Here is a 72,089-nt window from a genome sequence, read left to right as displayed (position 1 = left end):
AGAAAACGGTGTATGTGGCGAGAGGCAAGCCTGGGAAGTGGATTAAGGTGTGGGGTCCCTGGAACTCCTATCGTGGAGGTATTTGCGCCCCGCCCCAGACGCGAGAGATGGATGCTGCTCTGTCTCCCTAGCCCGCGCATTCCTCTATGCTCCTGCGACATGTGCATTTGGTTTCTTCTGCCTGCCCCCCCCTCTTTCTCCCTGGGTTTGTTTACCCCTTCGATACGGGGAGCACATGTTACTACTATTGACCTCCTCTGCCTTGTGTGTGTGATGTTTTTCGTTTTCTTTAAAAATATGAAACCTTTCTTTGCTTGTCTATGGACTGTGGCTGGCTGAGTTGATTAGCACTCCAGTAGCTCTCTTATTGCTTCACCGATGTGGTTGTTAAGATGTGTCTATGCTTATAGTGTGCATTAGCGGCCGGCCTGGTGTTTGTAGGCCCATACTTGTATGTCTCTGAAACTGTAATAAAGGTTTTTAAAAAAAAAAAAAAAAAGAAAAACAATGTCCACATTAAGTAAAAGATATGTACCATTGTGGAGAGGCCATTGTAATGCAATTATTAGCCATAATTACAATCATTTCCAGAACACCCACACTATGTCATTAATGGGCTACCTCATACCTGGGATAGAGAGCTCAGAAAGTGATACAGAGTACATCTGTACACCAGGGAGAGCGACAATGAAGCAGGAAATGCACATATTATGTCAAAAATATATATCTCCCTCCCCACCACTTCAACCTCCCCACACACAGCCGTTTGCTGCCAATTTACTGACAGACACAGATATCTTCATCTGTCTTCTGAGAGAGCACTTCACTGTAGTAGGAGCTGTCAAAGGGATTTATTACGCGCAAATATCACCCGGGGGTCTCAGAGCGCTAGCGAACTCCAGTAATGGCAAGAGGCTGACTGACAAAAAGGGGAAAGGCGGTCAGAAGAGCCACGTTTTTAGTCTCCCACGGAACTACTTATGGTCCGTGATCATGCGGAGCTGTAATGGGAGTTAATTCCAAAAGGCAGGGGCCAAATGAGAAAAGGATCTACCGCCATTCCTGGTGGTACGAATCCTGAGGGTAGTGAGAAGAAATTCAGTTCCTGACTTAAGCGTCCTGTTGGGTAAGTACGAATTAAGTTTTTTGGCAAGGTAACTTGGCCTGTTTCCATACATGATCTTATGTCCCAGACTGATAACCTTAAAATGGATTTGTTTCCTGATGGAAAGCCAGTGAAGAGCTTTCAGACTAGGTGCAGACGAGGACCTCGATGGAAGGTTTAGCACCAGTCTGGCTGCAGTATTCTGCAGGACTTGAAGTCTGGAATAAATCTCTTTATTCATGGAAGCCAACAGGGCATTTCCGTAGTCGAGCTGACTTATGATTAGACCCTGGACAATTGGTTTCCTCGATTCTATTGGAATACATTGATAGATCTTACGTAAGCTAAACATTAATCTGTAGCATGTACTCATTGGGAAACAACCTTTACAAAGCAGTCATTACATCACACTACATTTACAACGCAGTCATTACATCGCAACATCCTTTACAACGCATTTCACTACAACGCAGCCATTACATTGCATGTCACTACAATGCATGACACTACAACGCATGTCACTACAACGCAGGCATTACATTGCATGTCATTACAACGCATACCATTACAACGCAAAGTACCCTTACACTATCCAACACTTACCCTACTGTTGCACCCCCTGGAGTTAGGATAGTAATTTTTACCCCTACACTATCCAACACTTACCCTACTAATGCACCCCCTGGAGTTAGAGTAGTAATTTTTACCCCTACACTATCCAACACTTACATTACTGTTGCACCCCCTGGAGTTAGAATAGTAATTTTTACCCCTACACTATCAAACACTTACCTTAAATGCAATGTAATGGTATGCGTTGTAATGGTATGCGTTGTAAAGGTATAATGCGATGTAATGGAATGCGCTGTACATGTAGTTTTAAAACATTTGTTGTAGTGGCCTGCAATGTATATGTATGCGTTGTAAAGGATGTTGCGATGTAAAAACTGCGTTGTAAAGGCATGCATTGTAAATGTATGTGTTGTAACGTCATACATTCGTACTCATTGTATGGTTTATATTATTTTTCATGGATAGCTGATTATCGATCTTTACTCCAAGATTCTGTACCATAGATTTAGGAGATAGACAGGGGCCAAGGTTCTGGGGCCTCCAGTCATTCGACCAAAATTCATGTGCCTTTCCAAAGAAGATGACCTCGGTCTTACTGCCATTAAGTTGGAGATGGTTGGTTTGCATCCAGTTATTAATATGGGTCATACAATTTTTAAATCGGAGTCTAGTTTCGGTTGGATTAGGACCAAGGGTGACCAGTAGCTGGGTGTCATCAGCGTTCAACACCACATCGAACCCATAGGACCTGATCACTTTGGCCAATGGTGCCACATAGAGATTGAAGAGCATGGAACTTAAGATGGATCCCTGAGGGACTCCCATGTCTACCAACCAACTACGGCAAACCAGGGTGCCCAATTGTATGGTGGAGGTTCGATCTGTTAGATAGTTTCTAAGCCAATCTATTGCTGTTCCCCTGACTTCCATCTCCCACAGCGCCGTTGTTCTAAAATACTGTGAGAGATGGTGTCGAAGGCAGACGACAGGTCCACCAAAACAAGCATGACTGCCTGTTGTCCTGGGCAAGTCTCATGTTGTCGACAACCTCCACCAGCGAGGTTTCAGTACTATGGGCAGCCCTAAACCCAGCTTGAGAAGGGTCCAATAGTTCATGGCTTTCTAAATGAGTTGTGAGCTATTTGTTCACCAGGTACTCAAGTACCTTTCCAAAATAGGGAAGAAGAGAAATAGGGCGATAATTACTGGGCTCCTTAGGATATATTGAAGGTTTTTTCAAAATGGGTTTGACCTAGGCTGCTTTTCATTTAATAGGAACTATTGCTTGGTTTAAGGACATGTTACGTAGGTCAGTAAGGTTCTTGAGGAGCAAGGGGGCAATGGTAGACAGAAAGTGGGGTGAGACTGAGTCATCTGGAGAACCCGACTTAATCTTAGAAAGGGCAGTTCTTGGGTGAATTCAGTAAGCTTTTCTAAAAGAGGAGTGGTAAATTCAGGATTGGTATCAGATTTGCGATAAAAAACTGTAATGTTGTGATGAGGAAAGGTGCTATGGATTGTATTGATCTTTTTCTTGAAGAAGGTAGACAACCTTTAGTATTTTATAAAGCTCCTTATTAAAGTTAGCAGCTTTGTCGATTCTGTTAATGAAATACAATTTTTGGCTAAATTAATATTGTCTAAGTAACCTCGATGGATGAGTTTGTACGATTGTCTATCTTCGATGCTTTTGGTTTTCCTCCATTTGCATTTGGCTTTCCTACTGGATAGTTTTTCAGCTTTTAGTGATTCAGTAACCAGGGTGATCCCTTATGCTTAAACTTGACCTTTGACAGAGGTGCAATGATGTTGAGAGCCTGTGTAATTGTCATCTCAAAGGCCGCTACTGCATGATCTATATTCTTGGTACTTATTAGGGGAAAGTGGCTGAAGTGGGCAGAAAAGGTGGCAGGAGTAACATGCCGCCAAGGACTACTCATATCTGCTCACTACTGGATCATTTTTAGTGGTGACTGTTTGTAAGGAAAATTTCAATAAACTGTGATCCGGCCAGAGCAGAGGGATGGGGGATTCCACTTTGACACTAGCTGTGTTGGTGAACAGGAGGTCAAGGGCGTGATCTGCCAAGTGGGTAGGTCCCATCACCATTTGTACTGTCCCAGTGTGTTTAGGTTAGTAATCAGTTGACTCGTGTCCGTATCTGAAAGGAGTTAAGAGCAGGGGCAGAAGAACAGTGTGTGTGGTATGTGTCTCTAATATAGGTTTAGTATAGCTATTGCTCTTTATTGCGCAAGCGAGCTCCTTTTAGTCACAATTTACTGCTGTGAAAGGAAAGATACATTTGAAAATGCCTTTGTCTTTGAGATGATAAGGACATATCACCCCTGCCCCCAGAATTTCTGACACAACATTATGAAAAAAGTATTTATTTTGCTATAATAAACAATATGTGTTTTTGTGCTCTGTACTTTGGTGTAGGAGTTATATACACTTTGCAAATGCTACCTGAATGCTAATACATGCATTAGTAAAAAAGCCCAATGAATCTATAAGGTAAGCATATTACCTAAAGCAAGTCCCCTTGAAAATAATGCCACCCCTCTGCTTGCTGGTTTGCCAAATTGTCCTAACCTTTGCTTTAACGTGGAGCAATCAGTTGGCGTGCGTGCAAAGGCAGGAATAGAGGTCTGCACGCATGTTTTGTGCCTCGGTGCCAGGGTGTCTTATTAATGCCTTTGACGCCTGCCGCTCAAGTATAATATTCACAGAGAATGGCACATCCAAACATACTCTTAATAGCTCTTGAAACCATTGCCTCTTTAGGAGGAGTGGTCGAGCAATACTCTGCCAGCTCACAGAAGTCCGTGACATTCAGAAGAGTTTTTCAGGAACTCCACAAAATTCCGTGAAGTGAAACACCACGAGCTCTGCCCATGCCTACTCAAAGCCAGGACGCAATTAGACTGCAGACTAAGAAGTGTAAGAAGCAAGTAGACCCTTTAAATCTGTGCACATCAGTCCAGAGACCAGCTACCTCAACTATCACTCTTTGACTTTGTGCTTGTCTTTGAGCCCGTACAGCACTGCGCTGCCTTTCGGCTAGGGTCACGCTATAGAAATCCCATATACATAGTATGATGATTTTCAGCCATTCATGACATGCACAGGAAAGATCAAACTGTCGCTTGGTGCTCCATCCATCAATTTATTTTACCAGATGCAAACATCAACTTCTGAGGTAAAAGAAAAATATTAATGACTTTGTTTCGTTATCTGGTTCCAATACATTTCAACCCATGCAGTCCACATGCCTTCCTGCTCAGTTTAGTGTTTTAAAGTGTGTGGTGACTGGATATTTCACCAGAGATAGCCCTTTTAGAAGCATGTGTGACCACTTATGTGAATATCAGGTGGGAGACAAGGGTGAGAGCAACATTATTTATTTATAATGTTCATTTGTAAAAGCACACTTTGGTTGGTATCATCTGCAAGGGTGTCCTTGCATCATTTTGTGTTTTTCTAGCGAGTACTTGGCCCAAAGGTATTGAAGCATTTAACAAGAGAGTAGAAATGGTTAACCAACATCATAGAACAACCTATTAACACCAAGAAAACAAGGAACAAACAATTCATACCAGCAAGGACATTACCTGATTAGAATTAGCTAGCTAACCATCAGAGGATATCAGCATCAAGTAACCAAGAGAGCAGCGAGAACAAACATTCTGCAAGAGGAAAGACAGATCAAGTCTACATAGGAGATGCGAGAAAGGATCCCCCCTTTAACCAAACTGTCTCGTGAGTAGACAACAGGTTGTGCTAAGGCAGGTGGGAGGAAGTTTCAAAGTCTTGTTGTACTACCAGAGAATGCCTGTCACATGCAGCATTCTTGTCTAAAAGTCAGAAGTTCAAGCAGAATTTCTTTATCCTCGTCGAGCTCCAGAGACTTTCAGTTTTCCAACCAGGAAGGGAGTGGAGGTTTGGAAGGTGTTATGAGTAATGCATGTAGTCAAAAATTGGACTTCTGCATCAATGGGGAGCTATTGCCGAAGAATTGGAGCGATGCTGGTGATTTCCTGTTGCCTCTCCCAAGCGAGCAGCTGCATGAGCGTAGCTCAGAGGAGCTAGCTGCACTAGGAGACCATGGAGAATGTAGTAAGTTACTCATATCTAGCCTGGGAAGAACCAATTCCTGGACCACAGGTTTCTGTCTTGCTCAGTGGTGAACTGTCTGAGGGCCCAGAGCAGTCTTTGATGGTGAAATGTGCTTTTGGCCATGGCTGACATTTGCATGTGGAGGAGTGGTTAAGGAAGAAGCCCACAAATTTCAGGTTGTCCGACCAAGTCAACAGAATGGGGTCTTAAGCGGTCAGAAGTGTGTCCTTGGAGATAATGAGATCACAAATAGATCCTTTGTGGTGTTATGGTTTTTGATAGTGTTGGATGAGGCCATTGTCCAGTAGAAAAGGAGAGAATAGGTTCACAGGTTTGTTGTTATCCTTACACCAATGAAGACTGAAGTCTCCAAGGAAGATGAGGGCCTCCAAGCACATTATATAAATTCAATGCATTCCTCCAATAATGTGTTGTTTTTGCCAGGAGGGTGGTGTATGATATTCATTTTGAGATTGGAGATCTTGTGGGCACTTATTTCAAGAGATAGACATGGAAGGGCGGAAAAGAAAGTGTTGGAAGTAATTTGAAGCTAGGCATGCTCTTATGAATTATGGCTACACCACCACCTTGTCTAATTTCATTGTCACAGCAGAAAATGTAATTATTAGGAGGGCGAAGGTTGACTTGGACATTGTATGAATCATCATTCAGCCAAGGTTCTGTGAGGACCAGGCTATCAAGGCTGAGGTTCACAATTGTGCCTGAAAGCTTCAGGCAGTGTATTACTGAGGGTCGGCAATTATATAGCATGCATAGTAGAGTTGAATGAGTGGTCTTGGAGACAGGACAGTTTGGGTGTTCTGTGGAAACCTGAATGAGGTTGGGAAGTCCCTTGATCCTGATTGGAGGGAATGATCGGCGAGGTATGTGTTTCTGGATTGTTGAGTTGGAGGCAGTGTCTTGAGCCTGGGTAGCCGTGGGTTTGTTAGTTACATTAAAGTTCCCATAGCATGTGATACGTTGACTAAGATCATCATCTTCCAGTGCGGGAATTGTTCTGTTGGGCCTAGGTTCGCTGTTGTTTCTAAGAAGATTGACAACACAGGTGGTTGTTCTTCAAGGAGTGCGCACTAGGCTGAGTATTTTGGATAGAGCAGTAGTTGAGGGTGAATAATGAGGATGAGAGATGAGAAACTACTTGTGACAGGAAGTCCGTCCTCTTAGATAGAAGAACCAGAGAGACTAGAAGCTAGAGCTAGGAGGTCAGGGGAGTTATAGACATAGGTGTTTTTGAGATTCATCAGCATGGGGATGAGTTCAGGAAAATTGTGTAACTGAGTTGTATGTGTGGAGGCTGAAATCTGAGAACAAAGGTTGGTATTTGTGGAAAAAATAGTTAGAGATGTCACAATGGCAGAAGGAGGATAGAATTAGGATATGAGCTAGAAGGAGAGGGAGATGGGTGCCTGTGGTGTGCTAGTTACTGTGGTTACTGCATTGAGGGAGAGAAGGACATGATGGTGCGAGCTGAGTTTAAATGAAGAGCAGGTGTGCGTGGGGCTCCAAAACCTGTTGCCACTAGCATTGCATAGAGATTACCATCTAGACTCAAAGTTTCAAATGCAAAGTTAACATCAAATTAAACTTTTTTCCAAGTCAGTATATTTATTTATTATATTATTTATTATTATTATTGAAGCTTTATATAGCTCAAACATGATCCAAATGGTTACCAGAGTACTTAACATTAGTACCAATAATACTACACACAAGCAGTTTACATATGGCCACTAATTTGTTTCAAAGCATGCAACCATTTACAAAGGAACTGTTTCCAGAAGGATAACAAAGAAAATATGTGTAGTAGTTACAGATTCGAAATATGTTTTGAAAAGCTAACAGGACAAATCATTAGGTATAGCATTACATGTCTAGTTGTTTGCTACTTATATGAAGGGAACATTCCTCATCAAATATGGCTGGCAGAGTGCTCACCAGCAAACGGCGTGGGGTAGCGGTGGAGTGAAACTTACTCAAATGCCTGTTTTGTCTAAATTGCATCCACCAAGGGCCATATGTATGAGCACATTTTCCCATAGACACAGAATGGGTAAAACCCTTTGATACATATGGCCCCAAGTCACTAGGCAATAAGGCCACAGCCATGAGGTTGCAGGATTGATTTATGATTAGGGATGCTACCATCTCTGTGCCTGTATGTCTCCCTCAAAGCACCCATGATGTTGAGAGACCTGTCTCGAATGCCTCCTGTAAACTGCAGTCTACTCTGCAATGGCTCTGGGAGACATTCCACGAGACCGTGGGTAAGGGCATTCATTTTACACCTATTGTCTGTAGGTACAATGAAAGGCTGGTGAGGATCCTGTGGGCACACTTGCCTAATAGGCCTTATTGTTACAGTGTAATCGTCATCGCTTTTCTTTTAAATAACTATATCAACTGAATATTCATTTCAGTGCAAAAATTTCCCCCTCACCCTAACATGAGTCAAAACCATTTTGCGAAGGAAGTGTAGCGAGTGTTAGCTTATTGATGGACCTTTATCCTGGTATTATCAGTACACAGAATGCTGTAACCCATAGTACTTGGGACATCCCAGGAAACCGTGTCTGCCACCACTGTTGTGATCTCCTCCCAGTAATGTACCAAAGAAGGACATTCCCAGGTCATGTGTTTAAACTCCGCACCTATGGCCACACCTCTCAGGCAGGCCGCTCACACCGTGTGGAAATACTTGGGGATTTGGTCTGGGGTCAGGTATGCCCTATGAAAAGAAATGTAATTAGCTTGAATCGTGCGTTTCTGCAAACTTTAGGTACTCTCGCCAAGGTATTGCCCCAGCCCCTCTCTGGTATGGGGATTCCCAGATCTGCCTCCAATCAGGCTTCAGAGTCTCCAGAGGTTGAATTGTGTTGCTGCGCCTTAACTGTGCCCGCTGCCCTTAAACTATAGTGACAAGGGTTTGTGTAGATGTGGTTCTGACAGAGCGGTTTTCCAGTGTGCGTGGAACGCCCCTGTCACTCCTCTATGTAGGAGAAAATCCGCCCTCCCCTAAGCCCCCCCACCCCGTCCTCAGAGATAAAATTCTCCTCCGAATTCTTCAAACGGCAGGAGCACACCCTCAGAGAACATGTCCCATACTGTTTCCGTGCCTGCCTCCACCCATCCAGCCAGTCCTTCCCAATTACCACCATGCGGTAAGCAGATCAACATCTTCAGAGGTGTGGCTGGGGAGTAGGGGGTGCGTGTGTGGTTTTTGCAAGCTTCGGGTCCAGCAGCACTGTATCCCCCTGAATTCTGGTGTGTCCCCTTCCGAGGGCCACAGAGTTCTCAGCAATGTTCCCTTGTTTGTAGGCTTGATCCTGCCTCTTAGCCTAGGTAGTTCAAAATTACTGTGTGCGCTCATTTTGGTTTTTAATCAATGGGTGGTAGGAGTGATTCATGGGCCTAAGCAGCGAATAGAGTGTAGATTCAGGAGTTCCTTTTTCTAATGTACTGGCCGAAACGTGTCCTCTAATATTATCAGTGTGTAGCAACTGTTGGCTCCCACTAAGCAAAGGACTCAACTAAGGGAGCTCCATCCTGTTCATTGTAAGCCATTTTTGCAAGTTGGCATTCCCCTGTCCCTCGAAGTATTCATTTTTGCAAGTTGGCATTCCCCTGTCCCTCGAAGTATTCATTTTTGCAAGTTGGCATTCCCCCATCCCTCGAAGTATTCATTTTTGCAAGTTGGCATTCCCCCATCCCTCGAAGTATTCATTTTTGCAAGTTGGCATTCCCCTGTCCTTCGAAGTATTCATTTTTGCAAGTTGGCATTCCCCCGTCCCTCGAAGTATTCATTTTTGCAAGTTGGCATTCCCCCATCCCTCGAAGTATTCATTTTTGCAAGTTGGCATTCCCCCATCCCTCGAAGTATTCATTTTTTGCAAGTTGGCATACACTCGTCCCTCAAACTATTGCCATCAGAATAACTGGCTGAAGACAAAACCAGAGCCCCATACAAGCTGTTGTTCGTAGTGTTCAATGCAATCAATGTCTTGTACCCTACTTCCCTCTTTCAGATCCTAATTCATTAGATTTCCTCTTGAAACTTTCATTTGGACATTTAGATCTTTAGCCACTCCAAACCTTCCATACCCGTCAGTAAGAATTTGTCCTTCCATCTACTGTGTCCTCTCGACTCAAACTCCCTTTCAACTGCCCTGCGTTCACTCTCATCACTTCACACCACTCTCAAGTAACTTCCTCCTACAAGAATTGCAATAATACCAAACCACTTCTGCCACTTTTTTTGTTCTTATATCTTCCACCTCTCGCCCTAAAATAGTGACCATTTAGTATATAAATGGCAAATCGATGTACTGTCTATTTATTGGGATCACTTACAATCTCTCTTACCTGCCGCCATCAATGAGTTTCCATCAAAACTGATTCTACCTTATATGCTATCATCTTGTTGCTAGTACAGCTGCTCATGTTGAAATGCTCCTATTTCGTAGCAAATTTACAAATGTAATCAAATGTAATCCGCATGCCTATTGGTGACGTTTGGGTGTGTATGCCGAAAACGGTGTTCTACCTCTATCTCAGAATCTACCACATTCTCAGTATTTGATACTATTTGATTTGAAAATGTATAGAGGCCTCTTTAGGCTAATCAGACATCCTGGCTCTAAAAACAGAGGGAGGTGAAGCAGGCTGTATAGACAGAGAAAATAATTATGCTTTCCCCTGTTTAATTAGAGAGATTGGTAGTCCATCCAGAGGCTTGGAGATCAAACAAGAAAGCATACTACGACCAATTCAAGCACTGTAAAGTTTTGGGATAGTGTGCAATGGCTGAGAAACTGAACTTCAACATACCTGTCAGAGTAAAGTAAGAGTGGCCAGAATTTGAAAATCCAAAATTGTGACAATCTACACATATAGAAATAGGAATACAATTTTGCATCGACCTGGGATACAAGATCACTTGAAATACATCAGTCACCAGCATGGAAGACACAGCAAATGAGGCACCATGGGGAATTATATGCAACTTTGACATACAGTATTGTCTGTGTTAATCAAATTGCTTTCTGTTATGTTCTGGTATGGACGTCCAGCTAATCCTGCACTAGAATGCATAAAACCTGGACCAGAACTGAAATGTGCTGGGACAGGTGTTAAAACAACAGGACTGTCCCAGCAAATCCAGAATGCACCATAAGGATGAAAGCAAGAGGACACAAAGGTGAATGTCTATTTTAAAGGGCTCTGTGGTGAAAACATTGAGACATAAAAATGATCCGATCGCGCACCATAAGCCAGTGCCGCATCTAAAGGTGGAGGGAAAAAAAGGCTCTCCTACTCAGACCTGGGATTTTAGTTTATTATTTATTTGTACAATACAATATACAATACACCAACACCTATAAAGTGCATCATCTACCTCAAGCAGAGGTATCCCGGCGCTAGCGTGATCCAGCAAGACAGTTTAATATAGTGCAAACAAACCCCACCGGGACAGCTGAACACTGTACAGAGGAAACCAGAAGAAAAGATTAGTTACAATATGACATCCGCCAGGCAGAATAGAATTGTTAAAGCATGACATCAGTTAGGCAGTATAGCATAGGTTGATTTGTGGTATGTTGAATGTGATAGAAGAGTTTGCCCTAGCAGTAGGGGGCAGTGTTGTTCCAGATTTTCAGGACATTTCTGGAGAAACCTTGCTTCCAGGTTCTATTTCTTTTGAATGAAGAGGTTTCTAATGTCAGAACGTCAGTGCATGGGAGAGAGAGGGAGCCTCCTTAAATTACTAGATTGCGTGCCAGGTAGAAAGTAGGCTCTTCATTTACCGCCTTGTGAACTATGCAAACTAATTTCAAGATGCACCTTGCCTTGATGAGAAGGCACTGTAGTGACACCAAGACTGATCTTCAGGAGCTGTTGAGTAGCAGGGCAACAGCACTTCTGAGAAGACAGGTGAACTTTGGGAATACTAGCAAGCAGGGAATATAAAAATACTTAACCACAGTTTTGAAGTCATTAAGCGGAGTAAGTGGTTTGATCCCCAGAGTAGAGTGATTTGCTAGTGTGCTTCGTTCGCTAAAACGCTGATGTGAGTGGACATTGAGGTTTTTGTTTAGAATAAATCTGAGAGACATGGCGCTTTCTATGATGGATGGTTTGCAGTTAGGTAGGTTGAAGTTATCGAATCAAGCCAGCACTGTTTCGGAGCAATATGAGGGAGAACGCTGAAGGAACTCAACTTTCTGAGATGAATCTATCTCGCAGCCACATTTTGAACGATGTGTAGAGAGATACTAGTCAAGGAGGGAAACTAAAGCAGCCTGATCTACTTCTGTTTGATGGAGTTTGGCGGAAGGGGACTAATTGTGGCCCATAAGCTCCTCTATTCACCAGGAAGGCTAACGAGATCTTATTATCATTAATACAACTGAGATAATGAAGGTTTGGCAACTAACAAGGAGAGTGAGCCCAAACTTAAAGGACACCATGACTCCAAGAAGGTGGGTGGATGTCCCCACAACCCTCAAATTTTGAGGTTGTCAGAATTCAGTCTTAAAGTATTTATTTTTCTGTTTTATGCATCTCAGACCTGCATTCACCATACATCAATTTGATGAATCAGCTTAAATATGAGAATACTCTTCACTATGGGGTCAAATTTAGCCTCTCACATGTAAAAAATCTCCTTTTTAGCAGCTGTTTTACCAGCTGCCTTTAAAACCATGTGAATTGCATTGGCAAGAGTGCTTACTCTACCCATATTTTGTTGCGAAGCAACACTACACCAATCAGCATACAGCACCGTCCTAACAATAGGTTGGCTCACATTACTTCCTAATACACCACAAGTATTTCTTGGTACTGTATTCTTAAACAACACTCCACTAATCCACAAGCAGCGCCGCCCTAACAATAGCATTGACGTTGTTTCGACTCTCCAGATTTTGTCTATATGGCACACCATCTTCCATGGTGATGTCTTGTTGCACCGAGTTTAATTCTCTGTTCACTCTTGTGATTCTCCGAATGCTCCTGAACTCATATAATTTTCGGCTCACTTCAGAGACCATTTTTTCAGGACATTTTCTGACTTCTGCAGAGATGTCTGGTGTATTTAACACTATCAGCATCCTTGACACATTGGTCAATCAATACCGAAACCACTTTTTATTGGATGATATAAACAATGCCTAAAATTATTGTACATAAGTACATCAAACAGGCTTTTGCTTTTTAGTTGTCCTATCCTGACGCAGACCCTTTAATTCATTTTGGGTCGAAACACCGTTGATGCTTGTGGCAATTGGACTTGTTCTTGAATAACCATGTTTGCTACATTGACATTAAGCACTTTGGCAGGGCAAACAACAACAAACCTTTATTATCCTTCGCCTTTTCTGTATTATACACACTTGTTTATTTCTTTTAATTGTCACACCTGTGTGAACACTCGAGCACTGAGCACGGTCAAGACATATTAAATATCACAAATGCATATAAATAGGTTATGGCTGATGTCACTGTTTTCATTAATGATTTGGTATTCTTTGATGAACAACTACTAGTGCTTATATATAACTAATTATCCCACATGGTATTGCTGTTTTATATGCGTTGATTGCCACGGTTTCCAGGTGGTTTATGGGTAGTCCCTGTTGTGTATTAATGTCAAACTTAACTAGAACTCAATTTGCGCAAGCATCCTCAACTTTAAGTGCACATTGCCTTTATCTACAGGAAGTTCCTTAAATGCAAACTGATCAACATTTTCTCATGCCTTATTGTGGAAATTACAAACACAACAAGGAAACCTTAAAAGGCTAAACAGCTTCTACTACCCACCTGCCAGCAAAAAAGAGCTTAACTTAGGACTTCCTTGATTACAATGCTGACCAACTCATCTCTTGTGATCAGATTTTCTTGGGAGATTTCCACCTCCACTGGAGAAAAGAGGGTAACATTCACACAATCCTCCTCAAATCTTTCTTAACTGAGAATTTACTGCAACTCTGCATCTCCCCAAATCACAATAGATGTTCTTCCTGGAAATAATTTTCACAAAGAAAGACCATATACAAATCTACACTACTCTTAAGCTTGATTGGTAATTTCTTCCAAATTGTTTGCCTTTCCAGGCACAACAGTCACCCCACTTATCAAGGTTGTCACGTAATCATGTAAGGAAACTATATATATCACAAAATCCTCCATGCTGGAATTGACGTACAAAAGTGCTCCTGAGAACTTTTCCACACCAGAAACAATGTGTAGAGTCCTTCTTGACTCCACTCTTATCTAAATTTAATGATCTAGCCTCCTACTTCCTGAATACGATTGTGACAATCATGGCAAATGTAGGTACACACATACCACTGTTCAATACACAGAGTCTAAGTTTCACTCAAACAACACTCCCTGGTAACTTGTACTGTAATTGTATTAATGTAATGCTTACTAAAGCTGACGAAGCACTGAAGCACATTTCGGCGAGTAGCACGCTACTTTGGAACCCAAAAAGAATTAGTGGTGGATTAGTATAATGAAATTTGAATTAATTTGAGCGGTGGACATGTGAGTCTGTTAGTTGGATTGAAAATGATAACGGGGGATAGAAGATGGAAGAGTCTGGAAAGAGTTTATTGGGAGATCATAGTAGTAAGATGAGGTTTGGGATGAGTGTAAGGAGAGAGGGAGAAGGGAAGAAGCTCTAGAAATGAATTAGGGGGATCATAATAGTAAAATGAGTTTTGGGATGAGTGAAAGGAGGGATAGGTGAGGGAAGAATTTAGAAGGGTTGATTGGGAGATTTTAGTATTAAAATGAGGTTTGGGGTTACTCAGGGAGGAATAGAGGAGGGAAGAGTCTAGAAATGGTTATTTTGGAGATCATAGTAGTAGAATGAGGTTTACGATGAGTTAGAGAGTGGAGGCTGAGGATATATTGAGAGGGGTATAGGGTGAAATAAAGGGTAGTGCCTTGGAGAGAGTCAAAGATTTTTTTGTTACAGTAGGGGTAAAGTAATAAATGCATAGATACATAAGTGCACATTATTATACATATCTATATCAAGAAGTACACATATCTAGATACATACGTATAGTCAAGTTAGATGTTTTTATATACAGGGGTATGCCGTACATTTGTGTTTGAGTATGGTGGTTATCTAGGAAATAGACAACTCTTTAGTAGTCTTCTGAAGATAAGATGACTATATGTGGATATTATGTTTGTGGGTAATGAATTCCATAGTTTGGCTGCTTGAACAGAGAAAGATGTGTCACCCATGATTTTTCTCTTGTATGGTGGAATTTTGAGGGGTGGCGCCAATCTGAAGTGGATGTTCCTTTGCTGAATGTATTTGGTGATTTTATTCCTGATGAAAAGTGGCCCTGTTCCATGTTTTGATTTGAGGGTGATACAAAGCAGCTTGAATGTGGATCTTCTGGCAACCTGTAACCAAATAGAGCCCTCAAGGCAGGGGAGATGTGGGCTTGTGGCTTTACATGTAGTAGTATGCCAGAATAGTTCTGAATCCAGTCTTTTCATAGTTGATAAAGATGACCCGTGGTAGAAGCCATTGGTGTAATCAAGTGCAGACAGTACAAGAGAGATAGTGGCTTGGACCTTGTGTGGAAATCCCAGTTGAGAGAGGAATCAGATGCGTTGTAGTGTTTTCACAGTAATGAAGCTTGGTTTTGCTAATTTGCCCACTTGGGCATTCACTAACACCTTGAAGTTCAAGGTTTCATACTTACTTAGATATCTTAGGAGGTCAATCAATCAGGGAATTGTGAAGCTTGCTACTCATCCGTGAGGGCCTCAAGGCGCTGGGTGGGGAGGGTGCAGCTCCGAGTCAGCCAAAGAGCCAGATCTTGAGGCTCTACCTGAAGGTGTGCAGAGTGGGGGAGCGTCTGATGTCGATCTGGAGCTCGTTCCAGGTCTTTGCCACAATGTAGGAGAAGGCTCTTCCACCCGCTCTGGCTCTGAAGATGTGCAGGGTTTCGGCGAGGGCGTGGTCGGTGGAGCGGAGGTTTCTCTTGGGTACATGGAATGAGGCTCTTTTGTTCAGGTATTGGGGTCTGGTGTTGTGGAGGAATTTGCAAGGCATGGGTGAGTAGCTTGAAAGTTACTTTCTTCTCAACCGGCAGCCAGTGGAGGTCTTGCAGGTGTAGGGTGGCGTGTTTATGTCGTGGGATGCCGAGGACGAGTCTGACCGCGGTGTTCTGGGTGGTCTGGAGTTTGTGGAGTAGGGATTTGTTGATTTCGGCGTAGAGGGCATTTCCATAGTAGGTGGTCCCAGATCGTCAGGCCAGGCACAGAGTGGGTCATACTTTTTCCAGTCACCATATGTGAGTATTTTCGTTTTGGAAGCAGCCAATTTGAGATGGCTCTATGTCATCCACTGATCAACAGCTCTGAGGTAATCAGAAGATTTGTGAGTTCCCAATGTATTTGGGGCGTTACAGTTTAAGGGTTATTTGTGTATCATCTGCATAGTTCTAGCATGTGAGCTGAAATCCATTGATGATTGCCTGTTATGGCTTAATGTAGATGTTGAAAAGCATGTGTGAGATGATAGAGCCTTGAGGGACGCCTGCTTTTTAGAAGTATGGGTTGGATGAGAAAGTTGGGGAATGGATAACATTTGTTCAGTTTTGAAGGTAGGGTGTGGTCCAGGCGAAGGGCAGTCCCCTCTATGCCGGCTTCATAGAGTCTTTGGATTAGAGTGTCATTATCAGCTGTGTTGAAGGCAGCTGAGCGGTCTGAGAAAAGTAGTGCAGCAACCCTATTGCGGTCTTCTGTGTCTTTGAGGCCATCCCACATGTGATGAGGACAGATTCTGTGCCTCTTCCTGTGCGGAATCCTGTTTGGAAGTCAAAAGGTATGGAGGTATTTTCAATGAATTGTGACATCTGGGGTATTGCTGCTTTTTCTATCAGTTTGCCCAGGAATGGTCCATTTGTAATCTGTCTGTGGTCATCGGGGTCAATCAGGTCCAGGTTACTTTTCTTTATTAATGGACATATGTATGCCTTTTTTAAGTCTTCTGGAAAGACTCCCATGAAATCAGGGTCCCCCTGTGATGTACTTCCTTTTCATGTGATCAAACAACTGGATGAGTCCAAAATTTCTACTTTCATGGACCTCCTGAACGCCTCCTTATTGGAGGGCATTGTTCCTCAGGAATGGAAACATGCTATGGTTCTTTTTTTAAGAAAGCCAATGCCGACCCTACTAAGCCATCCAATTTCGGACCCATCTCGCTGCTTTTCAGAAACTGAGGAATACCTTCAGGTAGGAGAGGTCAATTTCACTTGCGCTGCTCAGTATTTCAAGATTCCTGAGCGCTCGAGTGTATTCTTCGTTATCGAGCGCTTCCTTTGTTTCATTTATTAGGAAACCTTTGCCTGCACATTCCTCAATCGACACTTGAGAATTATATAAACCTTTTGCTTCTGACCTTGTGATATATCTTGTGGCATAAGTTCAGGCTCATTTGCATTCGCCTTTGTGGGATCGTTTCTTCAGACTTTGAAAACTTGCTAACGGTCATTTTGAGGTGAAGTAATCTCTGTGAGTACATTTAATCAAGGGGCAGCATACAACACTATGTCACAATAGTGGAACTCTTCCCTTACGTATGAACAATTAAGCATATGGTATTCATATATCTGTATGACCTTTGAACCTTGCTATCTAAATGATTATATGAACATTCCAAGTTGAATATATTTGTCACAAGAGTGGTTTTCAATATATGTTGGAGCTTAGGCAATACAATTAATCCTCTACAGCTGTGATTCCGGACACTTGTTAAAAGGCATACGCCCTGTCTTCTGCATCACAGCAATGTAAGAGAGACACTTACTTGAGACTTTCCAAGCTGTTTAAGTCTGCTGATTGTTTCTTCAGAACATTTGCTATGTTTTCTTTACAGGTAATTGTGAGTTATATTTAAACTGAATATTTATGTGTGTTGCATTTATTGTTCAAGATTGATTGATTCTCAACTCAACTGTTCATCACATCTGTTCCAGATCCCCCTCCCCGCAGTATCCTCCCTAAATCCCTTCCCCCCATCTGGCCATCTTGATACTCTGGTGTTATATAAGCGCACAGTCAAAGCTGCCTGAAGGTGGGCTCTTGAGGGTACTGCTTCTGAGGAACCTGACCTTGACATTGTTGAAAGCCTTGCAAGGGGCGGGGGTAACTGGTGTAGCCTTACAGTGGATGGGCTTAATGATGCCGGATTCTTATCTACTTTACCATCACCAAGAATCCTCTCAGGTCGCCAGGATCTTTTTATCCGCTAAATAGTGTAGAGGGGAAATCAAATTTTAACACATAATCAATAAGTTAAGGTTAATCTCTAAAGAACCACTGACTCCAAATCTGCAAATTTTAGGAATTTATTACAACCAAGAATAATTGAACATACTAACACCTTAGTACAAGGTGAAGCAAATAAATGGGCACTAATACAAAAGAAATCCTACGCAGGAGTCTCATCCGACTCAGAATAAGAAGAATAATCATCATCATCATCATCATAACTTTATTCGACGGTTGAGTCATCAAAGTACAACATATAAAAATACATCAGTTATTCAAAATTCAAAATACGACAAATTTCCAAAAAAATATAAAATAGTTAAAATTAACATTAAATTCCATGACACAACTCTCAAAGATAATATAAAACTACAATATCTTTAAAATATTCCCAATTTACTAAAGTCTATAACATATTCAACATTTTTAACACATTTAAATCAATAGTAAATATCCATATCCTCAAATTAAGAAGACATTTAAAAACAGCTTTTAGAGCGAATTGACCATGTCCATTTGAGGAATTTCGCAACTGCTATCGCAATTGTAGTGTTAGAATCTGTACTTAAAATTCTCAGGGCGTCCACATACCTCCGAGTACCCATAAGCCGACAAATGGGTTTTATCCACATTCGGCGAGGTGCAAGATATTGAGGACAGCCAAACAAAATGTGACTGACAGATTCTTGTTGGTCCGTACACCAGGGGCATCTGTCACTTGAAGACCCCACCCATTTCATCATAAACTGCCTAGTTGGTAGGGTACCAGCCCTAAATTGAAAATACAGTTTACGATCATATGGCCTTTCAATAACATCCCAATATTCTTCAAGCATAGGCCTGGTCTTAAATTCGAGAAAACGACCCGTGAGATTTGTTGGTAACTCCTCCAACATTATTGAATGGTGGACCATTTCCCAATATCTTGCTTTTAAAAGTTTTTTACATGGGAAGGTTGCATTTTGAGGATTATCCCACAGATCTACCATTCCCATCTTCCCTAATAGGAATCTAATCTCAATCAGCCATTTTATTTTATGAAAAGGATCATTATTAATAATATCCATAAGGCCTCGAGCGTAATGCGTTAACTCCTCTGTACTCCATATTCTACACCAATATAACAATGGGCGCAAAATTACTAAATCTTTAACCCTTTTCTCCCTAGATCCCATTGTAGAGGGATTAAAGGGGTACTTTGTGTTACACCAGTCAATTTGCGAAAAAACTAATTTTCCACCTTAATCAAGCGGGATACGTTTTCAAAGCCCCATAGTTCAGCTCCATATAGGGCTGAACTTAACACCTTCATCCCATAGATCTCAAGAGCTGGGCGGATAGGTTTAGTCTGTGATGTTTTGAATTTTTGTAGGAGACAACCTGCTTGTTGCTGATGTTTAAGGACAGCCAAATTAATATGGTTATTCCAACGCATGTCTCTCTGCAAAGTCACCCCTAGGTAAGTGAAAGCGTCCACCTGTTCTAGTGGACATTTGTCCATGACTATATTGCCTCTAAAAGATCTGTGTTCATTAAACGCCATGAACTTGGTTTTGACAGTGTTTATTTCCAGCCCATGCAGGCGACAAAAATCTACAAAGCGCGACAAGGCTTTCTGAAGGCCGCAGGGAGTTTTAGAGATGACCAAGGTGTCGTCCGCAAACAAGAGGACAGGGATGCAAATACCATCCAGCACCGGGGCATCAGTGGGGGTCAGAGAAAGGTAATCCACCACCCCATTGACAAAGAGCGAGAACAGGGTAGGCGCCATAACGCACCCCTGCCGCACTCCCCGCTCAACGGGGAAGGCTTCAGTAGCTTCCCCCTGTATTCCCCACCGTACCCGTGCAAAAGTGTCCTCATGCATGCAGACGATCAGTGTTAATAATTCCAGGGCCATCCCCAAATCCTTCAAAACCTGCGATAATTTGTCATGTGGGACTAGGTCAAAAGCTGCCCTCAGATCCACGAACACTGCATACAGGGACCCTTTCCCTAGGACCACAGTGCGCCAGTACAAAGTTAAAACTTGATCAATTGTACTTGTTTTCCTACGAAATCCCGCCTGTAATGAACTCAAGATATTGTTATCATCCATCCAATCCTGCATTTTAAATAGCACTAGCCTTCCCATAATTTTTTGAATGGAATCAATCAGGCTGATAGGCCTGTAATTACCTGGAACAGCCTTGTCCCCCTTTTTATAAACCGGCACTATTTCTGCCCCCTTCCAAGAGGAGGGAACAGCCCCGCCCAGGGCTATAGCATTTGCCAGTTGAGCTATATACACCCACCATGTTTGCTTATCATTTAAAAAAACATCTGCGGGAATGCAGTCCATGCCTGGGGCCCTACCATCTGATACAGTCTCCAAAGCCCTGTCCACATCTTTCAAACTAAAGGTAACATCTTTATAAAATGTATATTGATTAGCGTGACCACACTCATAACTTCCACTACGTGCATATTGTGGTTTAAAAAACTCTACCCACATGTGCTGCGCAACATTATTCTGTGGGCGTTCAGGACACCCCCCCCCTATCCCATTTAAATATATCCCAAAACAATTTTGGATTCTTAGCTTTACATGCGTCTTTCAGCTCCTGCCACTTACATCTATCCCATAACTTCTTCGCCTCATTCTGAGCCTTCTTATACAACCCCCTCACCTCTCTAACCAAAATGGGATCCCGCTTCTTTATAGACACACCCAGATTCAATCTGGCTTGTTTACAAGCCGCATTATACCAGCTTTCCACATTCCTTCTGTTTTTCCTATTTCCAAGGCCCGATTTACAAAAATAAAACTTCAGGTGATCAAAGAGTTTTCCATGCTCTTGAACAATACAGGACTGGGGGTCAGCAATCTTCACAAGGGATCCCAAATCTACCAACACTTCTTCCCTAATTAGCGTCAACTCTCGGGGTACTTAGCGACCTGGCTCCACTTAAGATGTCTCTTGTCATTTGCTAGGCTTACTTCAGAGACTATACTGTCATAGTTAACTACTCCCAATCTACCTGTTTCCAATTTAAAGGAAGAGGTAAGTGGGTTATGATCACTCTCTAGGCGTGTAATGACAGCCATGTCCATAAGACAATGCCATAATTTTAAATGGACAAGCAAGTAATCTATTCGGCTAGACCTATAGCCGTTGTCATACGTAAAACTTCCCTGCCTATCAGAGTGCGTGCACCCATTGGCGGCCCTTAGATAATTTACCATGCATAATCCCTTAAGTTGTATAGCCGCTTCAGTCCACTTTTTTATGGGTACCAACTCAAGTTGGGGAATACCCCATCTGGAGTCTTCCTCCTCCGTTATCTTTTGGTCCTCATAGCCTAACAGTTCGAATGTAACATTAAAATCCCTTGCAATAAGCGGGAATGAGTTAATTGGCAGGATCTCAATTAAGTTATCCAAGGCTGAAACTACCATCGATTTTTAACCTCCTGGGAGCCCTCTTGCATATACATTAAAAATATCTAAACTACCACCAGTCGACAAACTAAGTCTCACCGCCAATATATCTTTATTTAGAACCGGGAGTTGCCTCATGTTACAACTTAGTCCCTGTTTGACCCAAATCACTAATCCTCCCATAGGCCGTCCCCTTTCCTTTCTGTCAGCAGGGACAAAGAAATTCACATACCCCTCACGGAAGGCAGGTTCCACCAACCAGGTCTCTTGGAAGAGGCAGATGTCATATGTGTCAACAAAGGTGTACCAATCAGCCAGATTCAATTTGGAACCGAGACCCGCCACATTCCAAGATACCAGTGACAAGGATGAGGATCTATTGGATTTGCTATAAACATTTTCAACCCCCCCTGTACCTACATCCAATTCAATTAGAGATGATGGAGTCACCATTACATTACCTTCCTGTTCTAATTGAACTATAGTCTCTAAGCTTGAGTGGTTCACACCTAAATTCCGGGGTATACTTTCAATTAGATTCTCATCATTCACCTGCATGACCCGTAAACATCTTTTGCATGACCCGTAAACATCTTTAGAATAATCAATTCCAGTATCATTAGAAATGCGATAATTACTCGTCTCTATATTTGAAGTCATTAGCCTAAAAGAAAATCAGTTAATCTATCCCTACTCTATCTCTAAGGTGACATCCCTACTTAGCATTTTCCCTTCCAGGCAAGAGAGATAAAAGGTGTCAGCAGTGAAGACTTCCTTAGAAGTACACTCACTTAGTCAGAGCTCGCTCTAAGATGCTCCTTCTAGCTTCCCATCTAAGCCTCAACTGCTCAACCCTCGGGGCACTGTCCCTAATACAAAATCCCAAATACATAGAACATGCCCTCCGGCACACCTCTTCAGCCAGGTCTTCTTCCAGTACTTTTCCAGTGAAACTTGTATCCCATCCAGCGACGGTTATCTTGACCTTGGGTCCCAGGCACCAGCTCTGCCGGAAGTATCATCCTTAAATTCCGGTGTACTCCCATATTGGCTTCTCGTACCATCCTAACTCCTTAAACAAAGGCCTAGTCTCTCTAACGAGCTAAGTGTCCTTGCACCTGCAACAGAAACATGAGAACGAGAAACTTTCCACTTCTCTAAGATTTTCTAACATCCTGAAACCCAAAGCCTTACCAAGGGAAATTTAGATTTTTCACAGCCTGATGGGCAGAAAATCTGGATTTTATTAAGGACACGGAGGCTAATATTATGCAAATCCTCCTTTATTGCCACAGCTCAGCAGTAACAATGAAGAGAACATAGAACTTGTGAACATTCTGCAAAACAGCATAAAGACCGTGAGCACACAGCCATCATCCTTCTTTGTTCGAAGCTGCGAATCCAGGAATAAGAACAGTGAATCCCAATCTTCTAAATATCGATGAAGGAGTCATTGAAATAATCCAAAACGAGAGGATTCTATTCTGAAAGAGAGAAGTGAATAGATTAAAGTAACATAAATCTCCTTAGGGAGGGTAGACATAGCGGAGGGATAATATTAGCCTCCGTGTCTTTAATAAAATCCAGATTTTCTGCCCATCAGGCTGTGAAAAATCTAAATTTTATGGCATGACACGGAGGCCAACATTATGCAAGTTTAAAGTGAATTGAGCACACTATCAATCACATTATTAATAGGTCTAAAGTAGCATTTTTTAAACATATTTTCATTCGACCAGGATCTTTTCTTTGGGACCTTCCCTGTCCCTTCTTTGGGGTTTAGGATATGTGCCCCGCTAGTAGAGGGCCACCCCTTGGTAAGAATATCGAATTTTTTATTTATGGTCTCGTTAAATTTTTTATTAATACTGTCGCTGAACGAGTCCATGGCCTTGTCCATGGCTTTGGAAACCATCAGGTCCAATCTGGTTTCTAGCGATGCGTCAGCGGAAGACATAGTGAAGGGGTGAGAATTAATAAGACAGTTAGTTTAAAATATTGTCTTTCCCCCTTGTATCAGATTAAAAATGACTAGATATGTCTTTCTACCGTAATTCTGCTTTTTTTTTTTTTTTGGTGAAAGAATTAAACACTTGCTAAAGAAAATAATGGTCTAAGTGGTTTTTCCGTGAAAGATTCAAGGAAAAAAGTCTAGATTCAAAGGAAAAAACTCTTGCTGAGGAGAAAAAACGAAGCCAAGCGTTTGGAAACAACCGTCGAGTATTGCTTCTCATGAAGCTATGGCAACCACGCACGTTTTCTAAACGTGCGTGGTTATTTCTAAGGACCGTTCCTCTAATTATTTCCTCCTCGCGATGCGTGAGTTAATGGCGGCATCGCGAGGGGAAGAGGCACGGGGTCGTCAAAGAGCCAGGAAGGGAGCACTACAATGGTACCGGGGGAGAAGGAGGTAAGAGCGGAAATCTCTCGCAGTCTGAGGCTGGCTTGTGAAGAGGAGAGGCGGGTGTACGCATGTAAGCGGACCCGATCAATGCGTTGCTAGGCAACGTAAGCGCTTGTGTGGGCATTTGAAACGCGCAAAGAGGAAGCGAGTGAAAGGAGCTTACAATATTAAATTTTAACGGCAAGAAGTAAAGGGGAATGATAAGGACCACTTACAACGTTAGATAAGGTCTTCTTGGACACAGAAGGACAGAAGAAAAAGAGGGGGATCGGGTGAAGGAAAATAAAAGGCATGATAGGGTCAATAGGACCCAGTCATGTAGAGCAAGACAAAAGGTACAAGCATTAAGTACAATATAACCGTACTATAAATTCGTAAAATTATGAAAGTAAGAGCGAATGAAATGAGGTACTTATCTCTGTGAGCAGCAGCAACAAAGAAGGATGATGGCTGTGTGCTCACGGTCTTTATGCTGTTTTGCAGACTGTTCACAAGTTCTATGTTCTCTTCATTGTTACTGCTGAGCTGTGGCAATAAAGGAGAATTTGCATAATGTTGGTCTCCGTGTCATGCCATAAAATCATTTTTGGCCTACAGCATTTAGCTAACATAAGAAATGAACAGGCCTTTCTCTTTAAACGTAAATGCGATCAGGTCTTTACATTTTTTAAACCTACTCTTCTAAAATCACATTATAAAAGTTAACTTCGTTACACTTTATATATGAAAAAGGAAACTACATGTGCAGATTTTAATATGGTGCAGGTTTAATCCTAATGCACTGCATTACATGGAATCCAATCAGTATGCGTTAACTAAAATACATTTGCAATGAACTATGACATTGCTCTTCATGAAAAGCATGGTTACATGTCTGATCATACTATTATAGGCAGATTTGAGTAATACATTTCTAAGTCACACCTTAATACAATTTTGATTAATATGTTGGTGCGGACTAACAGTGAAGATGATGCACCCCTACAATTTTCTGAATAACGTGGCGCTCTATCAGGCTCCTTTTTAGCCGACCGTACCTTTCAGGTTTTCTCAGCAGCAGCAAATTCTACGACCTATCCGTCCCCTTATAGAGCCCATCAAGGTTCCGTGCTGAGTCCTCTACTATTTAATGTGCATGGCTGACATGGTAGAAGAGGTGGGTTTCTCCCTTTTCTCGTACGCGGACGACACTCAGATCATTTTCTCCCTTTCCTCGGTCAAGGGATCGGAACCCTCAGTTCTTCGCTTGGGTTTATACAAAGTTACATCTTGGATGCACAAACATTTGCTCAAACTGAGCAACTGACAAGACTGAGGTTATGATCTTAGGGAAGAATAAGGATCTCTGGGGCCCTCAACACTGGCTCCTTGAACTGGGAACACTGCCTTTGCCCGCTCCCCTTGTCCATCACCTGGGTTTCATGATTGACGAGCATTTGTCTCTGAACCAGCAAGTTACGTGGACTTCTGCTATTTGCTTCACTACACTAAAATGCTTGAAAGAATCATATTCCAGAAAACAGTAGTTCATGCCCTTGTTACTTCTAGGCTGGATTATGGCAATGTTCTGTATCTTGGGCGTGAATAAAGTTTTGCTTCAGAGACTCCCAGTTTTCTGTGTCGGGTGCTGAAGTTTTCATCAACTACCAGTTTCCTATGCGGCCTTCATTGGCTGACAGTGGGGAACCAGATCAAATTTAAAGCCCTCTGCTACATGTTCAAGATCAAAATGGGAGTGGCCCCCTTATACCTACAAAAGTTAGAGCAGCATTACCAACCTCAACGACTCCTTTGTTCTGCTCATCAGATGAGGTTCTCGGTCCCAAAATTTAAATTCTCGGTCTTTCTCCTATGTGGGTCCTACTTTCTGGAACTCGCTTCCCCCTTCCCTTAGCAAGGTGACCAACTATGGTCTCTTCCGCAAAAGTCTGAAAACTTGGTTATTTAATTCTTAACCTCCTTTTAAATTTCTGATCTTTGATCTGGCTGGTGCCGGGAAACCCTTTGGGGTAGTGGTGCGCCCTACAAATTTAAATAACATAACATAACTCCAATAGTTAAGGAATTATTGATGATTCTTGTGTGGCAGCAGAGGTAGTTAGAGGAATGTTCTTCAATATTTGCCGTGAACATGGGTCAAAAGGGCTGCCGGCAGGCCTGCTTGCTTTGACCAGATCCATAAATTTACTTTGTGATATTTGCTTGAAGGACTGAAGAGACTGGGTTAGCCTACTCTTGGAGGGTGTTTTGGGAAATGGGTTGATGCTGGTGGTTTTCTTTTTTTTTTTAAATAGGAGTCCAACGTGTCTGCTTTGGTTGTGTGATGATGTGTCAGTTTGTCCGTGAATTCTTGACTAATGGGATGAGTTATTTCTATGCATTAAGGTTTACGAAATTCTGTGAAAATTTTGTGAAATTCTTTATTTACACATTTAGCATTTTGAAATCTGTCTACAAGGTTCCTTTTTTTGTTGCTTTTTTGATAGCTGACTTGTATAATCTATTGTTTCTGTAGGAGAAGTTTTTCTTGATAGCTCTTTTTGTAGAACCAGGTACATTGTAGCTTTCTAATTTGCTGTTTTATCTCTTTTAGTTCTGTATTTCTCCAAGGTGCCTATTTTCTTTTCTCCTGTTTTGTTGTTCTGAGTGGTATTAGGATATCAAAAGTTTTGTGTAGCCATTAATACAGTTTATAACTTAATTTATTGTGTCTAGATCTGTGTTGGATGTTAGTTGTGTTTTTAAATATTCAAAATTGGGTTTGTTCCACGGTCGATAGGTAAATGTTTGTATGGTGGTTTTAGGTGTGTTGCTTTGAGGTGTTTTATATTGGAAAGCCAGCAAATGGTGGTCTGACCATGTGACTGGAGTAATCGTTTGAAAGGAAATTAGTTATGGATTTGCAAAAATGATATCTAGGATGTGTTCAGCGATGTGTGTAGGTTTGTCGATGATCTGATGTAGGTTCAGTGTGTCAAGGCCAGTGAAGATGGTTTTTGGATGGTGCATACTGGGTTTGTCACACCAAATACTGAGGTCACCCAGAATGCATAGGTTGGAGTTTAGTGTTATCAGGTGTGAAACTGCATCTAGAAATGTACCTGGGAATGTTTCACTGCTATGGGGAGGTCTGTAAAGCACAGGAGGAAGTTGGTGTTGGGTTGCATCTGGTGAGAAGGACCTCACAATCATGGTATGGAAATGTTGTCAGCTTTAGCTTTAGAGAGATGTATTGTTTGCTTGAATATAACAGCTATTCTTCCTCCTCTTTTGCCTATACCATTTTGTGTGATAGTTTGATAGCCTAGAGGAATAGTTTAATGTTATAATGGAGTCATGTCACCTCCCAACCATGATTCAGTTATGAACAGTAAGTCAGGTTGTGTGTCAGTGAGTAGGTCTTAGATGTGATGCGTGTTTTAAGTGAGTGATCGAGCATTTATTAGAAGGCAGTTTAGAGATTGTGCTTTGGTGATGGTGTGACTTTGTTTTGTAGCAGAATCAATCAATCAATCAATCAGGGAATTGTAAGTGCTCTACTCACCCGTGAGGGTCTCAAGGCGCTGAGGGGGTGGGTCCGCAGATCTGTTTAGCCGAAGAGCAAGGTCTTGAGGGTCTTCCTAATGGTGTTCAGGGAGGGGGGCGCGTCTGATAACTGCAGGTAGCTCGTTCCAGGTCTTGGCTGCAATGTGAGAGTAGGATCTTCCGCCTGCTCTGGCTCTGTGGATGCGGGGGGCTTTGGCCAGTGCGAGGTTGGAAGATCGGAGGTTTCTTTTGGGTACGTGGAAGTTGATTCTGTCGTTGAGTTATTTGGGTCCTTTGTTGTGTAGGCATTTGTAGACATGAGTGAGGATTTTGAAAGTGACTCTTTTCTCCACGGGGAGGCAGTGGAGACTTCGTAGGTTTTGCCTGATGCGTTTGTGTCGGGGATGCCGACGACGAGTCTGGCGGCAGTGTTCTGTATTGTCTGGAGTATGCGGAGAAGGGACTTGTTGATGCCGGCATAGAGTGTGTTTCCATAGACCAGTCTGCTGGTGATGAGTGCGTGGGTGACTTTCTTCCTTTACTCAGGGGGGATCCAATTGAAGGTCTTGGGGAGGATGCGGAGGGTGTTGAAGCAGCTGGAGGTGACAGCGTTGACCTGTCCGTTCATGGTGAGTGATGAGTCGAGTACTATGCCGAGGGTCTTGGCGTGGTCTGAGGGGGTAGTTGGGCTTCCGAGGGCAGTCAGCCACCAGGTGCTGTCCCATGCAGAAGGGGTGGTACCGAGGATGATGACTTCTGTCTTCTCAGCGTTGAGCTTCAGGCAGCTGTTGGTCCTCCAGACTGCGACGTCTTGCATTCCTTTCTGGAAGCTGAGTTTGGCAGTGGTGGGGTCTTTGGTGAGGGAGAGGATGAGCTGGCTGTCATCGGCATAGGATACGATGTTGAGGCCGTGTTGTCGGATGATGGCTGCGAGGGGGGCCATATAGATGTTGAAGAGTGTGGGGCTCAGTGATGAACCCTGTGGGACTTCACAAGTGATTTTCGTGGGGTCGGAGAGGAAGGATGGGAGTCTGATCCTTTGGTTCCTTCCGATGAGGAATGATCGGATCCAGTCCAAGGCTGTTCCTTGTATGCCTGCGTCGTGTAGTCTAGTGACCAGTGTGCGGTGGGAGACGGTGTCGAAGGCTGCTGATAGGTCGAGTAGGATGAGGGCTGCAGAGTGGCCTTGGTCCAGGAGGGTGTGGATGTCATCTGTGGCGGCGAGTAGGGCGGTCTCTGTGCTGTGGTTGCTTCAGAATCCGTATTGGGACAGGTCGAGGACGGCGTTCTCTTCAATGAATCGTGTCAGTTTCCTGTTGACTGTTTTCTCTGAAACTTTGGCTGCGAAGGGGAGGAGCGAGATGGGCTGATAGTTCTTGAGGTCGGTGGGGTCAGCTGTGGGTTTCTTGAGCAGAGGTCTGACTTCTGCGTGCTTCCAGTCGTCTGGGAAGGTGCCTGTTTTGAAGGTGGTATTGATGGTGTGTTGTAGTTCGGGTGCGATGGCGGCCGCGGCTCTGTGGTAGATGTGAGGGGTGGACAGGGGTCAGTGGAGGCCCCTGAGTGGATGCTTTTCATGGTCGAGGCAGTGTCTTCAGCTGTGATCGGTGTTCATTTGGTGATGGTGGGTAGTCTGGTGTTTCTGGGGGGGGCGGGGGCCATCTGTGGCACCTGGTGGATGGTCGATGAAGTTGTCCGAGAGGTTTTTGATCTTGGGGTGGAAATAGGTTCCAAGCTTGTCGCAGAGGTCTTGGGATGGGGTGATGTCTGTGGCTTCGCTGCGTGGGTTGGTGAATTCTTGAATGACACTGAAAATGTCCTTGGAGTTGGTGGAGTTGGCCAGGATTTGTTGTGGATTAAGTTCCTTTTGGTGGCTCTGTTCTTGTTGTGGTTTTCGGTTCTCTTGGTGTTTCTCCAGTTTTTCTCCAGGCATCTGCAGGTGCATCTGGCTTCTTGGAGAGTGGTGCTGAACCAGGCGGCTTTCCTGGGGCATTGTCTGTTGAGGTTGCGTAGCGGGGTGAGGTCGTCTGCACAGTTGGAGATCCAGGTGTGGAGTTCTCTTGCTGCGTCGTTTGTGTCGTGTGCCCAGGTGTGGTTGTCTTAGGTGAGGGTGGAGTTAACTTGCTCGTCAGTAACCTTGCTCCAGTTCCTTCGTGGTGGGTGTGGGGCTGGTTTGGGTGCCTTGAGTTTGTTGATGGCGAAGTGTACGCAGTGGTGGTCGGCCCATGGCTGCTGCATTGTGTGGCTGAATTGGACGCTGTTTCCTGCCACGCAGATGGGGTCGAGGGTGTGTCCTGCTCCTTGGGTTGGTGTGTTGACGAGTTGTTTAAGTCTGATGCTGGTGGGGTTGTCACAAATGATAGTGGAGTTGAGGTCGCTGGGGTTGTCGAGGTGGAAGTTCAGGTCTCCAATGAGTATGTAGTTTGTTGAGAAAATGGCGTGGGGTGCGATGAAGTCGGAGATGGTGGTGGTGAAGGGTGTTCGGAGGCCAGAGTGTCTGTGGACGAGGGTTCCTCAGAGAGTGGCTTTGGCAGTGGTCTGGATCTGCAAGTGCAGGTGTTCGGCGGAGGGGAAGGTTTCGCTGGAGGTGGTGAGGCAGAGGGTGCTCTTGTGGGTGATGGCGAGGCCCCCTCCTGGGTGGTTGGGGTGGACTTTCCTCTGGATCTTGTATCCGTCTGGGATGGCGGTGCTTATGTCGGGGGCAGAGGATGCGTTGGTCCAGGTCTCTGTGAAGAAGGCGATGTCGGGCGAGAGAGAGTCGAGTGGGTTCCAGATTTCCATGGCGTGTTTGTGTATGGAGGGTACGTTGAGGAGGATGCATATTAGGGTGTCACCGGTGCTGGCGTTGGCGGTGCTGGAGGATGGGGTGGTGGTAAGGGTCTGGCAGCAGTGGAGGAAGGAAAACTGCCCGTGGGTCGTGTTCACGAGGCCTGCTGGCATTCTCTAAGTCTTCCAGGGTTGAGTACGAGGAGGCTGGTGGTGTTGTAGCGAAGAGTAGTGGCAGGTCCAGGGTTCCTGGCGCTGGCCTCGGTCGGGTCACGGATGAGTGCAGATGGCTTGCCTTTGGCGCTCCGGCGGTGTGACCGCACAGCGACCGCCATTAAGTAGGGGAGGTGGGAGGGAGGAGAGGCTGGGAGCGGGGGAATTCCGGGGGGAGGGGCGCAAGGGCAGCAGCGGCAAAAGGAACAGGCAGGCACAAGAAAATAAAAAGAGTGGTGGAATTAGAGCAAGACACAGATAGGCACAATAACAGTGGCACAACAGAGTGAGGAGTATTTTTTAAACACGTAGCAGGTGTGTCATTATTGTTGGTATGAGCTGTATGAGGATAGCAATTATGTTGCTTTTTTATATCGTATTCCTCGTCCAGCAGGCTTAGAAGGTATTTACATGGGTGTGCGAGTATAGGTGGTGGAGGTGGTGTTTTAGAGTGAGTTGGTGAGCTGTGTTGTTTTTGTACAGTAGCCTTGTTATGTAATAGACATGGAGATGTGACGAGGTGAAGATTGTTGTTTATTTTGTTTGTTTGCTTCTGTTTAGGGTGGAAGAGGTGTGAGTTATGGGTGGTGGTGCAGCATGTGCGTCATGATGTAAGGCTCTGAATTGTGCATTTGATGAGAGGCATTTGAACGAGAATTGTTGTGTTGGTGTATTTGTGTAAGCGAGAAAGGTTGGCAGTAAATATGGTTTAGGATGTGTATTATTTGTGTAGTCAGGAGAGTGGACGTAGGTGTATGGTTCTAATTTGCAATGGATAGTATTATACAATAGTGTGTGTGTGTTTTGTGTTGTGCTTCCATGTGTTAAGTACTGTTTTTGTGGAGTAGTTAGAGGAGATGATTATGTTGTGGTTTTCTGAGAAGGATTTGTATGTGGAGCCTTGTAGGTGAGAGGAAGTTGAACGGTAAAGGGGATGGTGATGTGTTTTGGAAAATAGTGTATGTTATGAGTGTTTGTGTTAGAATTGATGACTGGAAGAGGTAATATGTGTAGTGGAGTGTGAGGATTATTGTTTTGTGTTTTTGGTTAAAAAAAAGAGGAGTATGGTGTTGGTGGATGAATTGATGTAGGACTGAGTACAGGTTTGGTTGTGACAGAAAGGGGTCTGTTAGGAGCAAGTAGAGCGTAGCGATGGTGCTTTGTATGAACAGGGAATGTGTGTCTGGAAGGATTAAAGTAATGTATAATGTGGCTTTGTGTTGTATTGGTGATGTGTGGATTTGTTAGTGATGTAGGACAGAGTGGTGTTTTGTAGGAGAGTAGAGGTGCCATTGTGTGGTAGGTCCGACCTGTCCCAAACAGGCAACTGCCCCGTCCTCTCTGCCATTAGCCCATACGTGCGGGCTAAGACGCCCTGAGCCCTAAGCTCCAATAGCCCTGGTGATCATGTGACACCTTCGGCCAATGGGAAGATTAGTCCTAGCCCTAACCAATCACAACTCTAGCCATAAGCCCTAGGATTCGTAGGAGACCAGGTCCTTGCAAAGCATCACAGTCCTAGTCCTAGCAAACATTCAGGAACCCTAACCATAAGCCCAATAGAAAACCTAGCCTCAGGAACTAATCAAAACCCCAAACCTATCAGCCAATCAGAACCTTGACCCTAAGCCCTAAGTCCAATAGGAACCCCAGATATAGGAACCAATCAGTGCACATATGCATGTGACCTTAAGCACTGGCTGATGGCCCAGGGGCAGGGAAGCTGCTCCTGAAGACCAGAATCTCCTTGGAGACAGACAGGCTCAATCCACACTTTGCAGGTCCAGTTTTTAACCCTGCAGGTAAGGCCCAAATGTAAGCCACTTAATATACTGCTATTCGCGCACCTAATCACTTTTTTCTAGCCAAAAATGAGTGTAACATACACTTTCCAAACACAGTTGAAACCAAAAAGCAGATGAAGCACCATCTGCTTAGCCTCTGGGGGTGGGCTTTGCCTTTTTAACTGTAAAAATCAAACAAACGGGGGGAAGTATAGCCCCTGGGGGCTTGCCCCTGCAGTCCTAAGCAGAGTATAAGGGAAACTAGGACACAAATTAAAACAGCTGCGGCTGGAAAAATTACAGCAGTTTTCACAACACAGTTTAAACCATAAAGCAGATGTAGTAGTCTTTTAAACACACTCTGCTTAGTCTCTGAGGGTGTACTTTGCCTTTTTAACTTTCAAAATTAAAATCGGGGGGTTGGTGGGAGCTGGGGCTGGGCAAGCATGGGCAATGCAGACCTAAGCACAGTACAGTGGAAACTAGGACACAAATTCATGGGTGAAAAAAAAAAGTGTTCACAGACCAAATTGCATGGAATCCAAGAGTTCTATTTAAACAATTACAACTAGAAAATCAGCAATTTTAAAGTTTCAGAAATTCACAGCACAAGTCTTTGTTCTTACCACCTTTTTTGCTGTGTCTTCACTGGGCTGTTTTGAGCACAGAGAGACTGAGGCTACAAGATGGAGGTACCTGTCTTGTAGTTCCCTGCACAGGCTGTGTAGTGTTTTGACCGCACTACCAGAATTGCTGTAAAGAAAGTCAACGCTCGAACTAAACCGTAAAATACCTCATCAGAGCCTACTGCAAACTCTTTAGTCTAACACACTATCCCCTCCAGGGTTACAAATCATACATTTTCAGAACCAAGATGATTTCCCAATATTTCCTATGTCACTTGACAACTAAAAGCTCACCTTATTCTTATTCTGGAACGATGCATTACCAACCTAAGAGTAGAGTATATTGAGGAACACTCTAATGCCCTCTCCCTTTTTAAATTACCAGTCATAAATTCCTCCTTAAACGAGACTCACTCCCAATGTTTTTCATTATGTCCAATGTTCAGGTTTTTCTCAAGAAACATTATACCTCCCTGGATGTGCAGGACAACTTCAAGTTCATCACTTGCCTCCCTTCCCTTCCAAGATTCTGGAAAGATGGGTTATCAACCTAACAGAAAAGTATACCAGTAACAATCATCTCTTAAGAGATTTCAAGTCTGGTTTCTGTTTTGCTCACCGTGCTCAAAACTCTGTTCTCAAATCAGATGTGGGTGGCACTGTGTGCCTCTGAGAACTCCTGCCTTGTGGTCCTTCTCAACCTATCAGCAGCCTTTTACCATGAACCCTCCAAACAATCCAGCGACAGAACAGGTATTCAAGTGTTTCAGGTCCTATTGATCAAACAGCATCACATTTTCCAACAATTTTTTTAACTCTTTAAAAATCCATGTGGGTCCCTGAAGGCTCTGTCCTCTAACATTAAACAGAGTCGCTAGCTGATGACGTAAGCAAACGGAAATAATGTTTCCCCAATGTGTGGACGAAGCCAAGTTATATTATGAAGGAATGATCAAACAGCCTTAAGGCCTTAGCTTCCTCAAATATGGAAACTGAGAACTGGATGATAAATATGGAACACAAACTGAGTCCTCAGACGCAGATTTTCTCCAACTCTGCCCTTCCAACACTATGAAATTAACCACAGGCTGGACAAATCAACTTTAAAGCATTGGCCTGTCACCATCAACTTAACTGGCTTCAGACCTGATAAGGTATTCCACCTTGATCTTCACTTGAAAGATGGTCAAAAATTCCAGGTTCAAATTAAAAGTTTTCCCTAGTCTCTAGTCTCAAATTCTTCTTTCCAAAACCGAAGAGACGGTTGGCAGCAGGGAAAGTAAAATCCAGGCAGGCGGAGGAGAGCCCGGGGCAGAGCTGCGTGGTATCGGCCTGTCACGCATGGGATGGCCGATGCCTGGTGGCCCCCCTGGTCCCTGTCTCCTCGGAGAGATGTTGCGGGGGTGAAGGAGGCCCCACGAGAAGTTTATTGACCGAGTGGAGAAGGAAACCGGAGGCGTCCCATCTGATCTTAAAATGGTGGCCATCTCTCAACCGTGCAGCTATGACATGGTAGGTTCCCCATGAATCCCTTGGAAAAGGTGGGGTGGTTCCAGAGGGGTTGCATGTCTACCACAAAGGGTTTAGACCACTGCAGTTTGAAGATGAAGAGAAAACCGCTCAATGCCTGACCCTAACATGGCCCCCAGAAGTAGCCTCTACCACTATTGAGCCTCAATTCAGCAAGCCTTAAGGATAGGATGCATTTGGAAAGTTTCAGGGGGCAGCAAAACAACACACAAGGGCGCTCCACGAACTCCACAAAGGAGAGATAAGGTGCGGGGTGAGCTGAAGAGAAGGAGACGAATGTAATTAGTGCCGTGACATAAGAGCGCCCAGTGGAGCTTCCGAGAGAGGTATGTCTTCAGGAGAATGCAGGGAGACTCCTCCGGAGTATGTAGGGGAAGAGCACTCCGAAGCACCCAGGGTCCCCTTACCACTGGGACCCTGCTCACATGCCCCACACTCACCACTGCTGCTGGGAATGGGGAAGATCTGCTGACTTTGGAACTGTCCCTTCCACCTCTCCTCTCTCCGCTCTTGACCTGGGGGCGAGCTGGAGGATGAGGCGGACAGCGTTTCCCAGCAACACCGTGTCTGGTGCTCTTGAAGGAACTTTGACGATGCCCGCTGGGCGGAAACCATAATTATTATTTGCGGATTTATACAGCGCATAGCTGCCCTAGCAACAGGGGGTCCCAGCGCTTCCCAAAGGACGGGTGCAAAGGACTGCTCCAACCAACGCAGACCACTTACCGCAGTGCCCGAGCAACATTGGTTGATGCCCGGTGGAGCTGTCCTATGCAGCTGTAGAGGAGTTTGGCTCTAGTTCACCCCTTGGCCGGCACCTACCCAGCCAGACATCAGTCATTATTTTCCTCGCCTCCCCGTTGTGTTTCCTAGCTGCATTCCTTACCCCTGTTTACCATTCCCCCTCTACCTTTTCAATCCCCATAAGACGTGTTTACACGCTAATAACTCACATTATTGTGTAATTCTCATGTTTTTCTTTATCCTATGTCTATACCTGTCTATCTAATTATGTAACCTGTAACTCTCTGATCCTCGTGTAAAGTGCTCTAATACCTCCGGGACTAGCCAGCGCTTTGAAAACTTTGAAAATAAATAAATAAAAACAAGACCTTAAATCAGCCATCCAAGCCTGATCCAGCACATTTGTAATCTTTGAAAATGACAATTTACTGCCTTCCCAAATCTCCCTTGGTCCCCTCAAAGTGGTTGTTTACATGGCAACCCATGTGGTATCAAATAGGAAATCATTTGAGCGCATCACACATGTCTCCATGTCACTAGGTTGGCTTCCATGGGAAAGTCTCTCTGCTTCCAAGGCTGCAAGCTTTTTTTGCATTGTGATGTACCTGAACACTCAAATCAAATCAAAACAGCTTTATTCGGTGACAACAAGGCAAGCACCATAAAAGCATACAAACACATATACATATAAAAAAAAAAGAAAAATACATTCTGATTAATATTTGTGTACAATAATTAATGTACAGACTTGGACTTCGTGGGGCGAATATACGGTAAAATAACTAGTCAATTTTTCAGAGTTCTATAAAAAGGATCAATCACAGTTTCATACGATAAAGTGTAAATGCAAACAGAGCAAGAATATACAGTTGGGGAGAAATGTCAATCATCTTCTTTTTCATACAGCAAAGCATCCAAAATTGCATAGTCTTTTCTTTTTCTAATTGATTGTTGTATGAAGCGGATTACGGAGCTAATAATTTTCATTGTATCCAAGCTGCATGTAAAATTAAACGCATCCTTATAGTTAAAAAGCATATTTTTTTAAAAGAGTGGTTTCAATACAGTTTTTCGAATATCCATATAAAAAGGGCAAAAGAGAATAAAATGCAAGGTGGACTGTAAAGTTTTACCATCACACTGGCAGGATGGCAAAATTCTCTGCCATTTCTCTATGCTTGGGAAGGCAATTAAATAGTGTAAGGTGCTCATCCTTAACCTTGTCAAATAAAATCTATGCTGTACATTCTGCACCAAAATAAGGTATAACTGGGTACCTGTCATGTATGGACGTTCGCAGTATGCTGCCACTGTCTGTTTTTTCATAGCCATCCTATCCCTATCATATTCTATGGCAGTGATATATCTTAGTTTCAAGTCGCTTTTGCTGTGTTTCTGTATCATTTGAGCGCATCACACGTCTCCACGTCACTAGGTTGGCTTCCATGGCAAAGTCTCTCTGCTTCCAAGGCTGCAAGCTTTTTATGCATTGTGATGTACCTGAACACTCATGCATACATATCTGACACGTCAACTCTCCAGTGGAAACACATTCTTCATAAACTAAGCACTCCTCAAGCTGGACACACCCGGATTGAAAGCCACCTCCACCCTCAGACGATGCTTCTCAGAAATATCAGACGCGCAACTTCAATCTCGGATTTTAAGTGCGACTTGGAACACAACTTTCTTAGAAACATCATGTAGTGTCGCGGTCTAGTTGACGCGCACTACGTCACGGCCAGGAATGCGCGTAGCGGCCATATTGGACGCTACTGCGCATGCGCGAGTCAGCGCGGCGCGAGAGAAGCGATCGGAGCTTGTTGCCCGGCGCTCTCTCGGTGGAGTGTAGCCTAAGTTGAAATAAAGGCACCATTACAAAAGTCCTGTCTCCTGCACATCATTGGGGGGCACCTGCAACTTTACAGTGGTGACGAGGCTTGGACAGAGCGGACCCTGTTAATCCCCAGTGAGGGAGGAGCCCCTAACCTGCGAATAGAAGCATAAAACCCGGAGGGGACGACGTCCCACGCGGAGAGCAGACCTGGGAGGTAGAGGACAGACACCAACACACCGGGAGAGCGCGGCAGTGGCAGACGGACACCGGAGGGAGGCACGTGAGCAGCAAGTGTGCCGGCCAAGAAGCAGAAGAACGTAAGTGGGCAAACCGTAGTGAGGCGCGGCAGAGACCCTGGCAGAATCGGGTGGAGACGACACAGGCAGCTCCGACGGGAACCCGACGACCTGAAGAAGGGGGGAGAGTACAGAGGCGCCAGGCAGCCCGAGGAAACAGGCGGAAGCCAAGAAGAGTGCGCAGGCGTCAGCATTAACGACGCCAGTCCCATTTCTCCCAAGGCCAGGAGAACCCCAAATGAAATGGGAAGACTGGAGGGAGTACTTCAAAAACTACCTCCAAGCACTGGAAGACGAGAACAAGGAGGCGTTCTCCAGCGCCAGGAGGAAGAGGATACTCTTACATAACCTGGGACCAGAAGGTATACGGGTGTTCCAAAACCTAACACCGGCCACCAGACAGGGAGCGGACACCGACGTGTTCAAACACGCCATTGAAGATTTGGACAACCACTATCGTCCCGCAGTGTGCACGTCCATCGACCGCTACAATTTCCAGCAGAGGAAGCAAGAAGCGGGGGAAACGATAGACGACTACGTGGCGGCGCTGAGGAAACTCGCGATAACATGTAAATATGGGGCATTACAGGACGAATTCTTTAAGGACCAAATCGTAATGCATACGACAAGCAAGACAGTACAAGATAAATTGTGGGCGAGTGGAGATGCGACGCTGAAGGACGTGATAGCCATAGTGAAAAGGGCAGAACTAACGAAGCGCTGCGCGGAAGCAGCAAAGAGAGACCAAGCCCCGAGACTCACGATAAATGAGGTGGACGACGCGGACCAGTATGGAAGAGGAAAAACTGCGCCTGGAGAGTACAAAGGACTATACAAGGGGAAAGGAAAAACGGGACAACCGTGGAAGCAAGAAAAGGAAGGAACGTCGAGGTGCTACAGATGCGGAAGCCCGAGCCACGCGGCGCACGACAAACGGTGCCCCGCCTTCAGAGCCAAGTGCGCATTCTGCGGCCTGGTCGGCCACTATGAGTAGGTGTGTCGAAGGAAAGGGAAACAACGCGCGGTGAAATTCGTGGCGCAGGACATCGGAGAGGAAGAAGAAGGTCAGGAGGAAGACGATGAAGTCCTATGTGTGGAAGACCAAGTACTGGGCATTGACGGGAGAAGAGCGTGCAAGCCCCAGTGCGACATGCTCATTGGAGGAGTAGGAATCACCAGAGTGGCGGATTCGGGGTCTCCCTACACGATCGTCCAAAGGTCCGTGTGGAACGAGAGATTCAAACCCACACTTGGCTCACGTCTAGAACCGCCCGACATACGACCGGTCACCTACACGGGGGAACCTATTCCGATGGTAGGATTCAGGAGACTGCTGTTCCAGTTCAAAGAACGCAGCGCCCACTGCAAACTATACGTCGCGGAGAAGGGACCATCAGTCCTCGGGTGGATGGACCAAGGAGAGTTGGGCGTACAGCTGAATCCAGGAGGGGACACCCAAGAGCTGGTGACTTTGGAGGGAGAAGAGTCGACGGCAGCGAAATGGCGGTGCGAACACCCAAAAATATTTGGCGGCAAGATCGGTAAACTTGAGAAATTTACCCACAAGATCGTCCTCAAGGAGAACGTTAGCCCAGTTACGCACAAAGTAAGGAACATACCGATCGCTGTGAGAGAAGCAGTGCAAAAGGAGCTACACCGACTGGAGGACGGAGGAATCATTGAACCGATCGACAGCGCAGAGTGGTTGGCGCCACTGGTAGTGGCCATGAAACCGTCAGGCAAGGTGTGCTTATGTGTGGATCTCCGAGAATTAAACAAGTGCATCGTGGTAGAAAAATTCCCGTTACCACACATAGAGGAAATGCTGGCCCGCACGAAAGGCGTGAAGTGGTTCTCTACCATCGACCTACAATCGGCATACCACCAGGTAGTGCTGCATCCCACGAGCAAGAAACTGACGTCATTCATAATGCCGTTTGGATGCTATCAGTTCTGCCGCATGCACTTTGGACTAGCATCCGCAGCGGCAGTATTCAAAAAGCTAATGGCCCGCCTATTCAAGGGTATAGAGGGGGTGCAATACTTCCAAGAAGATATCCTAGTAATGGGGAAGGAGCTAGAAGACCACAATGAGAAGCTGGAAGCGGTATTAAAGATCTTGGAGGAAAACGGACTGACGGCAGAGTGGGAGAAATGTCATTTCGGAATGACATCAGTCATATACCTGGGGCATGAGATAGGAGAACACGGGATAACACCGAAGAAAGGGAACGTGAAGGCTATCTGTGACGCGCCCCCGCCTACATCCAAAGAAGAAGTAAGGTCCTTTCTAGGGATGGCGGAATACTACAGCAAGTTTGTTCACCACTTCGCCACGAAAACACACAACATGAGACAACTCACGAGGGACAAGACTGCGTTTGCATGGACGGAAGAGGCGCAAGAAGAGTTTGACACGGTGAAACGTGAAATCAGCCAGGCGATCCCGCTGCATGGGTACGATCCACTGGGTAGATCGATATTGATGACAGACGCAAGTCAAAAAGGGTTAGGAGCGGTGCTCCTGCAAGAAAGACAAGACGGCGGGACGGAGACGATCAGCTTCGCGTCCAGGACACTGACGTCATCTGAACAAAAGTTCAGCGTGATCGAAAAAGAGATGTTGGCCGTGGTATGGGCCATGGGAAAGTACCGCCAGTTCCTGTGTGGCACGCGATTTCAAGTGAAAACGGACCTCAAACCTCTAGTGAAGGTTTTGACGTCATGTGGCCACGCCAGCGCCACACCCCGGATAGCGAAAATGACGCTAAAACTCCTGGAGTATCGGTACGATGTGGAGTACATACCAGGCTCGAGAAACAAGATAGCGGATTACCTCAGCAGGGCGTCAGCAATGGAAAACGCCACCAGCGGCACCGAGGAAGAAGACGAGATGGTAGCCCTGACAGACGAACCGGAAAAGGCCATCAGTAGACAGGAGTGGAAGGAGGCGTATGCAGCTGATGGAGACCTGGAAGACATCAAGAAGTACATCGTACGAGGGTGGCCGGAGAGGAGACAACAGAGGCCCAAGGTCCGACAGTTCTACGAGGTTAGAGAGGAGCTGTCGGTGGGGAACGACGGGGTGTTCGTATAAAGAGGAAATAGAGTGGTTCCACCGGAGAACATAATACCGGATCTGCTGTCTATAATACACGAAGGACACCTGGGAATCGTGAAGACGAAAGCCAGAACCAAACTAACGTATTGGTGGCCAGGGATGGATGTGCAGGTGGAGAGGCACGTAAGAGACTGCGTGCAGTGCCAAGGAGCTGACAAGATACTAAAACCAATGAGGCCTGCTCTGGGAAAGTTCACGAATCCCAGTAATCCGTGGGAAGAAGTGGCAGTGGACATCTTAGGACCTGTACTTGACGATCAGGGGATACCTTCAAATACCTATGCGTGTTGGTGGACAAGTACTCAAAGTGGCCAGAGGTACACATCCAAGAGATAATGGACACCGACACAATACTGCGCTTTCTCAAGGCGATATTCCTCAGGGAGGGCATCCCCAGAACCATAATCAGTGACAATGGTCCCCAATTCACCTCGGACAAATGGTCCAGGTACGGCATTCTACTCAGACACACGTCGATATATCACTCGGCCAGTAATGGACAAGTAGAAAGGTTCAATAGGGTGCTCATGGGCTCCATACAGGCTGCCATTACGAGGGGCAAAGACTGGGAAAAAGAAGTACAAAGTACAATCTGGGCATATCGCATCACCCCCACCTGTACGGGGTACAGCCCCTTCCAAATCCTACGAGGTAGGCAACCCTTCACGAGAGACAATGTTGCTTGGCAAGAGAAGACAATCACCAGCAAGTGGTCTTCAGCGGTGGTACAACACAACCTGGAGAAGGCACAACGCATTTACACTGAACACTACAACCGCAACAGGAAGGTGAAGGAGTCAGCGTTGGAAAAAGGGGAGTGGGTCAGAGTGAAGCTGACTGTTCTAAAGCGAAAGGGAGAAAGCAAGTACTCCCCACCCCTAAGAGTGGAAGAAGTGTATGACCGAGCAGCGTTGCTCAGCGATGGAAACGTGTGGTCCCACGACCGTATGGCCAAATGCAACAAAATCTTACAATGGCCCCAGGAGGACACGGAAGGGGCAACACCACCAGAAGGGGCGACAAGGGAAGCAGGAGCTCCAAAGGGAGAGTGTGGAGAGAACATTGATGAAGAGCAAAACGGTGAGAGAGGCTTACACGAAGGACTGGCCACGGAGGAAAGGACCCGGGAAGGGGGTGAGAACGGAGAGAGAGAAGGCCAGGGCACTCTGGAAGGAAGAAGGGGAAGCCCTGTCGCAGAAGGAGGTCAAGAAGGACATACTACCCCGGTAAGACACACCCGGGTTGGGCGAGCGGTGGTGAGACCATCCAAGTTCAGAGACTATGAAATGGACTAACCAGCCTGTCAGGTACATTGTGTTGTGTGGTATAAAAGGGGGAGATATGTAGTGTCGCGGTCTAGTTGACGCGCACTACGTCACGGCCAGGAATGCGCGTAGCGGCCATATTGGACGCTACTGCGCATGAGCGAGTCAGCGCGGCGCGAGAGACACGATCGGAGCTTGTTGCCCGGCGCTCTCTCGGTGGAGTGTAGCCTAAGTTGAAATAAAGGCACCATTACAAGAGTCCTGTCTCCTGCACATCATTGGGGGGCACCTGCAACTTTACACATCATATAAACAGGTCAGTGCCTGAATCAGGTAAAGGTTAAGTGTCTTCTTGATGCTAATGTTTCTCTCACCTGTGGGACTAGTAAACTGATAACACAGCCAATAATGTTCACAATACATCACTGTACCGTGGCATAAAGAGCTGTCACCGGGTGGTCTCATTATACAAAAAAAAAACGACAGATAATTAGGAAAATATATTTCACTAGCTATATGGGGAACACCTGCCCTTTTGAGGAAGAGCTCCGACCGCCCCCCCGCCCCCCACACCCACATCCCTGGGAAGGTGTGCACTGAACGAAGCTTTCACTCTAAGGGGCACTTCCTCCTGCACTGCATTCTGACAGCCTGAGTCTGAAAGATTATATTTCAGGGACAGCAAGGCAGTAAGGGCTGGTTGAAGTGTGACCATCCCACAATGCAGTTCAACCATCAAGAGTTGTTCTAGATGATTTGGTACAAGTATTTTTCAATTTCAGAAATGTGGGGGCAATTAAGTCTTATGCCGAGTACGTTCAAGCCTTTTAAGGGACACGTTGTTTTTGGAGCTTGATACATATCCGTTGCAGACACATCTGGGGGATGTTCCGTCGGTCAGGGAGATCCGCCGTGACTGCACGCGCTCTCACAAGTGTACATGCAAGTAACAATTTCCGACAGTTAGTGGGCGATGGAGAGAAACAAACACTGGGAGGCTGCAGCCAGCAGGCCATGGAAACTTCTTGGAGTTCAGGGTGACTTAGCCTACCCACACCCCCCTCCACGGCTCCTCCCCACCTCCCGTGCAAGGTTAGTTTGCCATTTTACAGTGCGAGTTGTTTTTTTTAAAGGAGGGGGCCGGGAAGGTCCTCACGGCACGGGCTTCGTGTCCTCTCTGGGCCTTTTCCAGCCCTGGAGGGGTGGGGGAGGCCGCTGTGACATGATCTCCCCCTCTCTGTGTCACCCGCTCCACCCAAGCCATGCTGTGCCTCTCCTCGCCTCCGGCAGCCACAGGGTTAACAGCTCTTGCAACTTGCAAAGTCCCACATACCATTCCCTCCCTCCTCCCCTGCCCTGCTTCCCCTCTCCCCAGCACTTCAAGGGTTACAAATGATTGAAGGGCCCCCTTTGAAGATGGGATGAAAGGAATAGCTTCCCAGAGACTTCAGCTGCTGATTGGCCAGGCTGGCTTCAAAGGCTCCTTTTTTCTTTAACCAGAGGGGGTGGGGGCAGCCTGGCTCCAAGAAAGGAATTCAGAGACCTCAGGTCCTGGCAGGGAGGTAGAGAGCCGAAAGTCTCCACAGCGCCCTGCAGAGGAGCCCCCGGCCCACTCGGCTTCAGGACTGGACCAAGGTAAGAGGATCGACGGGGGGTATACCTCCCCTCCTCTCTTTCGACTCCCCCGCCCCTCTCTGTCCGCCTGGCTGTCTCTCCCCTGCCAGGACCCAGCCCTGCAGGCTTCCCAGTGATGTTTCATTAAAGCTATAACACCCCTTTGTTCTCCTGGCTTTGTCCCCCGGGGGAGTGGAGAAAAAAAGAGGCTTTTTGGTTTTGATTAAAAAAAAAAAAGTTCAGAGGGACGAGGGGGAGGAGGAGGAGGAAGAAAGCGTTTTCAAGTCCTCCCCACTCCAGTCTCAAGGAAGGTGGAGAGCAGGCAGCAGCGGCTTGGATTTTCCGCCGTCTTCCCTTTTTGGAGCCCCAAGCTCGCATCCAGCTCGCGCTCCGGGATCATGGTTCCATTGCAGGCTGGGAGAAGCCCCTCCGGATTTTTGGGGGCCCGTGGGCTATGAAGGAGCTGCCTTAACCGAGTTGCTTCGCTCCTTTTCTGAGACGGGAGTGGTAAAAAGAAAAATACAGAAAGGAGGAAAGCGCCGAACTGGAAACAAGGTAAGATTTCTAATTCGAACTGTTTATACCATCTGCCTCCGAGAACCCGGCTCTCACTCTCGCACCCGTGTTCGCCTAAGTTCGCTCTGTCCCTGCACAGCTCTCCCAGGCACCCGATGCCTTCGTCGACACTGCCTTTGCGCCTTCGCCCTCCCTGGGCCTCGATCAAGCACTCCTTGCGCCCCCCCCCCCCCCAATATATCACTCTGTTGAACATGTACCCTGTTTCTGTACCCTCACAAAAGTTGTGCAACCTCAGTTCCCTTTCCTCGATGATTGGCTTAACGATTTTTACGCATGCATCATGATGCCTTATGTGCCTTTACAAACTGTGGCCTGCGTCGTTTCAGTTTAAAACCAGGAGAATCCAAGTGCCCCCCCCTTAAACGCCCCATCCCCCAAAAAACTTCATTTGCAGCTGCAAGAGGCCTTCACTTTACTGAGTGTGCCTGACTCGCACGCAGTTGGTGGAGGAGTGGTTTTGATTTGTTCTGCTCCAGTGCTGGAACATGTGGTTATATTTAGCAGTGTGCACTGACAATGCGGATCATAAGAATGGTTTACGACGGGAGTGGGGATTTTTTTCCTCTGGTGTGCGTTTTTTTCTGTTCTTTCTCACATACTGTGGCCATCCGGTTTGTTTTAGCCAAGTGTGTGTTGTGTATTTTTTTTGTTATTGTTTTGTCATTTGGTTGGAGACATCCTCCTTTGTGTTCTGCCGCCAGCTGCCTTGCAATTTGATTACTAGAGACGATCTATTGTGTGAATAAATGTTTCGTGTTGTCTGAGAGACATTTTGGCAACCGTTTTCAATGTGTCAATGTACTCGTGGAATGTGTTGTTATCGTTCTACGTTTATTATAGTGCTTAGAAACAATACGTGTAAGGTGAGAAGTTTCTTATGCGTTCGCCAGTACACATTTGCAATACATGTAGTGAAATATTTAGATATATTGTTGTTAGTGTATGCATCTCTTAATGTCGAGATTGCAGGATCAATGCACAACTTTCACAATGTTTCAGAAATGGAACGTAAGGTTTGAGATCATGCTAACCTGTTTACTGTTTTCAACCAGTGTGTACGGGCCGTCACCAGCTGTTTGTGTTGTTACTTGCAAAACATGAAGCTGTGCAGATCGTGCTACATGCATGTGTTGTGATTTCCCAGCCTGCCAAAAATGTAGTAGAGACCCGAACCAAGCTGATCTCCAATCATCAGTGCTATGTAAACAACCTTGTGTTTTTTACAGGTATGATTTTTGCTTCAAAATATTTGTTCGTGGATCACTTGGCCTAAAGTACAGATGTGTAATGGACCGCAAAAAAAAAGTTTCAATTTAAAACGTTTTTAAAAACAGCTTGTGTTTTTTAATGGTTGAATCTCATTTCGTCATCATCGAAAGGATGCGTAGCGGGCCTGACCTGGTTCGCTGTGAATGAGACGTGCAGGTGACATCCAGATCTCGGGGGCAGGCTCGTTGACCCGTCTGTCTGTCATGGATACTCGAGTGTTTACAAATGACTGTGTGGTGGCTGCTTCTGGACAAAAATGGTGTACGTGCAGGGAGGCACTCTTGGCATTTTTTCCAGTCACTGGGACTTTGAATTTGATTATATCAATGTTTTGGCCAACTCCTGGCGCAGATCTTCAGAGCTACCAATGTGTGGTGCTTCATGTCACCGCCACAGATCTCGCTCATCTCAACGCTGCATAGAATCCATAGTAAAAAGGCTGTTTGTCGCCGCGGCGGATGAAAGGCCAGCAAGTTCCACCTCGATTCAAACCGGTAACCCGCATGGGACCCACTGCAACATTCTACATTTCGCACCGGTTTGTTTGAAAACGTCGGAGTACCCAACAGGCCGCGGAAGCACGGGCTGCTTGCAGCACGCCTCGGGTTGGAGGTTTCCTAAAGAGACTTCAAGACTAGTGTAAATGAGTTCCGAAGTTCCGTTTGGATTGCTATTGATTAGAGCTTCTGTGTTTGTATAGTGCTGTTAGCGCCTAGTGATGTCACCAGGACAGGGGCGCACCATCTACAGGGCCAGCTGCGCAGCTCTGCATCATGATGTGGGCAAGTTTCAGGTGTGGGATGCTGTACTGTCAAGTGACCCCATGTCCACTATGAGGAAGGGGCTTTACGCTGGCAAGGTGGAGTGTTGTAGCATGGGTGTACGTGACGTGCGTCGGGTGCTGTCAGACGCATGACGAGGGTCGCCCTTTGATGGGTGTGTTGTGTTAGGGAGGGGTGGTGTAAGGATGGAAGGGCGGGGTTTTGTACTTCTTATGGTGCATGTTTTGGACGGTCCTCATGCGCACGAGGACAGGGAGGCGGTGCGGGAAGGAGTTTGCAATTGAAGAGTGTGGTGATGTGTCAACTAGCGCACACGAGGATGGTGGCGTGGGGCATTAGGGAGTCGTGTTCCAGGTGAGTAGGCTCTGTGAGATGGACACCCAGGTGTGCGAGGAGGCTGGGGTGTTAAAGATGGACTCGTGCACGGGGAGACTGGGATGTTAAAGATGGGCTCATGCAGGGGGAGGCTGGGATGTTAAAGATGGGCTCATGCAGGGGGAGGCAGGGATGTTAAAGACGGCTGCCGTGCAGGAGGATGGTCGGGTGCTAAAGATCATATAGACACGCAGTCTGGTATTGGAGTAAAGTGTAGTGCCTAAAGTTTAGTGTAGGATAGAGTGCCACGTACAAGACCGTGGGTAAGTGTAGGGCGCTGGGTCACATACACGAGGGGGGCGGGCTCTGAAGCGGACGGAGGGTGGGATGTTGTTGGGAGGGGTCTCGCACATGGGGGTGGAATGTAGTCTCGTGCATGATATGAGTGGGATGTTGTAGGATGGGGTCTCGTACATCAGGAGGGTGGGATGTTGTAGGCTAGGTTCTCAGACATGATGAGGATGGACACTGACATAACATTGGATCTGTGTTGCGGCCTCGGATGGACTTCCATGCTCTACTCTGCGGTCTTACTGAGAGAGGTTTGTTTCCCTTGGCATATTTTAACATTTTCAATGGTCACCTTGATGGGGTCTGTGGCAAGACCTTTTCCACTTTGGCGAGTTGTCTTATGCCAAGGAGACTGCCAGTGCCTAATCCGTACTCACATTTTACACAGACCCCTTCCTGTAAACGGCAAAGGAGGGGGGTAGGGTAACAACACGAAGTTACTGTCCCTGCGACCTACGATCTTGCCAGCATCAAATCTATGATTGGTCCAATGACCTGAAGGGATTATACCAGGGTCACAGGAGTGGGTCTTTGGTGTACCGGGAAGAGGCTCCGTACCAGACGAGAGGAAGCGATCTAGTGAGAGGAAGCGATCCACTAGATCACTTCCTTTCGTCAGGTACCCACCCCACTAGACCACTTCTCTCTTCCGGTACCATGTTGGATGGCTACCTTGTTAGTCGCGTCGCCCCCTCACCAAAGAGACCGTGTGTGCTTAATGCCAAAGGTCAATGGTAGGGAAAGGATTGCGTCCGAAAAGCTACTCTTCTACCCAGGTTTTGAGGGCACACGTCACATATGGTGGCATCCCCCCCTGTCCAAAACTTCTGGACCAGACACCCACCCAAAACCAAGGGTGCTCCTTGAAGCAGGGTTGAGAGGGCAGGCCTTGCCGTGCCCAGCAAGAGGCGGCTGTTGGGCCAAACACACAGGAGCGGGCGCAGGAATGTGGCCGAGTGTGAAGACGTATTTCTCACAGTGGTGCCCTCTGCCCTCCCGGCCACCTGGTTCTCCAATACGCCCCTTTATAACGCCCTCAACTTTGTCACGGGCTGTCCCTGTGGTGCCTCTGGCTGCTCCGAACGTGCGCCCCCTCATGTATCACTTCCAGTGGAGTTCCTAACACTTCTACCATCTGCTTTCAACTTCGCACCCTCCCCCAAACGATTCCGGCCCCACCAGCTCTCCTCAGGGCAGCTGTAGGTTTCAGCCGTGGGGACTTGGCACATTCAAAGGTGTGACACGCAGGTGTGCACACACCGCCTCTATCAGTGTATCCGAGGGTAGCGGATTAGGGAGTCCACCCCCCACCCTCCATCACCACAAACTTGGGGCCTTTGTCCCAGAGTGAGTGTCCGCAAAGACAAGACTGCTCCCTCTAAAACAGCTGGTGGCCGCTGGCTGACAGATGTCGGTTTTGCGTACTACCTTCAGGCGGCGGTACAGAACAAGATTCATTCTTAAAAATAAAAAGGCGCAGTGGAGGATGTCTGAGGGCTTAACCGTAATCCGTTATTATGCAACTCAGAGGCATGAAAAAGAACCAAAGGTAAACACTTTGTTGGGATATACATGAGACTTTTCGATGACCTGCAGATCTCTGCTGCAGAAGCTCAACCCACGCGCTACCTTAGAAGGCCTCCAGCATGATGACAAGGCCAGTCCACCCATAATTCTGTAGCAGATAGCGTGAATCCATGTGTGCCCCAATAGAGTATACAGAGAGCCCAGTTGTTCTCGCCATTACAATGTGCACCTCTGTTTAAAGCCCCAAAATGAATCTCTGTGGGCAGTAAACTTCAGCCTTCCAAGCGTGTTATAGGCAAATTCACAATTTGATTTCTCCCAAGCACCTTGAGGACAGTTACGTTTATAATTGGCGCTTTAAACTTGTCTGGGAAGATACGAGAGGGGTGAAGAAATTAGATGGGGTCTATTTGTTTCAACGTCTATGACAGCGCTGGTTTCTGGTGGAGTCGTGGAGTCCTGGAACGTCATTTGGTCCGACAGTGTCAAGTTTTTATGACCGGTGTCTTAAAGATGGAGGTGGAGTAGGAAACGGGGAGCAAAGTTGCATTAAGTTCAGAACTCCACAAAAGTAGCCGAGATTCAAGGCCAAGCTATGTGAACAGGGTAATACTAACAACAATTCATTATTATGCACACCGTATTTCACAGGACAATCTTTGCCAGGTTAGTGGGGCTGGAGTACAATCAGTCACCCGACAGATCTACATGTACTTGTATGCAAAGGCAGGAAATGGAATGGGTCAGCAAATCGTACCTGTCTGTGTGCGTTTAATTTTGTGTGCCTTAGTATGCAAACAATACTGTTTGTTACCACCTGTTTCTCAAAACCTGTTTATGTTGTCACACCCATGTAAGCCAATCAAGAAAATATTTTTTTTCAAGAGGAGTAGGGAGCAAGCTCCTGTAAACAAATTGCCATTAAAATTTATGGTGGTAAAGTATTATTTAGAAAACATTCTTTTGACACCCAAGGCAGTAGTGCACTTTCAAGTTTAGTGTTACCGAAGTTTATAAAGGTAAACTACTTACACATTAGGTGGGATTGTTCTTGATGTCAGTTCCCTGTCTGCTGCCCCATAGTGAGGACAGGTGAAGCAGCACTGCGGCAGACAGGGAATAAGATGGGTGACTTACCTCTTGACAAATGTGTTACTACAGGGGAAATGCGCCCATGGCCTCTTGATGGTGCATGGCACCTGCGTAACTATTAGGGAGTGTAAGAGCCCTGAAGAAGGCATTTGACCCATACAGGCTTGTAATGTGGCGAAACATGTTGACTAAATCTTTAGGTAGATAAATCATTTAATCAGGAATCCATAACATTCTAATTCCAACCACATCCAAGGTACCCAACAAATAAAGGTAATCACTGAGGATATGTATAGCCCGACCTATTTTTATGATAGGTCTTATCCTAGAACTCCCAATACTGGTTGAGTCCGCCAGAGTGGTATCTACATACTTTGTTGTGTGTTTAGATGCCTATGAGGAAACATGCCAGGATCAATTATGGATGAGGCGACCATTCCAAAACCTTTAGACCCCTATAGGATGTAAAAGACAAAATAGCACCACCCGTAAATTAATCTAGCCATATTTTGTGTGAGAATGTGGTAATGTCCCAGATATCAACATTTAAACCGACCCACCAAGCTACAAAACAGGTTCACAAACAACCCAAAAAGCAGCCCATACTCTGATCTTGGGACTCAATAGATTGCCGTATAGGGCATTCAGATCATGCTTAAACACACGGGTTTGCCCGTGCGATTTATCAGTCTTCTCATCGTTTCCGAAGTCCTGAATCCATGACTCTGATATCGACAACGCGGACTGAGGGTCTCGACGAAGCCGGAGGCCCAGCTCATGTTCTGGGCTTGTAGAGGTCTGCACGGCGCGCGCCGAGCCCTGCTGGCGGGCGAGGCCTGTTCCAACCTGAGCGGCCCTGGTGCCAGGCCCGGCCCGGCTGACTCACGCCTTTCATCTCGCCGCGCTAAGGTGCAGATTGCAATTGAGCAGCCATTTGTGTAATTAAATTATTACATTTAATCACTGGGCTGGCCACAGTCCAAACGGGAGATTGGGAGTTTCATGCAAGAGATCAAAAGAAGAACCATCAAGTGCACATGCAATCACCGCAGGGGCGGGAGCGGGAGCTTTCTGCAATACTTTTTTTTTATTTTTTGCGGCGCACTTTGAAGTCTTCTTGAGGGCGAGAGGGATCCGTACTGTCAACATTTTTAATTATACGGTCACGTCCTCTGCCCCTGACATAAGCATTTTACCTTTGTTCCCCTCCGGCCTGGCACATTCCCCTGCTTCTCCACTTCTTGCACACCGGAAAGACGTCATTGGGTTGTGGCACCTACCAGGAAGATGCGAGCAAACATCGAGTCATATTTTTAGGTACCAGTTGATGGTGGTTTACTTAATGACACCACCATTATTGTGTACCTGGGCACTATAAGCATCCTCAATCTGGACATGGTCTCAGGAATCGTGGCTCAAAAAAGATTCCTCACTTATTCTTAGCGTGATGAAATGTAGGCAATGTTCCTACCTTCCCTTTCCTGTAGCTTTGTTAATTATCATCTAGGAAAAAACCGAATTGGCGGACAGTTCTCATATATGAAATACCATTCTTATTGCAGCAATTGAAGTCAAATAACCATTCATAAGGTGGCACGTGATGGCAGTGACTCTGTAAAGGCAAACGCACACCATGCAAAATCAAGGTGTAAAAACACAAATGTGGGGCATACGTGCAACGTTCTGTGGGTGCAGCTGTCTTACCCCATTTGGCCTATAATAACACTTCTTGGTCTAAGTAGGGGTAGCGACTCCTGCTGTCAAACACTGGGCAATGAACCTCGTTTGTATTAGAGGCAACACTATTATGAAAGTTGATTCTCTAGAGTATGTTATTTTTAGCAGCAACAACGTATTGTAGATCCTGATTAAAAGGTTGCTTTGTCCTGTGGCTATAGTTCAACCAGCACCGCGCTTCAGTACAACAAAATGGTTTACATCCTAATCTGTATTTCTGAAATAAGAAAACCCACGAGAATTACCACAGGTCGAAAATGGCCTCATATATCCTCGCGCTTGGACCTAAATGGCCCCATCCAAGCCCCTTCCTCAGTCGAACTGCGGAGCACCAGCTCCTAAAGGTCATCAACCATGGGGCAAGTGCGGTTATGCCGCTTTACCAAGACATGTAAATCGGTAGATTTGGGACTAGACAACATGGGAGTTGAAGAACCTCACAAATTGCAATTCTTGCTATGTTATTTATGTGTTAAGATGCCCATGCAGATTATTATACGTTGAGATAACTAGAATGGATGCCCCAGAGGAAGAAGTACATATGGGGATATAGGTATGATGTGATAACAAGGATACCGATGAGAGACTTATTGGTGTGCATCTTTAGTTGGATGGTTTGAAAGACTTCTAGAGAGTAGTGGGTCGGTCATCGGTAGTGACTTAATTAAAATAAAGCTTAAGAAGACACAGTGGAGTAAACCATGCTCGAACCGATGTAGCACAGACATGAACAGGCAGTGTGGGCTCGGCTGTACCAATTAGACAGGGTTGACTTGATCATTGATGTAACATATCTGACTATGTAGGTGAACTCTGCTCCTAGCAGATGGCATCCACAGGAGTTTGACACACAAACAGATCTGTATCATATCTATTCGGTGTAGCAGTATAAGAAAGGAAAAATACACAGTCGCATATGTAAGCATTGACTGAAAGGATATCTTCTTCAAAACCTAGATTGACAAAATCTGGACCTTTCTTTAACTATCTTCATGAAGAAATTTCAATCTTAGCCGAATTCGACTAATTCCCCTTGGCCTTAAGGTCTTCAGAAAGCGTTGTTCGGGAGCCAGTTTTCTGATCTCAAGTCCCACTGACAGAAGCAATGTGAGTGCTCCCTCAAAAGACAAATACCGCAAGATCTTGCATTGATAGAAGTATCCAGAGTGAGTATCCCATTATCAGCCACAAGGAGTGGCATTATTAGGTTAATGGATGGGCAAAGAGTATTTTTGTGATTGGCCTTCACCAGAAGTGATCTATGCTGCTAAAAAAATGGCTGCTAAGATGTTTAGATTATAAAGTAATTGGCTCGTGACCAGTTGATTTTGACAGATTGACTTGAAACAAACCCCATTGATAAGTTGTTAAACTAAGAATACTTTTAGAACTGTAGCTATTGCTGCTGTCTGGTGGCTCGTGATTTCCATTACTGAGTAGACACTGAAAGTGGACGCTGCGCTGGCGAGATGATCGCGAAGCGTCGGACACTGGTGGGCAGGCACCTAGCACTTTAGGGCTCCTCTGTCTTTCAGTAGGTTTCCCATATGGCTTTATATAACTGGGGCAGCTTGTTTTCAGTTGTGGGCTTTCCTTTACAAACTAGTGATTTATTCGGGCTGTAGTCTTGATACAACATCATGTTTTGTAAAAGGGAGGGTCAGGACTGGCAGCAACGTGTTCATTGGCTGCTGTGAGTAAGACGCCAAAAAGTAGAATAGAAATGCAGTTTCCTAACACGGTGACACCATACTGCTAGTTTGTAGGGTCCTATTTGGATTTTGGTGGATGACATTCCCCAAATAGTGTCACTTGTCCCGCCTACCCGATTCAGAGTGCACTAGTGTAGACTTAACTACCACCGCTTTTTGACGGGTGTCTCACATGTGAAAACTCCAAAATAAAACCCTCGGTCATGTAGGGCAAATATCATATTCTTAAAAAAACGCTTCAAGAGCAGAGTTGGGACATTTTTGTTAAATTCCTTACTCCATTGTGTGGTTCTCTGCAGGTTGGTGGGTCTTGAATGTGGAGACCTTTTAGGTTAGTTTGCAGTGAAAATGTCATCAGTCATGCACAGTTGTTGAGTCTTATAGAGACAGATAAATAAGTACAACGCTATGAAGTTATTAAACTACTCTGTGCAGCCACTGAGTTTTAAAAGCACATGACCAGTTTTTAAAAAAATCACGTGCACTAAGGCCCTAAGGAGTTCTTCAAAAACTGATGTTTTTGTGTTTACCATTAAAATAGTAATTACTTGCTAATAGTATATTTTCCGAAGCCTTTTTTGACATGCGTAAATGTTTTAGTGATGTGTTCTCATCTCTGCTGAAAGAAGTTTTACACAGAATTCCAATTCTTGGTATCTGACTTTAACTTTGTATTGCTTCTCTCTTTCCAGGTAATCAAGACATACCTGCGCAAGGAGCCATGAGTTCTGCTGGGGTGCTGGCGTGTTTGCCCGATGCCGGGCATGTGTTTCGTGAAACATCCCTGCGACCACCCGTGCCTGGCCAGGAGACAAGAGAATTCCAGGTGAGAATTTGTGGTGGTGGTGAGCAGTTTTTCTCACCTGGGGGAAGTGACACACTAAATAATTGGGAAATGCTTACAAATTTAAATGAGAGAGTTACTTATGAAGAGGAATTCAGTGAGACTTTTAGCTATACATGCATTGTGCACTGCTTACAAGTCCCTATCAAAGTATATAAGAACCTGTAGCTTTGGGATATGAGACATTGCGTTAGATAGTGTAAATAATTCAACATCTACTGATATGTGTGAGGCTCAAGATATTCAACTAAAGGACATGGCATTCAATTTGGTTTTAGCTGTCTTGGCATACCAGATTGAGACTCAAAGAATAATTATCAGTGGACGTTTTACAATCCCGCGAAGATAAATTTCGCTGAATACTGTGAGATATCGTTCTGGAGACCGTAATGGCAGTCTACAAATCAGACACCAATATGATGAAAGAAGCCCATGTGGCAGGGGTGTCTGATGTATTTCTGGCAGTTTTGAATGAATGAATCCATCTACCACTGTAGGCGGTCCTTTAAGAGCAGGTTTGTTGTACTTTTTTGGGTTTCTTAATGGAGCAGCCATGCGAAACTATCTGGGAAAAGGCTAAAGGCCAAGTGGTAGTTATGGTTGGATGGTGAAATCCCCATAAAATATAAATAATAATAACTCATTATAAAAGGGAGAGTAATTACCATGCTTAAAAAAAATAACTGTAAAAATGCAGTAGGGTTTATAACATTTTTAGTTTTAAAATCTAGACACAGCACATGGTCTTTGTGCAGTATCGGAGATCTCAATAGGTGGATCTTGGGATGCACGTGGGAGTGTTGCATAAAAGGGAATCTGAAAGGTATTTCGGGGCAAGCGATGTTTAGCCTTCCACACCAGTATCAGTCTGTAGAGCGCCTGGATGCAGGAATCCTCTAGCTTGATAATTGTGAGCTGAAGTTGGCACTTGCATGAGAAGTCCTAGGGTTTTGGTGGCAAAGCTGAGAATTGCCCAGTGGGAAGAAAGTGCTAGGGGTGACCGGCCACCAGTAGACGACTGAAGTAGTCTTAAGATGTGCTTCTGATATTTGTATGGTCCAGCAGCATATTGAAGTCTGTGTGCCCTTTAGAGTTCTGGGAATCTCATTGACCACAGTCGAGGTGCTCTGGTATCATGGACGTCCTACACCTTATCCAGCACCCATCTGGCATAGACATGAGTACGGGTGATTGTACTATATATGGTGTGGTGTGTTTAATAGTACTCTACGCTCGTCATACATATGTGTGTGAGCTGTTTGACTGTCCGCCTGTCTTAGGGCACTGAGTGCATGGGCGCCACAGACTTTGTTTCAGCAAAGTGAGGTGAAGTCTGGGGAGATATTCTCAGGCATGTTCACAAGTTATGTGTGGCTTCTCATGGCCATGCACTGTACCTTACTAACAAGTGCACTTTCTTTCACAGGTGGAAAAACCTGCTCCACATAAAACCCGCTATGATCTTCAAGGAGGAATGAAGGGGCTATGCCTTCGGGAGGCGGAAGGATGTCTTGCTTTGGATTCCCGTCTTTCCCGATGGGGACGCTCCCTCCATATGTTGCTGGAGGACCAGGATGGAGCAACCCTCTTTCGAATGTATCTGGAAGGAGAGGGCCAAGGAGACTTGCTCAGCTTTTGGTTTGCCTGCAATGGCTTCCGTTGTATGGACCCATCGGAGCCGAAAACCTCTAGAACTGCTAAAGCCATCTATCGCTGGTATGTGCAAAATAGCCAAGCGGTCTGTGGACGCCTTAAGATCACTACCCGAGCTCAAGTCAAGGAGGGAGTGCGCAGCCAGCAGCTGGATCCATGCCTGTTTGACCAGGCACAGCAGGAAATCCAAAGGGTCATGGAAGTGGAGGCATACCCTTCCTTTATGCGATCGGACATCTGTCGGGAATATGCCCGTGCTGCCGAAGATAGCCCAACACCTGAAAGCCCTACACCTGGGACATGTCTTCCAACGTTGGCTGAGGAGGATGAATTTGGAAGCCCTTCCCATGGAGGAGCTGCAAGGATTGGGAAACTGAGTCGTGCCTTTACCCGGATCCCACCCAAAAATCAAAGGTAAGAAACTTCCTCCTCTTCTGATTACTGCTCGTTCTGAAACCTGGTTTCTTTCATTAAATGAGATCCATTTCAATGCTTTGTACATCTGGTTTACTATTGGTTAGTGACTTTAATCGGTTTCTTTTATGTCCTTTTGAATCTAGCTTTAGGCTGATCCCTTCTAGAATTTTGCCTTCCACTAATTGGAATCATTCAGAAAGTGTGCCTTTGATTCGGCATTGGTGTGCTGGGTCCAATGATCACGTTTTGTTTTCTTGGTATTAATGAGTTACTGTGCATTTAGGTTGTGTACACGCTGCTTGCTCTTGAGACTGGGTTAATTGTAAATGTATGCCGTAGTTTTACTAATACACCCACAGTCTGCGGAGCGTAAAATGTGGTGCTGTAATCATGAACATTATTTTGTGTATTACACAATAAAAGTCGAGTAGACTCATGGGATCGCAACCATATAATGGGAACAGGAGCAGATCACTTGTATGTGGCCAACACTAATGGCTCTAGTTGTTTTCGAATTGTGAATGTTTGTTGCTTATGTGTCTCTTGATAGCCTCTTCCATTTTTCTTTCGCAAGGGCATGGTTTTTTTTCCTGTTGCATGCATGCCAACATTTATAACCATGAAATGAGAGAGTTTAAAAAATCCCTGGATTTAACCTTTTCATTGACTTCCATTGAAGTGAAGTTAATTTTAGGCAGATGAAAGTTTATATAAAAGTTGGTGGTAAACGGAAGGCGCCGTATGTTGCATTTAAGGCTCGCCTCCTGACGTGCACGCGCAGGCGGCCAAGTGCGTCACCGTCTGCTGCCAGCGCGTGGCTGCCACTGCCACAGGTGGTATAATTATCAGCTACATCTAAAGAAAATAATAAGGAAAGATACCGGGAAGGGGCACAGGGCGTCCAGGACCTTGCAAGAAAGCCCTCTTTGCTTTACAGTGTGCTGTTTCTCCTTCACTGGGTCCTTTCCATGGAGATGAAAGGGGCCGCGCAGGGATGCAGCACTGTAAAATGGAGTTATAAACCTTCGGTAATCGGTCACGCAGCCAAATAAAACAATAAACGTTTGGCAGGTTTGGGTTGAGCACACCGGCGGCACTTTCATGGCTCTCGGTCAAGGGCAGGTCACTGTGGGCAGGAGTCCAAGCTGAGCGGTCCTTTGAATGAACATGGTGTAAACAAAACCTCTCCCACAATGTAAAGGCGCACTCAAAGACAGCGTGATAGACACTCTTTTCATCTCGAAAGGTTAGAACAAAATCAATGGATATCTAAATAATGCACAGAATCTAATGTGTGATGTTTCCCCCTAGAAAACCATCCCCCCCCCCCCCCCCCCGCCCCCAATTTGTTTATTTTTTTGGTATGAGGGTGTGTACCTCAGTATTAAAGGTTTAACGCCTACAAAAGCATGCCTTTCCAAATGCATTCACTCGCCAGAACATTGGACATGATCTACTTTGCCCGGAATGATAATCGGTGGCTGTATGTCACATGGTGGCATCAGATGCAATTACAGAAAATAACATTGAGGTTTCAGATCCAGATAAAACCATGAGGAATAAAGGAGAAACATAATCTTACTAACATGCATGTATGCCAGCAAACATCCATGTACAGTCAAACTCCAAAATCTAACGGGAGGCTTGTGCAAGAGTTCTGCTCTGTTTGTACAACTGCAACATGACCCTGGTTGTGCTAAATAGCTAAAATAGATCATGGGAGTTTTAAACACGACTTCAAAGAAAATCTATCTTGTTGGGAGGTTGCACCCATGTTAGACATTTCCTGTGTTCTTCTCAACTCCTTTGCAGAACTGAAACTATGGCCTCTGGAGTTGCTGCGCCCTAGCCTCCCAGCCAGGGTGGAATTGCCTGTTGACATTTTACAGTTAGTTTTCAGCATCCCCACTTGGACTTACTCAACACCAGGTGTCAATCCTTCAGGGAAAACGTGATAATATCCGCTTCTTGCGCAGTGGAATGGCTACCAGAGGTTTAGGGAAGTCCCCAAATGGGTGACAAGGTTGGTTGTCGTGTGATCGTTTCTATGCGGTATTGTAGCCACTTTATATACCCCCTTCTGTAAGCTTGTTTTATTTTTTATTTTGTTTTACTAGCCACAGTCATTCACTTGATTCTGGGGTTAAATGACACACTAAAACTGAATGGTGTGGAGTGGTGGCTGGCTTTGTCGTCATGGGGAATGATTATTTGTCTCGCTCTATGGTTGGACTCTGATTAGGGCAACTTGCAAAGCCGGCCATTGGCTTTTTCAAGTGGGCAAGCTCGAAGATGTTCCACATAAGGTGAAAGCGATGTGTGGCTGTTTTTTGTGTTTATTCAGGCACAGTTGTGGCATTGCTGGGGAATGCTAGTGTAGACAAACCAACACTCTGAGCTTTTACAGCCAAGCGCTGTCTTCCTGTGCATTCTCCACCGGTATTTTTAAAAGTAACAAAGGGCAGAGGTTACTTGCTCTGGTAGGACACTTGGTATATTTTTCTGGGTTCAGAACTATGAAGTGCTCCAACTAGATACATTTCTTCCAGGCCCGGTTCGAACCTGCAACCGTAAGGTAGCGCATACTTCTCTACTCGGGGCGCACCAACACAACACACTAACAGTGGCATGGAATAAAGGAGGCCACGAATGGCGAGCTGCTATGATCTTAAATCCAAAATCCCAGTTAGGCGCAAAACGGCTTACGTTTTTAGTCGACTGCGCACCTCGTCACCAAGTTCTACTTGGATAAGCATTCCTTGGCATCTCCCTCCTTTTTCAAGGGGGGGGCGGGGTCAAAGGTTAGTTCTACTCACATCCCCTCTTCCTTCCTACACAACAGTCCTTTGATGTGAAAGAAAGCCGCCTGTGCTGGCGAGAGGAACCCCCCTCCGCCTGCACAAAGACTTCTGACTTTTCTCCCCACTCTACCACTGCCAACAATACGAGCCGTTTCAAAGACACCTTATCTCTTAATCACAGTTTCTTCAGGAAGGATTCCTTTTTTCACATTTTTTTGAAAGGCTTATGCTGGATTACGGCGCGAGATGCCTCTTTTCTTCATCTAGAGACGTGCAGCGACTCAAAGTCTAGTCTCTCGTCCAAACCCACCCCCTCCCCATTATTCAATTTTTTTCCTTTCTCTGTGACCCCCTGGTTTGCCGGTTTGCAGATTAAAGCAGGCCGAACCGAGCTTGTTTTCATCATCCCGCACAGTCTCCGAGCTAGGGAGGCGCTAGGCTTCTCTTTCATGGCTTGTGTACGTACATCTCCTCTGCTGGCCAAGACTTCCGTGTTTTATGTGGGGCTTGCGTCTGGGTAACTCAATACAGACGCAGGGCTGCCCTATGGGGGGGCTGGGAGATTTCCCAGCAGGCCAGAGCCTCTGACGCAACAGTAGGACCCGAGTCGAAGCAGTCACGTGCCCTTATAGGTCTTTTCAGGGTCACATGTTTGACAGAACCTGAAACTTGTTAGCGAGCTGTAATTAACAGGTGGTAACATACCCCAGAGCTTTTACCGTGTGCCTAGTTACCACATTGAGAGAAACATGGGTGGTTTCAGGGACACCTTTTTAGACCACAATAAGACAGAGAAAGTGTGTCTTTGTGAACCGAGGAGCGACATTGAAGCAGGGACGTGACATGACTAAACCACATTGCTCTGACTGTTACCATGGAAACTCATTCAGAATCGAGATGGATTGACTGAATCCTAGATGAACAGTCATTCACCCCTGTACTAATAGGATATACCTGTGATGTGAAGCCTGTTCCACTACAATGACTATTCACTTTCACCATCTTGGTTGCTTACATGAGGCGTCTCCTTTTTTTTTCTTTTCAATATTCCTATTTCATGTGTCCCCCTGCACCCCAAACCCTAAAACATTGTTGCATCAGCCCTGATTTTCTCACTCCGCTGCAGAATATTGCAAACCCTGGTCTGTGGTTTGATTATGATTTTTGGTTCATTGAGTAGTTGGGGTGAATATAGTATTTGCTTAGCACGCAGAGGCATGTCAACTGATGTGTTTTGCATGAGCACGGCTGTGGCTTCTTCTTTGAAGTTGCCCCCATGTGCTGCCCAGGCACCAGAACAAAAGCCCAAAAGCGCTGTGTGTTTCTTTGTAAAGGCACACTCAGGAAACGAGAGGCACTTCCTGGCACGCCTGTGTCTAAACCATCAAACCGTGTGACTCTTTGAAATCAGCTTGTGGCAGATGTGAGCAAGGATATCGGCTTGTGGCAGATGTGAGCAAGGATATCAGAAGTGATGTCATCTGCACATTAGACCAAGAGTCGAAGAGTGTCAAGCCCACCGAGGTGACTGGTCACCGGGCTACAAGCTGAACACCTGAGTTGCGGCAGGCCCCGCCAATCCTCTAGAGAACTGACAGCCACTGACCTGTTGGGAAAGCTCCAAATTATTTAGAGACCAGGTTCAATGTGGCAGACTATAGCATCTTCTGAATCTAATTCCAGAAAGCCATGGTAGGAATAAAAGGTATAATACCCCTGGAGATGAAATCGGAACCAGCAGGAACATTGCACTGTTCGTTCGACCAAAATGTAATAAAACTTGTAAATAATTTGCTTGCCTGGCATATTGACTGATATAAGTTGCCAATTGTGGTCTATAAGCCGGACTATGTTCTAGCTCACAGAAAAATCTGTATAAACTCTGCACAAGAACAAAGCAACTTGCATTCTGGTGGTGAATTCCCCACAATGTCATTTGGTCTTGATTAGTTCAACTCTTCTCGGCGTGCTTTAGTCTCAGAAGGACAGGTGCTTGAGAGGTGTTGCATCTCCGGTTACCCAGTAGTCTCTCTGAAAACGCTAGAGTATCTCTAGTTGGGTCTCATGAGGGTTCCGGTCCCAGGACCATGAAGTACAGCCACATGGGTAGCTATGTTCTAGCTTGTGTTGGTTTACATCTGGTGTTATGCACTACTTCCCACATCTTGTGGTTGGTTCGGAACTACTACTTGTTTTTGTAAAACTTGAAAATCTTTAGGAGTGGACATGGGATTTCAGGCTCAACCTGCTGTCTGTTGACAGAGGCTATATTCTTTTAATCTGTTATTTTCTTTCTGTTCTTTCCGGGGTTATTGATGTTGTGTGCTTATTCCTCTGGTAATCGAGAAGAAGGCTCATGTTCAGTGTTGCTCAAACTTGCTTGTTTTAAAATCAGTACTGCCAGGTTCGCATTGTAAGGTCTCCCCGTCTTTAATTCTTTGCAGATGCTTCGCTCGGAGAACAGAACCCCCTTTTCAGTATTATGCACCAGCTGCCAGCATCAACGACAGCGAGATCTCAAGCGATGCCCTAACGGAAGACAGCATGTCCTTAACGGATGGGAGTGTGTAAGTACAGATCCCTAAAAGGAGGAGCGAGACCCATCACCTTCAAGTTCACCTCTACCCTTTGCCATGTCAGAGTTGGTCCCCGCACTGCATAGCCTAAGTACTCCACTTAGTAATCACCTGCGACAGTCTCCATCCACTTGCACACCTAACAAGAAGATCCTATATTGCACCTGTTAGTAGGATATCCTCTCTAACCTCCCTTCTGCTGGTACCGTTACTCTCTGTCCTAGACACTGATAAAGAAGGGCTGTGTCTCCGCCTTCTCAATTTAGGGCCTGCAAAGAAAAGTAGCATATGCACCCTTTCAAGCATACACTCGGGTAACATGTTCATCCTCCTTGGCACCCATATGCAAGAGTAGCATCAGCATTTCTACCTGCCCAAGAAAAATACCCTTTGAGCTGAATGGCATCTCCTGCCTTTATAACCATCCTATATTAACACTGGTCGCATCTCCCACAACCACATCACGCACCCAATGGTTAAAGAGGCCTGTGATCTTGAGGGAGTGAAGTGGCATAGTCTTTCCTCGCCTATATATATATCTATATATCATCGCATGTATTCCTTCAGCCTGCTCTTTTTTTCATTGACATCTCTTAAGCGCCCCGCCCCATCATCATTACCCCGTCTTATAAAAGGTGACCAATGCACATGGACATCTCTACGCTTGTCCTGCGCTCTGAACCTATTACTGCATTGTATGATGTTGTCATGTCTTTCTGTCTTAGGTAATGTAATTGGTTCTGACTCTCCATGTGTCTTCTGGTCTTTGCCAATTTCTGGTGGGAAATACCATGCATGAAAGAGTATTAAACAGATCTTGCTTTCTTGCAGGGATGGAGTACCGCCGTACCGTAGCAAAAAGCAGCAACAGCGAGAAATTCACCGAAGCATCAGTTCCAATGGGCAGACTTCTCTCCCATTTGTGCCTGTAAGTTCAGTGGTGGGGATTATTAGCTAAACGTTGATATACAAACTCGCATAAGAACATTTTGACTTGTAAATTGGAGACCCTTGACCAAGGGTGGGAATCCAAATTTCTTGGAGGCTAGCTGAACTGGTGTAGAGTTGGTCAGATCCCATCTGAGGCAAAGCCAAATCTGAGCCCTTGTATTGATTTACAATGTTTACTTTTGTGCAGTCGAGTCATGGAGTTGCTGTTTGATAGTGTTGAATGCTGCGGTGATTAACGAGGGAGCCCTTATTGCAGGATGTTCACTACAGGTCCGTGAGACGACCTTGGGTCGCAAGGGTCCAATTTGGACACCCGAGGCTTGATGTATAGTCTTCCCCTCCAACTCCAGGCTCTGGTCACTTGTACCTCACTGACTGATGTTGGGGAGTGGGGGTTGGGGTGAACTAAACTTGGGTACGAGATCTGTAATTGTAAATATACCAACTGGGGATGTAGGTGGCCATTTCTGAATTTTGAACCCACACCTACTCTGTTGCATACTGTATCACTTCCCACACTTTTTATTTTTTACCAGATCCAACCATATGTGTTTTCTTTTTTTGTTTGTTGCATCATGGAGAGGTGTGCAAGCATAGGCGCTAGAAGTAGGGGTGGGAAGGGTGCTACAGCACCCCCAAAATAACCATCCTTGAGTTTAGAATGTGAATGAGCAATAATTATGCCTTTAAATTTTGTTTTATCTTGTCGCAATCCCTATGTCTTTAGTGGTGTTACCCAGCACCCAGTCTCTGAAAACTGTTAGCAGCACCAGTGTGTGTAAGCCAACTTGTGAACTCTAGGCAGTGACAATACATTCTGATGTACTTTCCATTGTGTGGTCATAGATTACTTTCTTCCAAGAACACCCTAACGTGACCCCCCCCCCCTTTTTTTTCCCCCATCTTTCCTCAGAGGACCAAGCGTCCCACTGCAGAAATGCTGCCGGCCAACCCCGAGGAGTTTGCCGCCAAGCTGACCGCAGCGTTGGAGCGGGTTAAGAAGCAGAGAGAGGCTGAGGAGAGGCTGGAGGAGAAATTGCAAAGGTTGAAAGAGGTGAGTGGGACTGCCTCACCAAGATGGGGAAAGGAAAGTGAGAGGGGGAGATCTGTGGCAAGTTTATAGACGTCAAAAAGAGAGTTAGCCGCCAAGGGGGGTGGATCTGGAGGTATCAGGAAGTATAGAGTATCTCATGGGGACAGTGGACTGCAAAGGATTGAGGCTGGGGCAGTTGCAGGGAAAAATTCAAAGGTGAAAGGATTTAAAGCAACAAAATAAATAAAAGAGGGGTCGGTAGGGGGGAAAGTAGAAGAATGACTCTTAAGAGCCACCAAAAGAGAAAAGGAGGATTGCGCTGAAACACTACTTGAACAGTAGTGTAAATACGAAAGAGAGGGGGAAATGGTTACTCGTAGGAACAGTCGGCAGGTAGCTGGGACACTGGATCTGTGGTGAGAGAGACGAGTGAGAGAAGGGCGAGGTTAAGAGTATTTTCAGAACGAGGCACCAATAACAAGAAAGCTCGATAGACTGGAAGCCCTGGCATGCAGCGCTGGCAGCAGCACCGGTTGACATGTCACAGCCTGTTGAGACCGAGGCGGCTGCTGGGATCTCAGTGCGTAGGGAGGGCCGTCACTGCGCGCGCCTGTAATGGAAGCGCGAGCGCCGAGAGAGCGAGAGCCCTAATGAGCAGTGTGGTCACGTGGGTTGGGTAGACGGTTAGCGAGGAGTAAGTGTGATGGCGGATGTACACTGATATGATTGGTGGATAAGCGCGAAGCCCCTTGATGTGATGCAGTTACTAACCAGCTTTTATCGAACCAATAGGAGGAAGAAAAAGATGAATATGAGGTGCCAGTCGCCAAGCCGGAAGTGCTGCCTCCCGCCTTCTGCGAGGATGACCCACAGTCCATTCTCGACGACCACCTGTCGCGGGTGCTCAAGACGCCGGCCACCCTGTCACCGCGCTCCCAATCTCCCCTCAACCAGAGGAAGGTCAAAGGGCAAGGCGTTCACCTCCGGTTGCCTGGCTCATCAGCCTGCCATTTTCGAACAAAGGCGCCTCAGGGATCAGAAACTGGAACCACCACAACCTTGGATAGCCGGATCTCTGGCGGGTAAGTGTAAGAAGTGCTCAAATGGGTCCCAGGGAATTTTATGAGCGACGTGACTTACTTTAATATCAGTATTATGACGCAGCCCACTTTATTCTACGTTGTTATTGGTTATAACAGTGAGTCAGCATAATAAAATACAACATTTTAAAATATTTTGCGATGAAACTCCTGTATTGTCCTATAAAGTGCTTGAAAAAGTAAGCAGGACATACACATTTGAAGCTTGTCGGGATCGAGAACCTGGGATAAATGCGTTTATTCTATTCCACATATTGATAATGCACATACTAACTGTATTACGTTTGTACATTCACATTTCTATTACATAGCAAAAAATAGCTTTATGTCTGGGTTTTGTTGTTGTACTCCAGCCACGTCAGGCCTTACCCACGATCCTCTGTGTGGCTAGTAATTAATAGACACCAAATGTGGAAGCTGTAAAGTCTCCGCAGTGCAGGAGATGTTTTGTTTAGCCGTATACTTCAGAACGCGTGCCCCTGAAATGCCTCTGTAACCTGTAGATCGCAGATCTGCGTTCTGGCCAGGCCAATTCATTATTTCAATCTTCCTGTGGCTCATGAAATTGAGTACCAACGAGCAGGAGTAAAGGAAAGTCCGCTGTTAATACTGCTTAAAACCTACAACAAGCAGTGCCTAAAGACTGCTACTTCATCATGAAAGATGCCCAAACATACTACGTTTCAAAGTGTAAAGTCTTTGTGGAATGTCCGAGTGGAGGAGTTTGGTGTAGCCTAGGGTGAGATTTCAGCGCCTAGTGACAGTTAAGTTTAGTGTGCGCTATGGAGCCATCTAAGAACTCTATGTAGATCCGAAATGCAGTTGTACTTGCCAGAAGCATGGCCACCTAAATGCGTTTTGCCTTTTTTCAGCTCGCTGGGTGGTAAAGGAAGCCGGAAGACGGAGACCTGCGCCCTCCCGCAGAGGACGGAAGAGCCTGTGGCCTCGACTGGGCTGACGACGCCTCTGTCCGCGGAGCAAGACATGGGGCGCAATCACAGCGTCTGGCAGTGGGTGCTAGAGAGTGCCAAGATTGTGAAGAAACACCAGCGGGACACAACAGCAAGGTGAGCAGAACATGGAGTCTGAATAGATGCTCTCCAGCATTGTCACCCCTACTCTAAAACCCTCTCGGGATGCTGGAATAACATTAATTGAGCATGAAAATGTGCCAACGGCGAATGGTATAATGGTATTGAGATGTTTATGGTTTTTTTGTGCAGTTCATAATGTTCGACGAGCTTTATCTTTTTTTTTTTTTCTTTTCCCTTTTCAGCCACTGCCCAGATGTAAAGAAAGCATCTCACCGCTCTACGTCCCAGCCAGCTCACCTCTTCCTGCAGGATACCTCCATGCCTCCCCTCAACGCACCCAACACCCTTGACCAGCTAGAAGAGGCTCGGCGTCGACTAGTGGAAGAGAAGAAGGCACCCAAGATGCAGAAACCCAGGTGCGGACCTCTTGTTGTCATCGTGAACCCGAGGGCCTATTAAGTCTCGTGCTAAGGGCTGGGAAGACGCTGATTGTAAACCTATTTACATTCTAGAATGTACCAGAATGTAAATATCTTCAGCCGTTGAGGTGTGGCTCATATCCCTTATTTAAAGACGCCACAAGGGGACAACCTACAGAACATTGCTTAGGTGATGCAACAGTGTGGTTTTTGAGGCACTGTTAAGAAAATTAAAAACATGAGCAGAGAGCTAGGGTGGTGCAAGAGTGCAATGTTGATGCCAAGGTGGTACAAGTAAAGAGACTGTGATGTTATGTGGGTTTGGCAGCCCAGTGGAAGACGTTAGACATCGTTTAGCAAATGAGCGTTTAAATGAGTGCATTGGCTTTGAATCCACGTAAGTTTTTTCATATCTAATAGTTATAACTTTTGACTGAGGGCGGTCTTCATAGTAAGCCTGCTGTACTACTCTGTTAGTATTTGCTGTTGTGCCACTGAATATTCCACAGCTTTTTGTATGCAGAATCCTTGTTTGGACATGAGGGGCCAAACCCAGTTTTGAACACCTACAGGGGGCATCACTGTGATTCCACTGTTAGTGCAAGAGTATGGATGTGAGGCCTCCTTGGCTGTTACAGATAACATATTGCATGGTGTGCAGGGAGAATTTAGAAGACAGGCTGTACCAGACTGGGGAGGTGGTTGATTAGAAGTATCATTACTTTAAATGGTGGAATGTCTTGTATAAACTTGCATTAATGAATCTCTCTGCAACCATTTTAGGTGTGTGCAGCCCACTTTAACAAGAGAGCGGCCAAAGGTCCAGGAGAGTGTCCCTTCATCTGGCATTTCTACAGCCAAGATTTCCGAAGAGTAAGTATACCTTGATAGTCCACATGTGCGCAACATTGTAGGAAAGCCACTTCCAAAGTAACCACCTTAACAGGAGCAGAGGGCAACCATACACAAGCGCGTAAGGAAATATATGAGCAAGCCTTTTGAAGCATGTAAAGGAACACATAACGAACAGCCCCATAACAGGTTCTTGTCAGCACCTGTACAAAAGGAAACATAAACAAATAGTGTCAAGACATCACTTACATTCCAGTATATGAGTATCTGTCAAACACAAAGTGTGACTAGATTCTGAAAGTGCAATAGCCCACTAGAAATGTGCTAGACAAATGCCCGTAGCATAACATTATGTTTATGGTTAGCCTTGTGAACTAGTTTTTCATCATTGGAGGATCTCTTTTCTAACGTTTATTCACATCTGACCTATAATATTTTAAACTAACTCTTAGGAACCATCTCGCTTATTTTACACTTACATAGGTAGAGGACAACGGGTGCGGATACCCAGAATAAGAAACTGTCAAGTATTTTGTTGGCCTCCATTTCAACCATCTGGTTCTTTTATCTGTTGCAGGCACAAAATGGCGAAGAAGGTGAACACAGAAAGCCATCTTCAGGGAGGGCTTGCCATCGTTTACTACTTCTGCGGGGAGAGAATACCTTATATGATCAGAACAAAGGAACCAACCCTCACTCTCCGGGAGTTCAAGGAGCTACTCAGCAAAAAAGGCATCTACAAGTGAGTAGTAGGTCAACTGGAGAAGAGATCTCGGTGCATAATATTGCATAATCAAAATGATTGGGATGGGAAACGAAGGAAATGAGGACAGCAAATAGGTTAAATATGATTCTCTTTTTTGCGGTACCTTTAGAGGGCGACTGAAAGAAGCTGAATTAAAATGGAATGGATTTTCACAAAATACCATCCTGTTGCGGGGCTTTTTTTAAACATACGCTGTTTCAGTTGCACCTATTCCAGCCTCACCTATTTTTTTGTGTCTAGTGTGCAAGACTAGGACAAACTGTTTCAGTAATTGATGTTTTTTTCTGAGCAGATATTATTTCAAGAAAGAAAGCCAAGAGTTCGAGTGCAACGCTGTTTTCCAGGAGATTTCAGAGGAAGATGCAGTGCTGCCCCTCTTTGAGGAGAAAATCATTTGCAAAGTGGAGCGAGTAGGCTGATGGCCAGGATGGATGGGCGAAATGAAGAAAGTCTGTGCCCCATGGAAGGGGATGTCTTAGCTGCTATATCCAACTCCGTTGGTAACTGTAAGAAAGGAAACGCATGTGGACTTCCAGTGCCCTTGGACAGAGGGCATTTTGCTGCCAAGTGAAGAACATTACTCAGAGGCGATGTGGTTGTCTTGCCAAGCACTTGTGGCATTTGCAGCAAAAAAATCTTTCTTCTCAGGGTTGGAAGGGACCATGTGTAAGACAGGCTGAGCTGTCGGGTGTGCTTGGTGGCTTACCTGTTTAAAGGAACCAGATAGTGGGACTCCAATAGAGATCAAGAACTGGAAACCGTTCCAGGATGGTCTGTAGAGGGATGAATCTTCATCTTGCTCTTCATTCGTTGCTATCGAACAGCAGATGCGGTGTCGATCTCCACTATTTATGGGTGCTGTATAACGACTAGATGGTGCTGAATAAGAACTAGATGGTGCTTTATAAGAACTAGATGGTATTTTTGGAATGAGTAGATTTCCAAGAAGAGAGAACAAAGCATAAGGGCTTAAAGGTTGGTTTGTAGTGGATAACATTTGTTGACTACCCGGCAGTTTTTACTTCTCAAAACCCGGCAGCCTTTTTTTTTTTTTTTTATCCTCCCACTCAAGATGTGGTGTGTCACAGCTACCAATCGACATACCCACATCCATTCATTTTACATGGGCATTCAAGTTGAACGTGTCTTTTTCCACTATTGACTATAAGTGTCTTAGCTTAGTGATGGCCAGACAGTATCCCTAAAATTACAAGCCATTTGCATCAGAATTTCAGCTTCGAAGGGCTAAGGGGAAGAATTTTCCTAAGATTTACATATTTGTGCACATTTCCACACCTAAAATGGCACACTGGTAGTGGTCTACTAGTTTACATCCCTAGTTACTGCATAAAAAGCATAAAAGACAAAAAAATCCTATTCAGTTTATGCTACTCAGTTTATGGACTTTGATTCGGTTACTTTATGCCAACAGCATCTGGTTATCCATAGCCCCAAGCTTATCTATTTTCTTGAACTAATGCATGTCAAGAATGTACCGTAAAGCCACATTCTAGATGGCGTTCACACTGGTAATTGTGCCGTGCCTACCCACCTACAGTAACCAGGTGTCTTCATTGCTAGACAGTGGAGCAAACCCGCTGCACCCAGAAATGTGGGATCACTGTAAAATCCCTGGGGTTTGCCCTTTGGAACCTCTATCACTCTTTTTACTCAGGGGCATCATCTCAAAGCGCATGCTGTGCACATGGTACCAAAATGCTGCTATCCAGTTCTCCTGCCTGGAACACTTTAATCCTGGCTAGAAATCACAATGCCTGTTACAATAGCATGGACCTATGGCTCCCCAATTGACTTCTGGGCAGCAGTTACTTAACCTGCCTCTGTATTAAGGTTGCAGTACTGGGAACCCCAAAGTAGTGTTTTAATTCCATGGCAGAAGTTCACTTTAAAACAAGAGCCTAGTTAAAGACAACACCATAGTTTAATATCGAGGTGGGCTGGAAAGGAGAGGGCACAGAGTTCACTTTCTGTAATTTATTATTATTGGCAACACATCCTTTTGTCTTTCTTCTGCTAGCCTACTACTGGTTATTGGTTTCCCATAAAAATGGTAAAAAATGAGTTACTTCATGTCCTTGTGCAAAAAGTGTTTTGAGAATTTATTACTGTGGCCTCAGTTTTTCCTTCCCACTAAAAATGATCTATAACAATAGTAAATGTGAGAAGACCATTAAATCAGCACTTAACTTACTCTTCTCAACATCTCCATGCAAGATTCCTACACGGTAACACCCCCCCCCCCCCCCCACCCCCCGATGCTTCTTCCCCCGTCTTGCTTTTAAAATACATACACTACCACAAAGGCCTATCAGATGATACCGCTGTGAAAAGAAAGAACACTGCACCGAACTCACAAATCATGACATAAGGCAGCCATATGATCGCACTTTGTGAAATGCCTTGAATGTGATGAGAGAGACGAGGTTGCTACATCAAAGCAGTATGGTGGAATAACTAGATACAATGATCATACTAGATTTCCAGAGTGGTAGGGAGGACAGTGCCTCCGAGAAGCCCATAGGACAAAGCAAGGTTACTCATAACAGCCTTACAGCAAAACTAATGGCCAGCTTAAAAAGTCTTGGAGAAGGCAAGTTCATGTTTTTTAGATATTTCTATTACATTTGCTGAGGGGTGGGAAGACATTAAGATGAGCAGTGCAGGCAGACAGCCTGTAGACCCATGCCATCCCTTTATCTATCACATAATGATGTGTGGGGTGCCTACAGTGAGCATTCCACTGTGATGCTATTATTCTATTTGTATGGACCTTTGAAGAAAACAAGTCCTCTTTGATAAGCTGGCACAGGTGATAAGGAAGAGTGGCTCTCCCCTAGTCTTTGACTTTGTCTTCCATAATATTGATTGTGTCATGTGACAGCGTCTGACTTCTATTGAGGCCTTCTCTTGTGTAAAACAGTCTGCATTTATGATTGTCGTTTGGTCCACCTCACTGGACTGAAGTCCACTCGTAGCGATTTTCAGTTGCCTTTATACTGGTAGCCCCAATCATTTGGTAAGAGCAGTGCTGGCCATCTTGTAGTTGCAAGATCAGTGTCTTCATTCTATCACTTATGGACGTCAAGTTTTACAATGGCTATTAACTGTTGGATGGAGTACTGATAATGACGCATACTAAAAAAGAAGCACTGCTTCCTCCATAAGTGTTGTAATGGTATCCTCCAATGAGACCTGATCAGTCACATATACCAAAGGAGAGGTGCTCGGGTGTACACATAATTCAAAGTGTGCTGTTACTCGTAATTTAGAGATATAAGCCTATATTATCACGGTACTGGACACTCAAGTAGAAATCCTGACTCGGCCAAACATTGCTATGTAGATCCCTCTGTATTAACCCTATATCTGACACCCATGTGTAACTGGGAAACAAGGGGTTCCCTTTTGTTATCTTTTTGTGAGTGTGTAGCCAACTACACTTGGCCATGCAAGACATTACTTCTCCAAATCTGGCATAATGGTGTCATCCATAAGATTAACTCCTCTAAAATCTTCAGTCCCAAGAACCAAAAACGTTATAGTACATCAGTGGTTTGCACATAATTTTTAATCTGTTCAGTACTTCCATATACTGACTACCCCTTTTACAATTTCCACACTACCCCTAACATGAAAGGGCTGGGATTGAAATATATAAGATGCTGTTGGAGAAGGCAATTGGGGGAATCGAAATTTGTAGGGTAGAAGTGTTAAAGCTGTTTGTTCTAGTGTTTTTCGCTGTTTCATAAGAGTCCAGTAGGAGACTGAAGTGCCTTCTCTTATGATTATTTATAACTGAATGTCCTGTTACAGAACTTTACAAGCTAAAATATCTATGAAGCAAAAAAACACTCACTCTACTGAATATGCGAAAATGCTTAAAAAGCTGTTCTTTTCTCAGGATTCATTGCTAATGGTTCAACATGGGACACATCACCAGATCTGAATCCTTTATCTTTGGAACCTCTTGCAGCATACATGTTTTGGAGAACACGGTTTGTGTGCAAAATTTCGGTGCTAGGGATTTCTAAACGATTTAACATGCAAAGTCCCAAAGCAGGAAATCTCTTCATGTGCATTCCTGTCAGACATGTGCCAGAAAAAGTGAATTCAACTGTTGGATATGTTTTATTGTCTGTTTACTATGTTCACCTTTGATCGAAAATAGGACTATGCCTAATTCAAATACAGGATTCTCTTTCCCAACATTCATTTACATTTTATAATAATATGGCTTTTTAATATAAGAGATCTCATTTTATATATTTCAGAGCGCTAATTATGTTGTATAAAAATTAAGAAAACCTTTGTTATTCTTATTGTAAATCGCCATAGAAATAAAATTTATATTTTTGTATTACATAACTTCTACTTTCTCTTCTTTCATTTACCCCCTTGGGCTAACTTTCCCTTCTGTGGTATTTAAGCCCCTTTTGTAAAAAGACCTGCTGATTAAACTGAAGATTCTGTCGTGAAGCTCAAGAGAGTGGAAAGGAAACTGTTAGATAAATACCTCCCCTCTTATTTGCAGTAAATGATTGTATGGCAGTCGTGTTGAATGCCATGCCCATGTACCTGAACTTGTGGCACAATGTTTTTCTGGTGGGATGCAGTAGTAAACATACAGTAGTGACTGTGTAAGCCAACAGCTTGAGCAGATAGATTGTGGTGGAATAGAACGCATGCCCTAATGCAACCATTGTAGACCACACATTGCCCTCAAAGCAGTCTTATATCAAGAGGAAAGAAACAAAATAATTTAAATGCTTACTCCAATGCAAGATCCATCAGTAAAAAGTGCTTCACCATTTTTGCTATACTCTGGGAAACCACACCACACCCCCTCTTCATTAGCTGAAACATGGCTTAACAAAGACTAATCCCACATACCACAAAGCCATCAGACCTGAATTTCGCATCCTCAACAAAAAAATGTATTTGCAGAACTGGATGAGGCCTGGCTGCCATCTATATAACAAGCATTGAAAATG

At 45.1% G+C, this 72,089-nt stretch overlaps 1 protein-coding gene across 4 annotated transcripts; it reads left to right on the top strand.

The window, feature by feature from the left end:
- The first annotated feature begins 43,168 nt into the window (after nucleotides 1-43,168).
- Nucleotides 43,169-71,463, top strand: LOC146809642 (axin-related protein-like). 4 transcript variants are annotated; one of them, XM_085616488.1, is made up of 12 exons: nucleotides 43,169-43,288; nucleotides 53,324-53,457; nucleotides 54,902-55,542; nucleotides 60,791-60,913; nucleotides 61,754-61,850; nucleotides 62,787-62,927; nucleotides 63,699-63,988; nucleotides 64,879-65,073; nucleotides 65,283-65,456; nucleotides 66,243-66,332; nucleotides 66,889-67,053; nucleotides 67,370-71,463. In XM_085616488.1, exons 2-12 carry the CDS (start codon nucleotides 53,353-53,355, stop codon nucleotides 67,494-67,496), a joined length of 2,148 nt encoding a protein of 715 aa, XP_085472614.1. In that variant the 5' UTR covers nucleotides 43,169-43,288; nucleotides 53,324-53,352; the 3' UTR covers nucleotides 67,497-71,463. The 4 variants fall into 4 exon arrangements, with proteins under 4 accessions (XP_085472614.1, XP_085472613.1, XP_085472616.1 ...); XM_085616487.1 differs by lacking the exon at nucleotides 43,169-43,288 and adding an exon at nucleotides 43,566-43,822; XM_085616490.1 differs by lacking the exon at nucleotides 43,169-43,288 and adding an exon at nucleotides 46,150-46,251.
- The last annotated feature ends 626 nt before the right edge of the window (nucleotides 71,464-72,089 follow it).

The sequence above is a fragment of the Triturus cristatus genome, chromosome 7 (genome assembly GCF_964204655.1).
Source record: "Triturus cristatus chromosome 7, aTriCri1.1, whole genome shotgun sequence".
Lineage (NCBI taxonomy): Eukaryota > Metazoa > Chordata > Amphibia > Caudata > Salamandridae > Triturus > Triturus cristatus.
Note: the sequence above shows the minus strand (reverse complement) of the source record. Positions and strands in the feature narration are given on the sequence as shown.

Coding starts and splice junctions, on each gene's coding strand:
- LOC146809642 (XM_085616486.1), top strand. CDS start 46,775: ATGGACTTCCATGCTCTACTCTGCGGTCTTACTGAGAGAG. Junction 65,457..66,242: donor CCCAAGATGCAGAAACCCAG/GTGCGGACCTCT, acceptor CAACCATTTTAG/GTGTGTGCAGCCCACTTTAA. Junction 67,054..67,369: donor AGCAAAAAAGGCATCTACAA/GTGAGTAGTAGG, acceptor TTTTCTGAGCAG/ATATTATTTCAAGAAAGAAA.